The 72089-nt window shown below is 43.3% G+C and overlaps 1 long non-coding RNA gene across 1 annotated transcript; it reads left to right on the forward strand.

The window, feature by feature from the left end:
* Positions 1 to 51370: 51370 nt before the first annotated feature.
* On the forward strand, positions 51371 to 56147 carry LOC142151295 (uncharacterized). The gene is made up of 2 exons (XR_012691171.1): positions 51371 to 51843; positions 55502 to 56147. It is a non-coding gene; the product is annotated as an uncharacterized LOC142151295 (long non-coding RNA).
* Positions 56148 to 72089: the final 15942 nt, after the last annotated feature.

The raw sequence follows: 72089 nt of genomic DNA on the forward strand, positions 1-72089 counted from the left end.
AACTGGGACCCTGGGACCCTGTTCTGAGCCTTCCACTGGATGGATTTGGACAAAAAACCTCACAAACTGGTAGCATTAGATTCCAGAACACATATTAGGGTGTTGTGGTCCCAGGAACACCTCCCATTGGTGTCTGCTCGGTAGAACTTTGACCCGGGAGCCTGTTCTAGGCCTTCCACTGGATGGATTTGGTTTGTTTGTCTATTTGGTAATGCATTCAGACACCCCTGCACCGATTAGGATGAAATCGACGTGAGGTGCTCCAGTTAGACCCTGGCCAGGTTTTAGAGGGGTTAGGGTCCCGGTGTACGCCCGGCAGATCTTTGACCCAGGGAGTATGTTCTGATGGATTTGGACAAATTCACAGACTGTTTACCTTGGATCCCAGAAGACATACTAGCGGATTGAGGCCCCGGTCAGACCTACCATTGGTGTATGTTGCCAGAAATTTGACCCAGGGAGCCTGTTCTGAGCCTTCCACTGGATGGATTTGGATGAAATTCAATATAAAACCAAAAATGACACTGGACAGCAACCTCATTGGTGTGTTGAAATATTTAATATGTTGACAGTTACATTGACCTCATTGATAACTTAAGAACTTAAAGATTTAACAACTAAAGATTTAAACCTGGGCAACGCCAGTGTACTTCTGCTAGTAATAGATAGACTTTCACACATTTTCTAGAACTGATGATCACAATATTATTTCAAATTATAGAGTCTGACAGAAAACTTTCTATGTATAACAATAAAACATGATTTTAAACTAATTATATTTTTTATCATTTCAGTTTTGACTGAGAGTGCCTCCATTATTGAGCACTTTACTTCTTTTCTTTTGCAATGGTGTAATAAAGCTCTCAACGGGCACACCAACCAACACGGGTGCATTTCTAGGCACCCTCCCAGCAATGCAGTAAAGAGTTTCGTACAAAGAAGAGTACCATCTTGTCATGACAAGATCCATTGAGGCATACGTGACACATATATGTAAAAGGTTTATTCAGCACAAGACTAACTGGTCTTTTCAAACCATCTCCCCCCCCAAAAAAAATCTCTCTTAAACTATGAAACACAAAATCCAGCAACCACTAAGATTATGAAGTATTCAGTTACACCCTGACTTATCCCAAAATATAATAACAACCTAAATTAAACAGTAAACCAAACAATTCCTTGCATAAACATATCCTTAGAAAAAGCAAATCTAGCTGACCCGTTATGTCTTAAAGAAAACAGAGACAGAGTATTATTAAATGGGATTTGATATAACAAAAAGTCACAATGCTTATTGAATATCGTTGATAACAAGCTGGCATATATAAATAAAAATGTTAACCCGTTTCTTAAAATAAAACAAAAAATACAAGATAAGAAGAGAAGAACTGCACTCATGTACTGTTTCACATAGTTTGTCACTTGTGGAACTCCCCACTCTGTGACTTCAAGGTAAGTGGTGTGCTGGTATGATAATCTGTATAACAATCATTTTATTGCTTTTTGTCCGAGAATAGTTCTTGTACTGGGTTCTTAAAAATATACCACCTCCCTTTTGGAACATCACAAAGATATTGCATTACTTCCCTAGACATGGGATACTTTTCTGCACATATACATAGGAAACATTACAATCATTATATTGATTGTTAGGCATATAGGTTCCTTTGTTAGCCTGTACATATTATTGATCCATGTTATCTGGTTATTTCCAGAACACATTTACACAGAGATCTTCACAAACAAAGATTAGTATAGAGTATAAAGTATGGTTTGTTTCCATTCTGTTTCATTTAAGGAATATATAATGATCTTGGATTGTCCTAGATATTTTATCCAAGATTTAAGATCCTTGGAACTCTTAACTGGGTAATTAAAAGGGTTGATCGCACTTCTGTGATATCAGGGCATATCTGATTAAGTATCCAAGGTAATGTAACAGAAAACAGTCCTCAAAATACATTAACCTGTTTAATGTATTAAAATATATTAACCTATTGTTTGCTTACACACACGTATTTAATGGAAACTATTTTCATTAAGTCAATTCAGATGATACCGTTAACATATTTACATAATTATCCTACTTAGGCTACTGTCAGGCTATTGTCAGGACTTAGATTAATTAAGGCATGCAAAACTAATGTATTGTGCGTTTTTGTAAAAATGCATAGAAATCAGGCATACGCACATGCGTATTCAATAAGGAGCAGATGTAAAGATACGTCTAGGGTGAATTCGGGTCTAGGTCTGCTCTGCTCTAATAGACAATACAATGCAGGATACGACCAACAGATATGTGAAATATAAAGTCCCAAAAAAACGCACAGAAAGAAAAAACTATTCCATTAACATCACCTGTTATTAATATAGGGCCTGATTCATTAAAGACAGTACTCATTGTTTTTTTACTTCAATTTTCTCCTGGACACAATCATGTTACAATGCAAGGGGTGCAAATTGTTTTTTTTTATTTTGCACATAAGTTAAATACTAGCAATTTTTTCCTATATCAACTTTAAATTTCAGTGTGCAAATAAGCTATCAAGTATTTGTGGGCTACACGAAAAAACAGCCAGTATTTAACTTGTGCAAAATAAAAAACTAATTTGCACCCCTTGCATTGCAACATGGTTTTATCCAGAAAATGTAAGTAAGAAAACTTTCTCAATTTCTTGCTTAACTTCCTTAATGAATCAGGCCCATAGTCATTAATGACAAAACATTAAAATTTACAGTACATTTTTTCATTCCCCCTTTCCCCATAAAATACATATATTTTATATACATAAAATGCATTTTTACAGTTGCTCCTTATTGCAAACACATGTTTTAGCTTGCAGACGCGATGGTTATCACTAGTAGTTGGCACTTACAGCAGACCTGTAGCTGGTACAAGTGATTCGACAGATAAAGTACCTTTGAGATGCCCAAAGCTTGAATCAGATGTTGATGCATGCGCTCAAGCTTGGCACACCCTTGCTGAATATGTGCATAGTCCCATTCTGCTCCCCATTCTGCCCCTGGAATCATAGACTGTAGTAAAGGACCTTTGTGCTTGAAGATGACATTGACGTTGCTGCATTCTCTGGTGTATGGTTTGTTTCTGGGCATGTCCAGAGCAATTTTAAGCAAAATATGTCCGTATCGGCATTTAGGTACTTTAATGAATCAGACCACTGGTATCTGTGATTCTGAACTATTAATGCAGTGCATACCCCCACCAGAGGTGCTGCTGTGTGCTAAACTTTTGCCATTCCAGCAATATCACATTTAACATAATCATCCAGCCAGTAACAAGTACACATAGATTATGTTCCTTTCTCCTGTTGTGTTTTAGCTTCATTCACTGTTGCTAACCCTGTGCAGTCTTTACTTAAATAGCTCACTGTGTATGTCCCTCTTCCCCTTCACAACACCTTTACTTAACGTAACTAACTTATCATAAAAAAAGACACAGAGACATATATAAGCTAAAAAATGGAGGTCACAGTTTATTAACTTAAATTACCTTTTGGTGCGGAGAAAGAACACTGCGGGACAGCTACCAAGCTTATGACAACAAGCAAACGTGGAAAGATTGGCAAAACTTTCGTGCATCCACTTAACAGGGGATCTCATCCCTAAATATCTGGCATGCGCTAACATGGCGTCAGAGTGATGGTACCCCCTCTAAATTCACGCTTGCCCCTCCTCACTGAGCCGAACAAGGGACCCTCCTCATCGAAGGACCAAAGAGTTACTGCTGCCTCGAAGGGGACAATGACCTGCGGTCAAACAACACTAGCGCCTTAATTATCAGCCGCTGACTACAGTGCCTTCCTAGCAAATGTGCAAATCAGGGAAACAAAATGTTAAAACGGAGCTAACTAACCAAAAACTACCCCATGCGTGGGTGGGCGGGATCTTGTGAAGAAGAGTGAGGCAACTAGGAAGTTCTGCCTCCTATATGAAAAACCCTGACCCTCCCACTCTACAACCATTGGTCGGGCTGTAACTATAGTTAACTCCTTAAAAGGTAAGTGTAAGCTCAGATGCAACCACTGTCGCTTTATAAGTGCATTCAACTTAGAGCCTCACTTGTCATTCTTCCTAAAATCCATGAGGCTTTACAAAAACCTCCAGGACATCCAATTGTATCAGGGATAAAATCCCTGACACCTAAACTGTCAGAGTAGATGGAAAGGTTTTCACAACCTTATATAATGAGACAATGAAATTACTTAAGAGATACAACACAGCCACTCAAATTGTTCAATCATACCAAGTGGGAAAAAGGTTTTCCACAGGCATACTGTGATTTTACCTAATTTTATAACTGTATTGATCACGAGCTAGGATGCCACTATATAAGGCATATATTGACAACTCATTAAAATCTCCATGAAGCCCAGATCGACTTCATAATACAAGGAATTTGGTTAAGTTTGAACCATGATTTTTTTTGACCTGACGGAAGATACTACAGGCAGGTTTGTGGTACTGCTATGGGGATGAAATTCGCCCCTAGCTGTGTGACTTTGTAGCAATGAAAAATGTATTTGGCACAACAACCTATTCCTAAAGAATGTCATATCTTAGTCGAGATATATAGACGATGTGCTTATCAACTGGAAGGGAACAGACTACTCTGTATCAGAGTTTATCAACCATATAAATGATAACAAAGCATCATTACAGTTTACTGGCCAGATATGCACAAAACAGGTGCAATTTCTGGATTTAGTCATTTGTGTGGAATAGAATGCACTACAGACCACGACCTTCATAAACCTGTTGATTGAAATAGCTACATTTCTGCCAAAAGTCATTATCACCCACAGGAATTAAAAACATCCTGTGGGGACAGTTTAAACAACTTCAGAGAAACTGTTCCAAGAAAGACGAATACATACAACAGGCTTCAGAGATAAAAACGAGATTTGTATAAATAGATTATAATGAAAACACCCTTTTTGAAAGACCTCAAAAGATCACTGAAAGAGAGGAACTATTAACATACATACCTATGAAAGGAAGCCAACTGCATTTGTTCCTTTACATTACACAATATAATGAGAGTTGGAAAGAATTAGAAAATAGCATAAGGAAACATTGGCCTATCTTATTGAAAGACGCAGAATTTAAAAGCATTCTATCTGAAAGACCAAAAATGGTCTACAGAAAAGATCTGAATTTGAAAGAACAGATGACGTCAAGCTACAGTCCAGTGAGGAAAAACATCAAATGCAACACCTGGTTTGGAGAAGATAAGCTGGTTTCTATTACTGCCATAAATGCAAAAATTGCAAAGAAATCGGTCAACGAAGCACAAAACCATTGACCACATTCAGTTCAACAACAATTAACCCACATACAAAGTGAAAGAAAAAATATCAAGTGATATAACAGGGGTAATGCTTCCAGTATGTCAGTCAAGCAAGAAGAAAACTTTTGTCAAACATAGCTGAGCACAAAAGGAATATAAAGAATGGACTACAAACGTACAGTGTTACAGATCATTTTTAAAAATAACATGACTGCAACGCTCAGGATTAAAATTTATGGGAATTAAAATAGTGTCCACACCACGGAGAGATTGTGATTTTCAAACAATGATTTTACAAGAGGAAACCAATTGAATTTACACACTTGGTACCTTAGCCCCTAAAGATTTTGAATTGGGCAGTTTACTGCAAGAATAAATCAATCAAGTATTAGAAAAATTTTAATTGATCCTTATAGGTTACTTGAAATTCCCTCTAATGGGAGCCACCAGCATCAGGGGGAAATTAGACCTATTAATATTAGATCTTTCCTTATAGGCAAATTGCTACTTTTCATATTTTGATACATACTAGAAAGAAATAACACATACACACATTTTATGTAATATAAATGGCATTTAATTTATATATATTCTATTTCTATTTCTATTTTTATTTATTCATGTTTATTTGTTATGCTTATGCCTTGGATGTAAACTTGCTCAAAAATCTATTCTTTTATTCACTATAGCTATATATATCTTTTATATACTATAACTATAGTTATCTAACGCCTAGGCATTTTAAGCTGCACAGTTTATATAAGGTTAATGAGCGAAAACCTACCCTAATAAACAACAGTTGTGAAGGCTGAAGGCATAATACTAATTAGAATACTAGTAACCTATATAAAGTTTCAGACATTGAATTGATCCATATACAAATTTCCTGAGGAAGTCTGGACTAAGCCCAGATGAAACACGTTAGTATAAGACCAAAGACATATTGAACATCTCAAAAAAGGACAGTATTCTGCACCATCTTAACACATGGGCACGCTGGGCCCCACGGGCATAGAGGCCCCATAGGCTTGCCCACTTTTCAGTATAATATTCCAGGAGATTTATTCAGGACCATCAAACTCTCTTTTTTAAAACGATTAGGTAGACTACTCACCTCAGTATCAGCTGTTATCTGTACGTGCGATCTTGTGGTTGTGAATACATATCTTGACCATGACGAAAACAACATACACGTACTAATTGTACATAAGAGGGTGAGTGTTTGTGTAGCTAGGGCCCCAGTTCACTGCTTTGCCTGGGGGCCTATAATGCTGTCAAGATCACCTTGATCATTGCATCAGAAAAGTGGCATTACCACTGCGTCAGCACTGAGTAGCTGCGCCTTTGTGTCCGTACTGTTATACCTAGAGAAGTGACTGGAGGAAATATATATGAGTGACGTGTTTCTAACAGTGCCGACAACATAGACGGCATGGACGTGCAGCATACTAAAATGCTTAACATCTGCATACGTGCATAAGTCTGTTCTACTGCAGCCATTGGTATCTGAGGGAGCACAGACGGACGGTGAGATAGTCACAATGATGATGCTGCAGAATCTAACGCCAGAGTTCGATTCGCTGGTGGTAGCTTTTGAGTCCAAGCTGACGACAGAATTTGTGAGGGCCAAGCTGCGAATTCCTGTCAAGACAAATGTTGAAAGTTCTGCACTGCTCACCAAAGGTATTAAGTCCAAAAAGCCAGAGTATAAGTGCTTCGTATGTCACAAGATGAAGCACAATGCATCTGAATGCAGGCTGAGACGTTCAAGTGGTGCGCATAAGAAGTGTGACAATCCAAACAAGTCAGCAGTGAATGTGGCAAACGGTCATAAGAAGGACTGCTGATATATGGACTCGGGGACCACTAGACAGTTCAGCTGCAATCAAAAGTGGTTCACTTCACTGAAACCATGTAAACCCATGACTGTAAAAGGGATTGGAGACAAAGTCCTTACTGCCACAAAAGTCAAGACAATCAAAGTGTACCTAAGGAAAGAATGTGAGACTGTTATCACAGACATCTAAGACATCCTATTCTTATCAGTATCTGGTATCCAACCTTATCGCTATAAGCATTCTAGAAAGAAAAGGGTGCTAAGTCCAACTCGCAGAGGGCAAATGTGTGGTGGAAATCCAAAGAGGGACTGTAATTGCGACAGTGTCCGAGGAGTGTTGTGCAATGGTGGCTTCTGATACAAATCAATCCATGGAGCTGTGGTATAAGTGACTGGTTCACCTGGGATACGACAACATCCAGAAACTCAGTGATAGGATGGAGACAGAAGAAGACGGCGCAGACAAGAACATAAGAGGAAGGCGCCGGACAGAAGAAGATGGTGCGGACAAGCACAAAAGAGAGAAGATGGTTGCAGAAGAGGGAGTGAAGGCAGAGAGCCCTTGCCAGGGCTAAGAGCTACTATGTTTCCCGAAGACCCGGTGGGATCAAAATCCGTACACGGTGGCAGAGCATTGAGGCGGTGGCAGACAGGGAAATCCCTGGAGAAGATCCCCGAAGACTTGGGAGCCAGGTATGGCCATTTTGGGCACCGCCATCCTCCTGGGTCCACGCCTGCACTCTTCTCCTCACATCAAAGGGCACAAGGCCCTGCTATTAGGGCATTATTTATTTATACAACGAGGTTCAGCAGATGACGCTAGATTGCATCAAAAGAGAATGATAAATTACAGTAACCACGGTTCAGTCCAAATGTATGTTTGCAGTCTTCTATCTTCACTACTCCACAGGTGTAGACAATCACTCCATATAAAAGAAGAAGGAAATATCGTACATAGTGAAGTACATTGTATACTAGAGCAAAACACTTTGTGAGAAGATAGAACCTTCACAACAAAGATACCCAATATCTGTGACAGAGTTCTGAGATATCTCCTCGGACCCCAATGGTAATATGCTTACATCCAAATAGATGGTAATTAGCTTCAAATATATGCAAATGAATCCTTCACAACATAAACACCCAATATCCGTGAAAGAAGCCCGTGAGCCAGATAGGTCCAAGACCCCGGCGCAGTTAGTACATCTAGGCATTAGCCCTTAAGTAGATAGTTAGGACACCAGGTCCTTTAGTTATAGAGAAGGGCACAAGGCCCTATAGTTAGGAAGTTGAGCCACAAGGTCTCCAGTAGTCAGCAGGATACAAGTCCCCAGATTAGTGGGCACCAGGCCCATGGTGTAGAGAGGTATTAGGCATCGTTTAGTTGTTGAGGGGGGGCGGTGTGTCGCATAGTGGTTCCTCCGGATCGGGTGAGTACCTGGAATGTCAGGAAGGGGATTGCAGTTTGTGTGACTTAGTCTGCCTTGCAACCCATTATAGCTGTAAAAGGCAAAATGCCACTGGAGTCATGGTCCGGGAATCAGCCAAGTGTCAGTCATCTCTGTGTCTTGGGCTGTAAAGGGTATGTACATATGCCAAAGAAAAAGAGATGAAAATGTTAGACCCCAAGTCAGTGAAATGTATCATGATTGGATACTGCCAAGAGAGTAAAGGGTACAAAAAAAGACTCATAAAATCCAGAGATGTGGGGATTCATGAAATGACGCCACATAGTAGAATAATGGAACAACAACCACAGCAAGAGTTTGTAACACTGGATATTATTTGAATTTTTCTGCAATGAGAATTAGCAATGGAGCTCTTCTCTTGTGTGTTACCTTTATAACATAGTAGAATGTGACTGCAGAATTACACCAAGCCTGCCAGCACTAGTATTTGTATTTTTCTGCAATGAGAATTAGCAATGGAGCTCTCCTGAATGTCACTGTAGACTTTGTTGAACACTGCTACCGCCTCCTCTTTCAATTCTATCTATGTTGCTGCCCAACTGCTCTACACACTGTGCTACCCCTTCTGTGTCCCTCTTGCAAATGGCAATGGCGCTAGATCACCGTGGAGGGTGGTATTTATAGATTTATAGATTTCGAGATCCAATGACGTAACAATGACTTTTGTCTCCCTTTCGATTCCGAAAAAGCGCGTAAGTACCGAGCTGGCTCGGCTCGGTACTCGGATATGCTAAGTTCTGGTGTGTTCGGTTCTCGAGGAACCGAGCCTAATCATCTCTACTTACTTCCTAGCTTTATTGTCTATTTCTCACTGCCTTTCCTGTCATACTTTTATTATTTCCCTCATTTCTTAATCCTCTTCCACCTTTTCACATTTCTCTCCTTCCAACACTGTGTAGTATTCCTCACCTTGCCATCCCACTCCCCCCCCCCTCTCTCTCCCCTTAATCCACGTTTATCTTTCTGGCCATTAGTTCCCTATTTTTACTACCTTACCCGCCCCATAGTATAAAGATGTCCCGTCCCCGCAGTCAGGTAGTTCCCCCAGCTCGTTTCCAGGACGGCAGCTATAATTCAACTGCCGTTCGGGCGTAAGCCCCGCCCATTCAGTGGCCATGGCGGGCATTTTAAATTCGATGGCTGAGCCTGCGAGCGATGGAGGGGAGCCTCACGGCGCCGCAGACTCTGTCACTGTGTTAGCTCCAGAGCTCGCTAGGGGCTCCGTGATACCATGGGCATAATAGGGGGGGGCAGAAATAGGAGATCAGGTGCTCCAGAGAGGGCTATGTGCCCGTCCAATGCTGGAGCACGCAGGGAGCAGAGGGGTAGGAGAAGGGTGAGGAGGAGTAGAAATTCATCTCCTTCAGCCACTCGTCACTATAGGAATGTCCGAGCCCTGCAGACAGGGAATAATGGCAGGGATAGTGAGGCTACACATTCAAATATGCACACAGTTGTCACTTCACCCATAAATAGTTATAGTACAATGCAAGGGGTTAGGCTTTTTCCCCACAAACCCCTCTCCTATCCAGATTCCCAATGCTAATGTTTCAAACACATGTTCAACTCTCCCCCGCCCACCAGCCACTGGAACCACAACCCCCCAGTGTTTCAATCAGTGAATGCCCCGTCAAGGTAACCACCACCACTCATGCCCGAGGGGTGGTCAAAATATAGGGGCCACCCACTTTCCTCTGGTGGTCCTCCTGCAACATTAGGTGCACCCCTCGCTGCGGATGCACCCTCTCCCCTTCTTGTTCCACAAGATAATTTGTTTCTGGATCATAGCTCACACCCACCCCTGTGGATTTTCACAGACCTCATTCCTCATTTATTAACTCCTCATATAGGCATGCAGGTGTTGGTAACATACTACCTTACCGTGAACACACAGTCACGCACCCAGGGAATGTGCCATATCTTCCACTACCCAATCAGGTGCAGTACATGTCTCCACACTTTCAGAATGTGCCCCCAATTAACCCCCCAGCATCCTTGTCTCTCCCTTATCCTCCCCCTGCTTCTCAAGGGGAACAGAGTATCTTGCCGCATTGGATGGCTCCCTACTCCCCGCCAGACAGAAGCATGTCACAGGTTTATTCTGTTGCTTCATCACCGGTGCAAAGCCCATGTCACGGCTCTGAGGGTGTTTTGCAGATCCCTTGCCTCTACTATAGAGGATGGTGGAGGCGGAATACAATAATATTCTTAGGATAAGTTCACGGCTTACAAGCATCAATAAAACACAGGAGAAAGTAGTAGTGCTGCAACGTATTGTATTGAATGTTGGTACAACAGGAATGGAAGGAATTATATATATATATATATATATATATATATATTGGCAAAGATGAATACACGGCAATTCGTTGTAATGCAGACATTAATCACATATGCTACTTCATAGTCGGTAACCCTTAGCAACAGCATGAGATGAGATGATATACAGTTCAACGCAGTGATGATAAACAAGAACACTAGGATCCAATAGAGAACCACACAGCAGATGAATGTGAATCACTGGTACAGCTTACAGTCCAAACAGAGTAGTATATAGAACTTAGCTGATCCGAGAGTAGAGATGACTCAACATAGCAGGTGGTACTGGAAACACTGTGATTCTTATTAAGTAGAACAGCAAGCATTAAACATCACCCAAGGATTTGGATGAACACTGACAGGTGCAGCAGAATGTTGCCTAGAAGTAGCAGAGACGTGAGTAGTATCTGAACCATGCAAGGAACTACAGGTAGCAGTATTATTTACCTGCTCAACAGTCGCACACACATATAGCGCCCCAATGTCATGTACTGATGACGATTCGTCTGATGACGAACAAGGTTCACGCAAGCTGTTAAAGTTACTGAAAGATCACATAGTTCAGCCCACTTAGGTGGCGCGTGCGGTAACAGACCCTCGCGCAGCAATAGGTTGCCCCATGGTACACTGTGATAATATGGCTCTTTTAACGGGAGTGAAACATGCACAAAACAGTCCAAAAAGGACTGCAGTAAAGGGGGAATAGGTGAGGATGCATTTTGCACCTTTTATAACTGGTTGTCAGGATATTGCGTTTTCGCAGCATGTTATTTTAAAACCAGACCTGAGGCGCTGGTTGACGTGTGGCGTTAATTTTATCTGATAACAGAAATGGTGGTAAACTGAGGGCCTATTGTCTGGCGAACATATGATGATAGTTTTAGGACAAAAGCTAGTGGTTTAGAATGCAATCCTCTGGAATGTAGGGACGTAGCAACCTGGTTGAAGCTCATGCGGCCTCAGGGTGGTGCTCATTTAGGAAACTAAAGGTTTCCAGGAGCTGGGGGGTGTGTCGCCCCCGTAGGAAGCAAAACAGATGCTTTGCTTTCAATAACTCCATCAGCGGTAGGGGGGATTCATGCAGATACAGACATATCTCCACAATCAGTCGGGGTTTGCACCCCGTACGGGACTGCACCAGGAATACAGCGGATACTGGGATAGCTCCTGGCATGCCAGGGGCTTCTGCGCAAGGCTCCCTCCCCAATTAGGTTATCTTTGTTATATAAATGGCTTGATTTTTTTCCAGATACCTCACATGACAATTTTCTTAATGAAGGATTTACTCACGGGTTTAGGCTTCCCATCTCTGGACTGGTGCGTTCCGATGATGGGCATAATTTAAAATCTGCCTCGTTGTTTCCCAAAGTGGTGTACTCCAAGGTGAATAAAGAGGTTGCCTTGGGACGCATGATTGGTCCTTTTGAGTTCCACCCATTTTCAAACCTAATTTTATCACCTGTAGGGGTAGTACCAAAAAACGTCAAAAAAAATACTGATTAATTCAGCACCTATCGAATTTTTCAGTGAACGAAGCCATTGATGTGAGACACAGGTCAGTTAATTTCCAGTCTTTAGAGGAGGCACTAGCCATAGTTAGATCATATGGAAAGGGTGCGCTTTTAGCTAAGCTGGTCATAAAAGCCGCCTTTAGGCTTCTCCCTCTCCACCCAGAATCTTTTAGATTTATGGATTTTAAACTACAGGATGGCTATTATCTTGATCGATGTCTTCCTATCGGCTGTTCGGTATCTTGTGCACTTTAGCTCCTTACAGCTTTGGTGTATACAAGCAGAAACGGGCCACCTTGCTTTAGCGCATTATTTGGATGATTTTTTCCTCATGGGCCCGGGCTCATCTACAGTTTGCACGGAGGTCTTGTTTGTGGCAAAATCTCTTTTTGCTGTTATGGGAGTTCCTATAGCCCACAACAAAACTGAAGGTCCTGCTGTTTGCTTATCTTTCTCGGGTATAGAAATAGACACCATATAAGGATGTTGTCCACTACCCAAGCAAAAGATTGATAAGTTGGGGTCAATTATTGCAGAGGTTCTCAGCTCAGACACTAGCTCCTGGCGGCGGATACAGTCACTGCTGGGATTATTGAATTTTGCGCGCAGAGTCATTCCTATGGGAAGGAATTTCTGCAGGAAATTACAATTAGCCACAGCTGGGCTAATGAGGCCTCATGCATGGTTTCGTCTAATGGCTGAAATCCGAGGAGACCTTTGGATTTGGGCGACATTCTTGCGAGATTTTAATGGCGAACGTATTTGGCCAGATCGTACAGTGTCTAATTTGGATTTAAAGCTTCACATGGATGCTTCTGGAGCTCATGGCTTTGGAACCTATTTCAAGGTGAATGGTGCGCCGCTCCTTGGCCTATGGAGTGGTGGCAAACGGGTTAGTAAAAAATTGCTAGAATTGTTTCCCATAGTTTTGTTCCTTGAGTTATGGTCCAGGCGCCTTTCGGGTCAGAACGTAGTGTTCTTGTGCGACAATCTCAGGCCATTAATCAGCAAACCTCATCCTCGTTACCTGCTGTGAACCTGTTGCGCATATTGGTCCTGCATTCCTTAGAGTTCGATATATTGTTTCGGGGTAGGCATGTTCCAGGCATAGAGAATCATGTGGCTGACTCCCTATCCCGTTTTCAATGGCGTCACTTCTGGCCTTGGCACCTCACGCTCAGTCAATTGGAATTCCCTGTCCCCTTTCCGCTCTGCAGATGATCAAGTCGGTATAATGGGCCTGGCGGAGTCTTCCTTGGTATCATCTACGAGACGATCTTATCAAGCTTCCTGACAGCAATGGCAAATGTTACTGAATTCGTACTCGGGAGGTCCTTCTCCAGGTCAGACTGATCCCATTTTAGACTTCATGTGGAGTAGATACTTGCAAGGTGCTTCTAAATATGGCAGCTACCCTTTCCAGTAATTCTTTTATGGCGCATTTGCATAGCGTTTCAAATCCCACCAAGGGCTTTATGATTTCTTAAGCTTTGAGGGGCTGGGCGAGAGAACGCCCCATTGAAGCTGACACAAGGCGCCCCATTTCTGTCACTGTTCTGAAGCAATTAGTGAGAGCACTTACGGCGGTTGCATACGATCCATAACAAGTACTTCTTTTTAGCACTGCCTTTTATCTGGCTTTCCATGGGACATTCAGGATAAGCGAGCTTGTAGCGCTATCTAGCACTGACATAGGAAATGCTTTATTAGCAAAATACACACATATTACAGACTCTCATGTTTCTTGTAAGTTGCCCCGCTCAAAAACTGACCAATTTAATATAGGGCATTGGTTCAATTTATCAGTATAAAATGACCCGGCCATATGCCCAGTGGTATTGTGCTCAAAGTTTTTATTGGCTCGCCCTAAAGAGGGAGAGATGTGGCTGTTACACATTGATGGTTCCCATCTTTCAAAATTTTAAACTAATGTTTTGTTCAAATGTTCCTTAGTTTAAATTGGCTTGGATTTGTCTTTTTATGGCACCCAATCCTTTAGAATTGGGGCAGCTACAGCCGCGGCCAAGAGAGGTGCATCCTCTTCTGACATACAGGCTATTGGTCATTGGAAGTCAGAAGCCTACAAGTTATATATATATATATATATATATGTACACAACCCTAGTGTAGTTGGCTGTTGCCTCACCACTTCGGTAACCCAGGTATATGCTGCTTGTCGCTTTTAGCAAGGGCATGAAGGGATTTTTCACGTTTCTCCCTGGATTGAGGCCTGATTGGCTACTGGCCTCCAGGGCTTGCGGGTTATTTATCCTTCATATGGGTTACCGCTCACCCCCCTCCCCCTTTTCCCTCTGTCACATAATTTTATAACAGCTTGTATGGCTGGATATAGTCAAATCACTTATGAAAAGTAAGTATTAAAGCTTTCCACATATTTGTGATACGCTTGGTTGTATGATTATGAAATATACATAATGGTCGGTTTTTGGTAAAGGGGTCCTAAATGTAAGGATTACGCTTGGTGGGATATAATCTCTGACACGCATCAATCTTGAAGGGTAAAGCGGTCCGAAGGTGGCACCTGGACCTGCTTGGTATCTAAGCCTTCAATATTTCATTGATATAGTTATTATGACCTGCTGTGGTGTGCAGAGGTCATTTCCTATTATCGAATCCACTGATATACATTCGCTCAAATGAGCATAGTTATGTGTGTGCCCTAACGAGTCATATTCTTTGGTCTGTCGAATCTATATCAGCATGTTCACCTGTAAGTGTCAGTTTATCAGTTATGAGCTCATCAGCTGGAGAGAATTAAATACACTGCATGGTTTGAGTGTACAATAAACTCTGCTTTATTAGTTACAAGTCCCTATCTATATAGCAAAAATCACATATTACAGAAAACTATGCCCCAAAAGGTTTTAACCACTCATGTTCCCTTCACACAGATGTTAATATAGTCTCTCATTATCCACACTAGAACTCCCCAGGGAGGGGGGGGGGTGGCTGGTTTATCTCCTGTCTGGTATGTCCAAGGTTATAAGCATAGCCTTGCAAATAATGAATTACTCCTACAAAACAGGTGCATCTAATTTGTATTTAAGCTATAACAGAACAAAATGGCTATAAGGCAACAAGATGACGTCAGCTTAGCAAAACCACATTTCTCATTTCCCATCTTTATATTCATTATTTGCCCTAACACTACCTATCAGAGATCACATTCTTGCTGTCGCTTTTAATGGGTATTTATACGCATATACCCTTCTAACAGAACATATGAATGGGATTGCCTAAAACTGGATACATAGAACAACCCATCCCCCAACAATAGCAAGTCCATGATCCCTCTTCTAGCTGATAGATGGTCAATGAGTCGACAACCGTCTTGCACCTGACACATATCCTGATGTCAGATCCTTACATATATCAGTGAACATGAGAGGCTCTGGGGCCTCTTATGCTTCCTTTTTGTCTTTTAACTATGGATATTTTTTGGGGAAGGAAAAAAAGGAAAGGGAGGGAGAAAATACACAGTGTGCTCGGCAAGTGTTATATGTCACTTATTTCACAATAGAAGGGATTGTCTATTGTGCTGGATATCTTCATAAGGATAAACTTCAGTAACGAGCATGTGGATTCCAAGGAAAAGGTTCTTGGTTTCTGCACTGATCACAACTGGCAGTAGTACTGAGAGTTCCACAAGGTTCACACTCATTAGATGGAGTGTACAGTACAGCGGTTAAGACAGATGTGGTAATTTTAATTTTTCTGGAAGAGAAACACTTAGCTTTAATACACTTGCTATTAAGCCACATCAGTTTTATTAGTATATATACTATAATAAGGATAAGTAACAGTCCTTGAAGTACAACATCTATAAAACCTGATAACCATCCTCCTATACCCTTGAACCAATCGGCCAGGTACAGCCATGAAAACTATCCTTCTAGATAAGCATCTCCAGTGTGCTCCTTTAAAAATTTATATTTCATGTCTTCATTTTTTGTAAGTGTTCATCAAACATTTTCTCTGGATCATCTGCATCACTAGTTAAAAAGGTGCAACATATTTAGGGTCAGGCAGTACCCTCCAGACTAAGCTGTCAGGTAGTCCGATATTAACCTATTGTCTTGTGTAAATGTAATAATGTGTTGGGCCACAGTACTCACAAATACATTTCTGTATTGGGTGTAAACCCCTACAGTCATCGGTTGCTCTTTTCTTATTTGGTTGGGTTAAACTTTCATATTAGAATTTTTCTCATTATGTATAATGATCTCTACATTACTATTGGCATGAATCTGGTTCTTCCAGACTCAGCTTTCCTTTCTAGACTAGTACACATCTACAGACTACAGCAAAGGAACATAATGTGCAATAAATATTCCTTCTGCTAATATCAATGAACACCACTCACTGGTCTCCCTTGGACCCTTAAAAAACTTGTAAAATACATTTTACTCAGACTCCCCTTGTCTGAAGATCTTGCAGTGGGCTGCGTGTATTCAGGTGTCATTTCCCTGTACTTCCACTACCATGGGAGTCGTCAATAAGACCTGGAAAGGACTCTCATATCTGGGTTCAAGACTCATCCTGATGTGATTTTTTACGACCACCCAGTCCCCCGGTTGCAGTTTATGGGTACCTGCATCAAAATTAGGGCCTGGAATGGAAGAATGCTGTAGTTGCTATGGAAAGTAACAGCCTGTTCTGTGTGCTGTGCCAAACAGTATCTGAATTGGTGCTAAACTGGTGTCTTTCCTAGGAGTGTTTCTTACTGAGATCCATGGCAGACCTGTTTGAGCCATTATATTCTGCATTTTCAATTGCAGAGTACCATTAAGGCGCTCCACACATCCCGAAATTTGGGGTCTGTGAGGGGTGTGACGGGCAGATATGATTTCCATGTCTTTTAACAGTTCCTTGAATCCGTAAAGTGTGTCCCTCTGTCACTTTCAATGACCTCTGGTACCCCATATCTGCAAATTACCTGACTCGTAAGTTTCATGGCTACTGCTTTAGCATTTGCTTTTCTATACAGCCATGTCTCCAGCCAGTGACTAAAGAAGTCGACACAGACTAGCACATTCTCAAATCCTGAGCATTTGGGAAGTTGTATAAAGTCTATCTGTATCCTCTTATAGGGCTACTGTGTCTGGGGTGTGGATTTCCATAGGACAGACTTACCCGGGTTATTCTATGCACAGATTAAGCATCCTGCTACTAACACCTGTGCTGCTTGGACAAACCCTGCTGCTATCCATAACCTGCTAGTGAGTACAACCATAGCTTCTTTCCCCAGATGCACTTTCTCATGTGCTATATTGGCCATAATCATGCGCTCTTAAAAACGCATAACTTGAATCAATGTAAATGTTTACTCTTTGTCCTTTTGCATATATGCATGCAAGTGTCAGGGCCTTTAATTCAGCTTCTTGTGCTGACATGTGACTCTGTAGATTCTGTTGAATCACTCTTTCTGAGTGTGTGGTTACAGCACACCCTGTATAAGAAACACCATCTATGTGGCAGCGTAAGATCATACTTACCTACTTTCTTCAGCTCTCTTCCGGGAGCCAGCCAGTGGAGGGGGGCGTGAGGGGGCGGGGCGGCCAAAATCGCGTCATTTCGGCTAAACGCCGCGATTCATCGGGAATCGCGGCGTTTGGGATCTAATTCTGCCCACTTCACTAGGAAGTGGGCACTTCCTAGTGAAGTGGGCAGAATTCGGGAGATTGCCACACTCGCCCGGGAGTCCGGGAGACTCTCGCAAAATGCGGGAGTCTCCCGGACATTCCGGGAGAGTTGGCAAGTATGCGTAAGATGTCTGCATTTGGTAGCGGTGTATCTATGTTAGATAAAACCAAAGATCCTTGTCTCATTAGTTCTACACAATCATATTCAGAAAAATTTTGTGTTGCATTTTTTCTTCCTGTTCAAACTGGGATGGGATTCCCCCAAATCCCTAGGGGAACCCCGATATATACAGATACTTCTCCCATCTTTTGAAACTTGCTGCAATAAGGCAGCAGGATTCAACATTGTGCACCACTTAAGTGTACACAACCAACCATCCACTTAACCACCTCTCCTCCTCCACTCGCTCTCCCGTCTCTCTTTTGGCTCCCCTCTTGCCTGTTCTGTCCAACCTCCCTTAGGATGTAAGCTCACATGAGCAGGGCCATCTTCCCTCCTGTCTCCTCACCTGTTCTTCTACTCCGTGCTTATTGTATTACCCTGTGTGGAGCTTTTGAAGTATTGGTATTTTTGTTTATTGTTCTGTACTGTTTCACCCTGTATAGTCCACTGTTTGTACTGTGTACGGCGCTACGGATACCTTGTGGCACCTAACAAATAAAAGATAATAATAATTATAATAATAAGTGTAACGTTACAGGGAGTTAGCAGTGCTACTTAGTCTAGCTGCTGAGAAGTGTTTTGTTTGTGCTTGATTTAAAATTTCTGTTACTGCATGTGGCACCATTAGGGTTACTGGTGCCCAAGCACAATATCTGTACTTTTTTCAAACACCGTGGCCGCTGCAGCAATTGCTCATATGACTGGGTCTAATTGTGCAGAGTAGTATGCAAGTGACCTTAGCTTGCGACCATGTATCTGTGTTAGTACTCCTTGTGCATGTGCACTTACTTTATAACAAAATAATGTGAAAGGCTTGTCATAATCTGGCAAAGTCAGTGCTGGCGCTGAAGTAACTTCAACTTAAAATTGATTAAACATTTGGCTCTGCTCAGAGGAGAGCAGAGCTGGATTAAGGCTCTGGGGGGCCCGGGGCACTTTAGGCAGGGGGGCCCCTATGATGTAACATGGTTATCATTTTAGACAAATACACAGGCAATGCAGTGTGCACTACTGTTAGGTTCACGCAGCTCTGCCTTTACGAGCATTACAGTGTGGAGGGGGACATACCTCCCAACTGTCCTTGTTGTCGGACCCAATCCTGACTACGCAAGACAGTCACCCAAATTCAGGACTGCCCGACCAGATTCAGGACAGTTGGCAGACTGTCCTGCTCTCTCCTACCTGTTCTTGTCACTCTCACCACCTGTGGCTGCTAGTTTCTCTAGTTGCTGCTTGTCTGGATCCTGGAAAGTTGGGGGCCCTATTTGGAAAAAAACATGGGTACATGAAATTTAGAAAATTCCAACCAGCCCCAGCATTAAATCAATAGTATTCCCATTTAATATATAAACATATTTCCCTCCCTCGAAACAGCCCCAGCAATAAATTAAATGGCATTTACGTTTAAAAAATATAACCACTTTCCACAACCATCCTGGCATTAAATAATTCATATTTCACATTTAATAAAATCTAATTTTCCCCAAACAGCCCCACATTCATTTATGAGCTTCCAAACCACCCCAGCATTAAATTTAAAGGTCCAATTACCCCATCTTAAATTGATAGCCCCCACTATTAAATTAAATTGCCCTACCATCACCCCACAAATAAAATAGCACCCATTAAATAAATAGCATCCACCTGCAATCCAAGATTAAATTAAGAACCCCCCTTCCCTCACACATTATATTAACATACTACCCCCCTCACACACACACATTATATTAACATACTACCCCCTCACACACATTATATTAACATACTACCCCCCTCACACACATATTATATTAACATACTACCCCCCTCACACACACATTATATTAACATACTACCCCCCCTCACACACACATTATATTAACATATTACCCCCTCACAAACACATTATATTAACATACTACCCCCAATAACTTTGTTCTATCCGCTCGCTGTATGACCTTGTTTCTCTTCACAAATGGGACGGCACCTGTCACGTGGTGCTCGTCCCATGTGACACCAACAGCAGGCCACACATAGGGGAAGGGGAGGATGGATCATAAGAATCCAATGCCAATGATAGAAGGTGGCTGGTCTCAGAGGAGGGGCCAGCCACCAAGTAATAGAGACTTGGGCCAGTGCAGGGACTGGACCAAAATAGTCTTTTCTCTGCCCGGCCCAACAGGCATATGCCCCCCAGCTCCCCGTCCCAGGAAATAGCATTGATACTGCACATTAAAAAAAAAAAGAAACACTGATAAAATGACATCAGTTTTAAGTAATATATATATATATATATCAAAATTATTGCCATGTTATCACTGTTTCTTTCTTTTTAATGTGCGGCATCATTGCTATATATGTGTGTGTGTATATATATATATATATATATATATATATACACATATACACACACACACACACACACACACACAAAACAGCTATGTTATGGGATCCTCTATTTTATTAGTAATTATTAAAGTAATTATTGAAGCCTCCCTCTTCTATTAAATAGTAAAGGTTTAATTAGACTACACACATATACATATATATATATATATATATATATATATATATATATATATATATAATGATTAATAAAATAGAGGATCCTAAAACGTATAAGTTATAGGAACCTCTATTTTATTAATAATTATTAAAGTGATTACTCAAGCAAATATATATATATACACACACACACACACACACACACACACATTTATATATATATACATACATACACATATATACATACAGACACACACATATATATACATATACACACACATATATACATACATATACACACACATATATATATACATATACACACACATATATATACATATACACACACATATATACATATACACACACATATATACATACATACATTGATTTACCAGTCTTTGTCACTTCTCATGGAGTATGAGTCCATTAAGTCGTAACATGGGGCATTTGTATTGAACTACTGTCATACCGAAACTTTATAAACTTTTGTAACATAACTAAAATGACAGTTTTGAGTTTGATAAGCAACAATATTAAGTAAAATTGGCTGTAAAGAAGTAATAAATACTTCATTAAAATTGAATGTGCTAAAAATATTGATATATCTGACTTTAACCAGTGTAAGTTTTGGGCACTGGGTTTAGATGCAGAAAAGAATGATTTTTACCTTTTGCTGACCTTCTTTTTTCCTCCTGCTTGCTTGTACCATACTCCAAGTGAAAGTGTGATTCTGGAAGCCATGTTTAGCGCTGTAACCTCTTTTGGTATGGGAGGAGCTGCTGCACATGCGCAGCAGCTTAATTTCGGCCATCATGGAATGGCCTGATGTACATCAGCACCGCGGCTGCTGTACATCAGGCCAGCTGTCAAATTTTGTGGGGGCGGGGGGCGTGGGGTGTGCCTGCGTCAGGGGGGGCCCACAACCGCAGAAACACTAGAATCGGATCACTGACAGGTGATCCGATCAGCGTGTGGCCGGCGGCGGGGGGCCCTCAGAGAGAGGGGGGCCCGGGGCACGTGCCCCCTGTGCTCCCCCCTTAATCCGGCCATGGAGGAGAGTGTAAATGTCTTGCTATCATCCAGAAGTGCTATTGCAGGAGCACAGATAATAGTTCTTAAAGTCTTAAGGCTTTTTCATTTATGTACAAACATTGAATTCCCATCAATGCATTACCATACTCATGATACAAGGAGGTATTTACAGTATATGATGATTATAGCACAGTAAATAAGGGCAGTGAATGTCTTTACAACACTGATTGACTCAAAACTATTGTGAGGATAAAAGAATAAAAACCTTTGTTATCTACCATAATTTGACATTACATTGCATTACTTTCTTTCAAACCATGTGATATAAAATGTGGTTAATAAAACCCAAAAATAAACCTAAACACTATTTCATATTCAACTATGTTAGTCCATTTCTCCTTTTATCTTTAAAAACATCTTCTCACCTTCTTCGACATACAGAAAAACCACCTAGCTCATGCATTTGCTATGCGAATAGCCCATAAACTCTAATATCTCTTTCCAAAACAAGGTAATCATTACTCAGCAGAGTCTACGTTCTTTAAATCCTTCATTAGTTTATACTTATGTTTGTTGTGGCTGTTGACCAAAACATATTGCAAACTTCTATTCATTGGAAGTTGGATCAATGCAATCTGGATTGAAAGGGTGCTTTGTAGCTGGAGAGCTTCTGTGAAGAAAAAAAGCTTTTGCATAGAGATTAACATTTATTCACTAGGAATTACAGTAACTGTTATTAATTCACATTGAACAGCTGCTAATACGACACTTGTTTAAAAGTTTCTCTTTGTAGCTTAACTGTGACGCTATGCGTTCCACGCAATGAAAAACTGATTTCCTCAAAGGGGCAGTACCTAATCTCACAAACAGGGAATGTCAAAGTGACGAGACCTGGGCGAGTGTTCAAAGCCACTCCTTTCTTCACTTAGTACAACCTCCTTGAATGACTCCATTGAAATTCAGGAAGAAACAATCATTCACCACCAGCAGCCCCTGGAAAACTTTATAAGCATTCAGCCATTTTAAAAGCAACATTGTCTCATAAACCAGAGTACTCTCGTTAGACACCACACATTGTGTCCGTAAATCACTCAACATTTTCTCAACAAAATCTCCCGTGATCAAATATTCACACATATTTCCAGATTCTGTGATTTCCATGTTTAAAGTACAAATATATATTCACAATTCTCGCTCACAGACGAAATTTAATTTCACAACATTTGTTTATGGGCATAACAAACCCTCCTGATTTCTGAGAACATTTATCAGCGCCATTTTACACAGATAAAAACAGCTTGTAATATATCTCTGCATGTAAAGCTCACTCCCACAATTCTCAACTTCATTAAAAGAGAAAGCTATTTTTCTCAACTTCAGAAACAAAATTACTTTCTTCAAATACAGAAACGGCTTGTTGGACCCCAGTTAACTTTGTTCTGACACCAGTAATAATAGTGATAATGTACATTATTTACAGTCTTGTGACGGACCAAAGATTTTAAAACTTCTTTTGCATCTCTTCAAAAGCATTACATTTACAACTGTACAGCTTTTTCAACCTTGAAACATGTCTCTTGTAAAACGGTCAAGACAGACAAACACGGATCTCCCTCACACGCAGTAAGACGGAGATAAAACTCACATACAGAGAAAGAAAAATTAAATGCTATTTTCCAGCCTACTGCTGTGGAACTACAAGTCCCAGCATTAGACTAAATACACATTAGCTTCAACATGTTACTATCAATCAGCACTCCGGACATATAAGCATACTTGAAAAACCTTTTTATCAATGTTATATACATTGCCAGATAACAAAATACAGAGTGCTTCTTATCTCAACACACTGAAATCTTTTACACAGAATAAGGGAGGGGCACATCTCACTCTTCAACTCCGCAGTATCAAACATACATTTTTATAATACACAACCTACTTGATTCATTGTTTTAGTCATTATATCATTTAGCTTGTGATACATTTAGCCTATCTACATATTTTGTGACTTTCTCGATCTCTTAACTTTCCTTTGCCACCTCAAACTATCTCTTGGGGTTTGGGCTCAATACCCCTTTGTTCTTGTCACATTACCACTTGCAACACCATTGTTTCTCCATTAACACATATCAATTCCTTCTTTGGCTATCCCCGCTTTCTTGATAAATTACTTGCAGACCTTCTTCTCCCCACATATCCTAGAAATCTGTGCATCATTTCTATGGGGGGGGGGGGTTGCTGTCATCTATCTGCTTACTGTCTATATTCCCCTATATTGACAGTACTTTTGAGTCCCAATAGAGACTCTGTTCTAGTTTCTGTGGGTTGTCCCAATAGTGGACGTCCCGTTCTGTGGACTCCTAACAGTGAATGTCCGGGTCTGTGGGCTCCGTACACTAGATTCCCCTTTTGGGCTCCATACACTGGATGCCCCTTTTGGACTCCTTATATTGGATGTCCGGTTCTGTGGGCTCTGTGCCCTGGATGCCCCTTTCGGACTCCTTACCCTGGATGTCCCTTTTGGACTCTTTACACTGGGTGTCCGTGCAGAATAGCCTGACAGTATCTGGGATGAAGGTCTGAAAACTCTTTCTAAACTTCTTGACAAAGTTCTGGGGATGATCTATCACACATGCACTCAAAATTCACTCATCTTTCAGAAATCTAATTACCAATACAATTACAATACACAAATTGTTAGTAACTGTATAATTCTGAGACTTACAGATCTGCGTGCCTGATACCTTAGACGACATGAGGAAGCTCTAAACATAGTAGCCTGACGAGTAGAAAACTACTCACCCGGGTTATAGTCAGGGTCCTGTGTCCAGGACGACCTCCAGTTCTGTCTGTCCTTGGCTCAGGTCAGCAGTCTCGGTGGTAACTCTAATGCTGTTGAATCTATATCAGCATGTTCACCTGTAAGTGTCAGTTTATCAGTTATGAGCTCATCATCTGGAGAGAATTAAATACACTGCATGGTTTGAGTGTACAATAAACTCTGCTTTATTAGTTACAAGTCATTATCTATATAGCAAAAATCACGTATTACAGAAAACTATGCCCCAAAAGGTTTTAACCACTCATGTTTCCTTCACACAGATGTTAATACAGTCTCTCATTATCCACACTAGAACTCCCCAGGGGGGAGGGAAGGCTGGCTTATCTCCTGTCTGGTATGTCCAAGGTTATAAGCATAGCCTTGCAAATAATGAGTTACTCCTACAAAACAGGTGCATATAATTTGTATTTAAGCTATAACAGAACAAAATGGGTATAAGGCAACAAGATGGCGTCAGCTTAGCAAAATCACATTTCTCAGGTCTTAGGTACTCTGAATCAGAGGATTGACATGAGAAACATAACCTTGCCTATGACTGGTCCTTATTTACTGAGCCAGTAACAATCAAATGGGTTGGAAGAAGGGGACTTCTATGGCATTCGCTCATGCCCCTACTGGAGGATGAGATACTTAAATTTGGCCCCCCAATATACTTCTAGTGCATGCTGGAGGAAATGATCTAGGTCAATCCAAATCCTTAGACCTAATTACAGATATGAGAGAGGATTGGAGAGCAATGCATGCTTGGTGACCCACGATTAAAATGTATTGGTCACACATTATCCCCCGTCTTTACTGGAGAGCCCCCATTTCTGCTCCCATTATGCAGTCAATAATAAAAAAAACAATAAAGCTACAAAGAAAGTAGTTATCTCTTTGGGAGGTTTAGGGATAGCTCACCCGTGGATTACAGTAAGGCACACTCTTGGTCCTGCTTGGTGGAGGGTCCCTTGGCGTGCATTTGGGCATGTGAGTCCAGAGGGGGGCAGTCGCGATGACGTCAAGTTTAGTACCGGCCAATGGTTAAGACTTTGTTTTTGTAAAGTCGTGGAACAGTGGTATTGAGATTTAACTTAAGCTGTATTGGTTTCAAGATTGGTTGTTAGCTGACTGCTTTGCTCTCGCCGCCATCAGAGTTTAAGAAATATGTTATATTAAATAAAATGCACCTTTTTGCCAAAATTATATCTTGTGTCCGTGTGGTTATTTTTAGTTAAGAATGGTTGTGGAGTATAACACAAAAGGTATTGGTGTAATGATAAAAGGTATTAACACTGAGCATTTTGATGGACTTTATTAGGTCAAAGACTGATCATTGTTTATACAGTAACACTATAGAAGAAATATTGTCCACTACAGTGGTATATGCAGATCATCTATTACTAGCTGGTCGAGACACCTCACCAGTGTAAAACACATGTTGAAACAAATAAATTTCTAGGCATTTGGATTCTGAAAGATCTGAAAACAGGGACTGTTACAGTTGATCAACATGCATACATTGAGGCAATTATTACCAAGTATGGAATGTCTGATGTGAAACCAGTGAATACACCCATCAATAAAATCTTATGACAAAAGCATAGGCAGCAAAGAAATAGAGGAGATGAAACAAAGCACTGTTGGGAGCTTGATGTATGCAAGTATTGGGACTCGCCCTGACATTACACATGCCGTGAGCCATGTGAGTCAATTTGCATTCAATCCTGGGAAAAAAAACACTAGATCACAGTCAAAAGAACTAATAGTTTGCTTTGTTTGATTAACTCCAGGTTTCTGGTTACAGGGAAGAGACATTATTAGAAAATGTTTTGATAAAGTGATATGTTTTCCTGTACCGGAGACATAACCAGGCGAGGAAGGGTGTTGACATGAATCGCTATGTTTATCCCCGGTGGTCTAGTGGGGGCAGGAAGTGGGGCAGGTCGTCGGAATGACGTTACTGCGCATGTGTCTGATCTGCCTCCACTGTGGCTCTCTGACAGCTTTCCAGATGCCATGGCTCCTTTATAGATGCATTCAGTGACCACCTCAGTGATCCATGGTGCCGACTGCTTTGTGGTTGCTGGAATCATATGATATTTCTGCAAAAGCAAGACTCGTCTGTGAGAAGAATATAAAGGACAAAAAATACAAAAGGGACACTTGCACATAAGGCATCCTTATGACTAAATCTCCTAGGTGTGGTGCACTATTTCCCTGCTGTAAACTTGGGACTTTGCACAAATAATCTGTGGCAACTTCCTGCTCATTATAATAAGGCGTTTACTTGATACTGATCCATCAATATAATAGAAAAAAACAACTCTTGGCCACTAGAGGGACTCAGAGCATCATATTCAAACCACAAGAATTGATATACTGTATATGTGCTTAGCATTGTTTTCAGCTCAGACTAAAGAAATATCTAAACACTGCAAACCTAAGCCTGGGTAGAGACACAATAATTTGTCTCACCGAAGAACAAGTTTACATAATATTGTACTCCATTGACCGAAAATTACTTTTTTAAAAAAAAAATTCTGTTTTAAATATTTGTTTAAGCAAGGGATCAATGCTAATTGGGACCTGTCCTATTTGTGGCTGGCCCAACATCTCTTTGCTTCCTGGTGGCTGTCCCATAACCAGGCACCAGTCACCTTATGGATCAGCTCAGGGCTGATCAATCCCCCTTTCCTGCTCCTCACTTCCATCGCCCCCATTATATGTGCGTCCCACCACATCTGTCACGTAAGACCCCACAAATGAATGACCACTAGCTCTGGTGATCCATCCTCAAGGGCCCTCAGAAGCAAGTGGTGAAATATGTCTCATCCCAGCTGGTCCCCCAGCACAGCCTAAATGGGCAGTCTGGTGCAAGGAGTACATTCAACACAAGCTGAAACCTGTGCCAATGAGCGTGGGCACGACTAACAGTATCAGAGCCTCTGATAGAGGTGAGAAAACAATGGAGGAGTGTAGTCAAGTGATAGAGACCAAAGAAGGAGGTGCACAGTGTAGCTGGTAAGCAGAAGTCATGATAATAATAAGAGGAGGGAAGAGGGCCCAGCTCAAGAAAGCTTAAAATATAAAGGGAAAGGGACAGACAAACACTTGCAACGTGAGGGTGAGTCAGTGTAAGGGGATCTAGAAATCAGTTGTTCCAGTGGTGGTGGGTCGCACTGGAGAAATCAAGGAATAGTTGTAACAAGGGATTGTTGTTAGTGGTTATGGAGGAGGCATTACTGTAGTGTTGGGTTGGTGGTGTTGTGGTATTGCTGTAGAGTGGGGTTGGTGGTTATGGTGTCAGCATTGCTGTAGTGTAGGGCTGGTAAGAGCAGAATTGTTGTAGAATGGGGTTGCAGGTGTTGGTGCGGCATTGTTGTAGCATGGTATTAGTGGTGATGGCATTGCTGTAGCACGGTAATGGTGTTGATGGCATTACTGTAGTACGGTATTGATGGGGATGGTATTGCTGTAGTGTGGTATTAGGGGTGATGGCATTGCTGTAGCGCGGTATTGGTGGTGATGGCATTGCTGTAGCTCAGAGTTGGTGGTGGTGGTGGATGCATTGCTGTAGTAAGGGGTTGCTGGTGGTTGTGGCACTGGTGGCAGTACACAGTAGAGGCAGAATTGGGGGAACAGAAAGCATGGGGTCCACCTGAATTTACCAGTATCAGCATTAAACTTTGCCAGCAAGGGCTGGTGGCACTAAAGCAGAGAAAGCAACAGAGTAGGGTCCCCCTGCCATGGTGCTGGTGCTGAATTTCAGAGACAGTACTACTAGCTGTGAACCACAAGTGAAAGCATGTCCTCTCATCCAGGGCTGGGAGAACCTATAGTGCACCTGGGAAAAAATGCATTTGAAATAAACACTCCCTTAGACTTCCTTCCTTTACTCGTGTTAACTAAAACAGATGAAGAGAATGCTAAGGATACCTGCGTGGATTTAGGTTAGAGATGGTCACTGATCTCCGTGTTTTGGTTTTTGTTTTTGTTTTGGATTTGGATTACCTTTGTGTTTTGGTTTTGGTTTTGGCAAAACCGCCCTTGCATGTTTTGGTTTTGGTTTTGGTTTTGTTTGGTTTTGTTTTGCAATTTTGTTTAAAAATCATTTTTTTTCAAGCTAAAATAACCTAATTTAGTGCTCCACCTGTTTCTTGGATAAGTAAGGCAATTCTAAAGCCAATAAATTGTGAAAAAAAAAAAGTTTAATCGCTGGTAGGCCGTTCTTAATTCTACATACAAACCTGATTGTCTTCCTCTCCATCTTAGCCTATTGGCAATGCAGCCATCGTCTTTGGGTGTATATTACACCCTACACTTATAGTTAAATATAAAAAGACATGGACAAAGGCAGTTTGGTTTCTGTCTGCATCAGCCCCCCTCCACTTGTAGTTAAATAGAAAAAAACAGCCGGTATAGACTGTACACTAAAATAGAAATGGAAAAATGCAGTTTGGTATCTGTCTGTATATTACACCCTCCACTTGTAGTTAAATAGAAAAAAATCAGCCGGTATAGACTGTACAATATAAATATAAATGGACAAAGGTAGTTTGATTCCTGTATCTATGGGCCCCCCTCCACTTGTAGCAAAAGAGTTATAAATTCAGCCGATATAGAGTGTCACACATCTTACAATCCCCTTGCCTATCTTTCTCTCACTCTGCTTCTATTAGCTGGTGATATATCACCTAATCCAGGTCCCCCACACTCCTCACACACACATACATCAGAGCACTACCATTCTATAGCAAACCTCAAACACATCACCTGTCTCCCCTCTCTTCCAAAGTCCTTTAAATGTGCCCTTTGGAATGCACGCTCTGTTTGTAACAAACTTACCTCCATTCATGATCTCTTCCTCTCAAAAAACCTCAACCTTCTGGCAATAACAGAAATATAGCTCATGCAATCAGACACTGCCTCACCTGCAGCACTTTCACATGGTGGCCTCCATCTCACCCACACCTCCAGACCTGAAGGTAGACAAGGAGGTGGGGTTGGACTACTTCTCTCCCCACAGTGCACGTTTACAGTTCTACCAAATGTCCCATCACTCACGTTCACATCTTTTGAAGTACATGCTATTCGCATTTTTAATCCACTCTCTCTACGTGTTGCAGTGATCTATCGTCCCCCTGGAACACACCAATTTATTGAGGATTTCTCTGCATGGCTCCCTCACTTCTTATCTTCAGACATCCCCACCACCATCATGGGTGATTTCAACATCCCCATTGATAACCCACCTTCCAAAGCTGCTTCCAAACTACTCTCTCTAACCTCCTCACTTGACCTCTCCCAGTGGATTGAATCATAAACTCAAAAGGATGGCCACTGCCTTGATTTTGTTTTCTTTAGACTATGCTCAGTTTCTAATTTTCTTAACACACCCTTCCCCCTCTCGGATCAGCACCTTATCAGCTACTCACTCACCCCCACTGCTCTAACCTCTCTACTGTCTAAATCTACCAAGCCTCCTCATACCCGCAGAAATCTGAATTCTATTAATCTTCAACAATTTTCCACCTCTCTTCAACACCTTCTCTCCCCTATTTCTACATTCTCATCCCCTGAGATGGCAGTACCCCATTTTCACCAAACCTTAGCAACGGCCCTTGATCAAGTGGCTCCAGCGACACTACATACTACTCGTCGACTTCGATGTCAACCGTGGCACACTAAAACAACACGAAATCTTAAAAAACTGTCCCGTAAAGCAGAACGTCACTGGCGTAAATCTCGCACCTCTAATGACTTCTTCACATATACTTCTGTCTACCACTCCTATCGAAATGCTCTGGACACAAACAAACATACTTCCAATCTCTTATCTATGCTCAGGCTTCTAACCCCAAACGCCTTTTCAATACATTTAAATATCTTCTCAATCCTCCCACCCCGAACCCTCCATCTACTATCAGTGCTCAGGATCCTACTTCAAGGACAAGATTGACAAGATCAGACTAGAAATGGTATCCTCTTCCTCGACAAGCAATCAGCTCAATTCCTTCCCACTACCCTCTGACACCCTCTCTTCATTTGACCCCACAAATGAAGAGGAAATATCTACGCTCTTCTTATCTTCCTACGCTACCTCCTGTCCTCTTGATCCTATTCCCTCGCAAATTGGTAGATCCCTGTCTTCTGTGCTCATTTCACCTCTAACTCAAATCTGTAATCTCTCGCTCTCTACTGGCATCTTTCCATCACTATACAAGCATGCAGTGACTACTCCTATTCTAAAAAACAAGATTCCGACCCAAACTCTCTATCAAATTACCGTCCCATCTCTCAGCTGCCGTGCCCCTCCAAGCTTCTAGAGAGACTTGCCTACACTCGCCTCACACGCTTTCTTTCTGCTAACAACCTGTTGGATCCTCTTCAGTCTGGTTTTCGTTCTCAACACTCCACAGAGACTGCGTTGACCAAGGTTATCAATGATCTGATCACTGCTAAAACTGAACGCCATTACTCTCTCCTAATTCTCCTGGATCTCTCGGCTGTATTTGACACCGTTGACCACTCTCTTCTCCTACAAACACTGCAATCCCTAGGTCTTCAAGAAACTGTTCTATCCTGGTTCTCATCCTACCTTTCTAATTGCTCTTTCACTGTTAATTTATCTGGAGCCACCTCTGCTCCGTTTCCCCTATCAGTTGGAGTACCACAAGGCTCGGTGCTAGGTCCTCTGCTGTTCTCTATCTATACCGCTTCTCTTGGAAATCTAATAAGTTCCTTTGGCTTTCAGTATCATCTCTATGCGGATGATACCCAAATCTATCTATCCTCTCCTGATCTCTCGACATCTGTGTTGTCCCATGTAACTGATTGTCTTTCTGCCATTTCATCTTGGATGTCCTCTCTCCAACTCAAACTTAATCTTTCTAAAACAGAGTTAATAATATTCCCACCCACCAACAAGAGCATACCTGACATTTCTATCTCTGTTGATAACATGACCATAAATCCCACCCCACAAGCTCGCTGCCTAGGTGTAATCCTTGACTCACACCTATCCTTTGTTCCTCACATTGACTCTATATCTAAATCCTGCTACATACATCTAAAGAACATTTCCAGAATTCGCACATATCTCACGCAAGACACTGCAAAAAACCTTAATTCATGCACTCATCATCTCCCGCATTGACTAATGCAATTCCCTCCTTAATGGTCTTCCCAAAAACAGACTCAAACCTCTACAATCTATTTTGCACGCTGCGGCAAGACTGATTTCCCTTGCAAATCGTTATTCCTCTGTTGAATCACTCTGTATGTCTCTACACTGGCTGCCTGTTTTCTACCGAATCCAATATAAAATACTTTTACTAACCTACAAGGCCATCAACAAAGCTGCAGCAACATACATCTCCTCTCTTGTCTGAAAATATCTCACAACTCGGCAACTACGTTCTACACAAGATCTGCGTCTCTCATCCACCCTCATTACATCCTCACATTCCCAGTTACAGGACTTTTTTCGGGCTGCACCCACTCTATGGAATTCTCTCCCTCGCACAGTAAGACTCTCCTCTGGTCTACAAACTTTCAAGCCTTCTCTGAAAACTTACCTCTTCAGACAAGCTTATAATATTCCTCAGCCACCCTCTTAACCTTGCTACCTTTAGCCTGTTACACAATTTCACACAAGACAACTACCACCTGACCAACATTGTTGTGTGACGGGTTCATTTAGCTTATGAATCACTTTTACCTTTGCAGTCTGGCTGGGCCAAAATGCAAAATGTAGACTTAACCTCATGTGTCAATCTCCCATTGTCCCATAGATTGTAAGCTTGCGAGCAGGGCCTTCTCACCTCTTTGTCTGTTTTACCCAGTTTGTTTATTAGTTTATTATGTTTGTCCCCAATTGTAAAGCTCTACGGAATATGTTGGCGCTATATAAATAAATGATGATGATGATATTGATATTGTGTACAATATAAATAGAAATAGACAAAGGCAGTTTGGTTTCTGTCTGTATCAGATCCCCTCTCCACTTGTATTAAAATAGTGAAAAATTCAGCCGATATAGACTGTACAATATAAATAGAATTGGACAAAGGCAGTTTGGTGTCTGTCTGTGTATGACACCCTACCCTTATCGTGAAATTGACAAAACAGCAGCCTTTCAAGACTGTACGTGATATAGAAATGCCCCAAGTCCCTTTCCTATTTGGGGGTAGATTACACCCTACACTTGTGTAGAAAGTTTTAAAAAGATGTTATCGTCATCATCCTCACCCTCATCAGTGTGTACATCATCATCACAGACTATCAATTAATCTCCGCTTGAATCCGCCATTAGAGAACTGTCAGTGCTTGGATGTCTTTGATGGTAAAGGCCTTCCTCGTAGAAGATGTAGTTCATTTTTATAAACATCATCTATTCCACATTTTTCGAAAGTAACCTCCTACGTCGATCACTGACAAGGTTCCCGGCTGTGCTGAACACTCTTTTAGAGTACACACTGGAGGGTGGGCAGCTTAGGTATTGCAAAGCAAGTTTGTACATGGGTTTCCAAATGGCTTGCTTTGCTTCCCAGTAAGGAAAGGGACTGTCTGACATTTCCATATCAATTACCTCTTGAAAATAATCCTCCACCATCCTTTGCATGTTAATACTTGGATTGGATGGAGTTATGGGCAAAGTCACACATTTTTTTGAAAAATATTTCAAACCAGCTCAGATGTTAAACTGTTGTGGTCTGCCCCCGGCATCAACCCTGTTTTGCTTTTGAAAGTTTAATTTTTTCCGAGCAGCAGCTGCTTGAGAAACTTAAGGAGGAGACGCCGTCAAGCCAAGGCCCAGTTCCGCGGACAACTTGCTGACCAATAGCTCCTTGCAAAGGTTCCCATCTCGCTCATTTTGAAGCAAAGAATCAATGTAGGTCTTAAACCTTGGATCAAGCACAGTTACCAAAACGTAGTGATCCGAGTTCAAGATTTTAATTACTCGAGGATCATTGCGAAGCGAATTTAGTAATTGATCTACAAGGCCAACATACTTTGCAGAATTGCTTTCTTTCATCTCCTCCTTCAGTTTGTCAAGCTGCTTTTCCAGTAGTCGAATTAAGGGAATGACTTGGCTCAAGCTAGCAGAGTCTGCACTCACTTCACACGTCACAACTTCAAATGGTTTCAGCACCTTGCACAGCACAGAAAGGATTACCCACTGTGCAAGAGTGAAATACATCCCCCCTCCTTTCCCAATGTCATGGCTTGTGCAATACGCTTGGATGGCTTTGCGCTGTTCCTCCATCCTCTGAAGCATATACAGGGTGGAATTCCACCTAGTTAACACCTTTTGCTTAAGTTGGTGGCAGGGCAAGTTAAACTGTTCTTTGAGCTGCTGCAATCTCCTAGATGCTGTGGCAGAATACCTGAAACTTTTTGGTATAGTTGTGGAATAGCTTTACGGGAAAAATGGTGTTTTGCCATGGAATTTTGTAGCGCGGATGCAAAACATCAATTAACTGTGAAAAACCAGCTGCATTTACTGTGGATATTGGACGCAGATCTAACACTAACAAAGTAGCCATGGCGTCTGTGATTCGCTTGGCGACTGGGTGACTGCTGTCATATTTGCTTCCCCTAGCAAATGATTGCTTCACAGTTAATTGTTGTAATGTAGGACTGCTCTTTTTCTTGGCTTTCGTATGGGAGGAAGATTAACCCCCAGCAGCAGCAGCAGTGGGACTAACGTTTAAACATTCTTCAGAGGAATCATTTATAGTGCAGGAGTCATCCAGCCTTACTAAATGGGATGCCGGGCTAACTCCGAGTGCTACTGAGGATATTGATGAGGATGGTGTTGTGGGTGTAGATTTCAGTCGTCGGGATGTAGGTGACAGAAGGGTCCTAGCTGATGATGGAGTGTTTGTAAATTTTTTTGGAAGAACTTTCAGCTTTTCCCAACACCTTGCCATGAACTCTCGTCAAATGGCGTAACATGGATGAGGTTCCAAGAAGGTTAAGGTCCCTCCCTCAACTGACTGTGGCTTGACATACACTACAAATGGCTATACAACTGTTGTCAGGATTTGGGAAGAAATAATTCCACACACAAGAAGTGGATTTTTTTGTTTTATGCCCAGGCATGACAATGGCCTTTTTCTTGTCACGTGCCCGAACTGCTGCCACTGGTGCAGGACTTACACAAACAACCTCATCCTCATCAACATCCTCATTAGCACCCACGTCGCCTACACAAATCTCCCCCTCATCCTCTTCTAATTCCAAAGCGACGTCCTCAATTGGTGAATCACCAGCTACACTCAGGCTGTTCAGGCACACATCAGCAGAAATGCTGAAAAGGCCCCTCTTTATGGGTACACTAACAGAATGCTCACGATTACACATACCACTGGTGGATGAACTCTCCACAGGGATTGGTGTCATTTCTGATTCTGAGCAAATATTTTCCTCTAATGCCTTACTGTTTTCTTGCAGCTTGCCTTTCACGCGTAACAGTAGTTGTGCACCACTTTTGGACTCCAAATTACTTGGTCTCAGTAACATTTTTTGATCTGGCACTAATAGAGAAAGGCGAAGGCCTCATTCTTTCTTTGCCACTGCGTGTGTAGAATGGCAGGTTGGCCATTTTTTTTTTATCGCCAGTTAACTTTTCCTCAGTTACAGTTCTTTTTCGCTTCAACACGGTAAAAAAAAAATTTGTGTGTGTTTTTTTCCCTAAATTTAAAAAGACTATGTACTTTTACATAGGCTTTACCAGATGATGTACAAGGAAGACTACCATCAGGTCTGGTGCCAGCACCTGCTTGCTGAACCTGCTCATATGTGGACTGCTTTGAATCCATTTTAATGAGCCCAAAGCACTTGTAGTGCAAAATACTAAATAGATAGTGCTGCTAGATAATACTTTCAGCACCAGAAAAATTGTTTGTTCTCACTGGGAAATATGGGAAACCCCAAAGCACTTGTAGTTCAAAATCCAAACTTTATACTGCTGGTATATTTCTTTTTCTGCAGCCAGAAAATAGTTTCTCTAGGAGGGAATATGACACCCCAAACAGTTGGTAATGTTTGCAAAAATGCCTCCTCTATCTCTTCCTGCTATAACAATTGCTAGAAGAATTGCTAGAACAATTGCAACAATACTTGCATCAATAATTGCTAGAATAATCGGTAGAATAATTGCTCTTGACCCTGTTCTAATGCTGCCTGCGACCTAACCCTTCTCTCTCCCTCTGTCAAATGGCGATGGATTGCTGTGGAGGCGGGTATTTAAGGATTTCAAATATCGCGAGAACCGAGCTCCGAGATCCAACGACGTCACAATGACGTTTTGTCTCGATTATGATTACGAATTGGCGCCAGAGTACCGAGCCTGCTCGGCTCGGTACTCGGATAGCTGAAGTTCGGGCGGGTTCGGTTCTCGGGAAACCGAGCCCGCCCATCTCTAATTTAGGTGTACTGAGTAGGGTCCCCCCATTTCCCCCCAGAATAGCCTGAATTCTTTTTTGACATGGATTTAACAAGCTGCTGGATACGTTTCTTAAAAACTCTGGTTCATGTTGACATGATAGCATCAGGCAGTTGCTGCAGATTTGTAGGCTGCTGACTCATACTGCGAATCACCTATTCCACCACATCCCAAGGTGCTCTAATGGTTGATATATGGTCAGCAACAATTCTCTGATAGGACTTGACATTAAAATCATGCTCAGTTGGTATTAAGTGGCCTAATGTCTGCCAAGAAAAAATTCCCAACTATAATACACCACCACCAGCCTGTACCGATGATACAAGGCAGGATGGATCTGTCACAGAATTGCAGAGATGGCCGCTAACCGGTATTGACGCAACTGAATAGGGAGGCGTGGAGTCTAACGTACCCCCGGTATTCACCAGGGACCCCGGCAAGGGGGTTTGGGCTTAGCTGCAGAGGGCACGCAGGTCGCGGTCCTCCAAGACAGTCACCGGTGTAGCAACTTTAGTAGACAGGCGTAGTCAGGCAATCCATGTCAGAGCCAACCGAGCGGTGCAGTACACAGGGTGGATCCAGAGATAAGTCAGGTCAAGCCAAATAGTCAAACCAGCCGGGCAGCGAGGTACCAAAACGAAACACAGGAGAGTAGTCACAGGAAGCCGAGTCAGAACCGAATAACACACTGGATCAGAAGTTCAGGAGACGCTGGAGCAGGAGTGAACCAATACTCTGGGACTAGACATGTGTAAGAGGCTGCTCTATATACCCTAAGGTGCATCCTGATAGGGTTAGGGAGATTTTGGTGGTCAGGCATGCTGGCTGCCGATAGGAGAGCAGAGATAGAGTTCTGCTGCTAGGCAACAGGACGTGGTTGCTGAGAAGGTGCAGGCGTCCGTCTCCTGCACCAAGTGTCAGTGCAGAGACGGCCCCTGACAGGATCCATGAATACTTTCTGGTTATGTCAATTTCTGACCCTGCCATCTGCATGTCGCAGCAGAAATCGAGATTCGTCAGACTCAGTGCCGGTTTTATCATTTTCAAAAGTCCAGTTTTGGTGAGCCGGTGCCCACTGTAGACTCAGTTCTCTGTTCTTAGCTGACAATAGTGGGACCCGGCGTGGTCTTCTGCTGCTGTAAGCCTCCACTTCAAGGTCTGGTATGCTGTGCATTCAGAGACGCTCTTCAGCTCTGTTGTGTGTGAAAATTACAGGAGAACATTTACATAAATGGGAAGCTCATGGGGAATGGTTCTCCTCCAATCCCTAATACTGTTAACGCGCATTACTAGCGCTGTCTACTTGGGGGACTCTTGCCGTACATCATGGGTCATTAACAATATTCAATTTCTTGCTCTGTGACATCACTACTTCATTCTCTGTACTAAGAAATGTAACGGGAAATGTAAAAATTGCTTAAAACACACTTGTCACACAGAGTGGTCATCAATGCATGAAACGGGAGAAGGGGCACTAGTCCCCATAAAATAAGTTTCTTGTTACATTTGGGTTAAATAAGTGACTATGTATGTATTTATTTATTTATCTATTGATTTAGTTCCCCTGTCATATAGCAATGTGGTCCAGCACCAGCCCTATCAATACAGGGGCATCAGTGTCTTCTCGGGTAATAGGCAAAATCAGAAGCCTATAGTGGTAACTGTCACATTCCCATGATCTTCGTTTAATGCAGAGCTTTGTGCCACCTTACAAATAGTAATGATGACAATGAGATCAATGTCACTCTTATCCTTTCCACACTAAACAGTATAATAAATATATAATGTAAATACTGACATAAGAGGTTATACAGTGTAAAGTAGTCGCATGCAGTACTTTAAGAAAAACGCCTTAGAGCTGCATTACCACCAGTGGCGGAACTACCGTTGGTGCAGCAGGTGCGGTGCACCGGGGCCCATGGAGATAATGGGGCTCGTTGCACGGGGAACTAGTGAGCTGTGTGCCCCAGTTCCCTCCTCCCCACTTCCCTGCACCGGGGACCACAGCTCACCAGTTCTCCCTCTGATTACCTCCTAGGATGCGGAACATTATCGTGACTCCTGCTTTTTATTATTATTATTATCCTTTATTTATTAGGCGCCACAAGAGTTCCGCAGCGCCGTACACAGCACAAACAGTAGGCTAAACAAGGTAACACATCACAAACGGTTAACAAAAAATACCAAAACTTCAGAGACTCCAGGCAGGCTAATGCAGTAAAGACGGAGCAGAAGAGCAGGTATGGAGAACAGAGGGAAGAGGGCCCTGCTCAAATGAGCTTACATCCTAAGGGAGGGTAGACAGAACACAGGCACACAGGGAGCAAGATGAAGAAGTGGGGAGAGAACAGGGGGCGGGAGGAGAGAGGGGAAGAACAGGTGGAGGAGAGGTTAGGTGGAAGGTTGGTAAGCCTTTAGGAACAGGTAAGTTTTGAGTGCCCTTTTGAAGGAGGACAGATTGGGAGAAAGATGGATGGAGCGAGGGAGGTCGTTCCAGTGAAGGGGGGCAGCACGGGAGAAGTCTTGGATTCTGGAGTGGGAAGAGGTGATCAGAGTGGAGGAGAGGCGACGGTCATTGGCCGAGCGCAGGGAACGGGCAGGGGTGTGAATGGAGAGGAGGTTAGAGATATAGGGAGCAGTGGACTGGGAGAGAGCCTTGTAAGTGACGGTCAGGAGTTTGAAGAGGATTCTGTAAGGAATGGGGAGCCAGTGTAGGGCGAGGCAGAGAGGGGAGGCAGATGAGGAGCGGCGAGAAAGGAAGATGAGTCTTGCAGCCGCATTGAGTATAGAGCGGAGGGGGGCGAGATGGGAATGGGGGAGGCCGGTAAGCAGGAGGTTGCAATAATCAAGGCGGGAGATGATGAGTGCGTGGATGATAGTTTTGGTGGCATCCTGGGAGAGGAAGGGCCGGATGCGGGCAATGTTGCGTAGCTGGTAGCGACAGGCTTGGGCGAGGGATTGGATGTGGGGGGCGAAGGAGAGAGAGGAGTCGAGGGTAACGCCCAGGCAGCGGAGTTGGGTGACAGAGGAGATGATGGTATTGTTAACAGTAATAGAGAGGATGTGGTGGGCGGGGAGTCTAGGGGGAGGAAAGACAATCAGTTCAGTTTTGGAGATGTTAATTTTGAGAAAGCGCGATGACATCCAGGAGGAAATGGCAGAGAGGCAGTCAGATACACGAGAGAGGAGGGAGGAGGAGAGATCAGGCGAGGAGATGTAGAGTTGGATGTCGTCAGCGTAAAGGTGATACTGAAGACCGAATGAGGAGATGAGAGCCCCCAGGGAGGAGGTGTAGAGCGAAAAGAGTAGAGGGCCAAGAACAGAGCCCTGAGGGACACCAACAGGGAGAGGGAAGGGGGTGGAGGAGGAGCCAGACGTGGATACTGAGAAGGAGCGGTTAGCGAGGTATGAGGTGAACCAGGCAAGGACAGATCCAGAGAGGCCAAGAGAGAGAAGTGTTTGTAGCAGGAGGGGGTGGTCAACGGTGTCGAAGGCCGCAGAGAGGTCAAGGAGGATGAGCAGGGAGAAGTGACCCTTAGATTTGGCTAAAAGTAGATCGTTAGTAACTTTGGCCAGGGCAGTTTCGGTGGAGTGGAGGGGGCGGTAACCAGATTGAAGAGGGTCGAGGAGGGAATTGTCCGAGAGGTGTCTAGTGAGGCGGCAACAGACAATCCTCTCAAGTAATTTGGAGGCAAAGGGGAGAAGTGAGATAGGGCGATAGTTTGCAAGAGAGGTGGGGTCAAGATTAGGTTTTTTGAGGATGGGAGAGATAAGAGCGTGTTTAAATGAAGAGGGGACTACACCAGAGGAGAGTGATAGGTTGAAAAGGTGAGCAAGGTAAGAGCAGGCAGTGGGAGAGAGAGAGCGAAGGAGGTTAGAGGGGATAGGGTCAAGAGGACAGGTGGAGGGTGGAGAGGAAAGAATGAGGGAGCGAACTTCATCACCCGAAGTGGGGCAGAAGGAGCACCAGAGTAGGTTGTTGGAGAGAGAAAGGATAAGGGGGGCGGGAGAGGGATGGGATGAGGAAATGTTCAGTCGGATGATATCAATTTTAGAAGAGAAAAAAGTGGCGAAGTCAGAAGCGGAGAGGGAGGGCGGGACAGGAGGGGGAGGGGGAGAGAGGAGGGAGTTGAAGGTGGCAAAGAGGCGGCGGGGATTGGAGGACTGAGAGGAAATCAGGGACTTGAAGAAGGATTGTTTAGCCAGGGAGAGGGCGGAGCAGAATGAGGTGAGTGTAAATTTAAAGTGAAGGAAGTCGGCCAGGGAGCGAGATTTCCTCCAGAGGCGTTCAGCAGTGCGAGAGCACCTTTGGAGGAAGCGGGTGAGTTTGGAGTGCCAGGGTTGGGGAATGAGGCGGCGCTGGCGGATAGAAGAGGCTGGGGCGACAGCGTCAAGGGCAGCGTGTCACTTTTTTAACTTATCACGTCATTCATGTGTCACCACGTTGCATTGTGTAACGATAATGTACTGTCCTCTAATCTCTAATACTGTTTGCTTGTATTACCAGCACTGTCCACTTGGGGGACTCTTACCACACATCACGAAAGTCATTGATAAGATTACATTTCTTGCTGTACTGTGTGATATTAAATACTTTTGTGTCAAAAAAGACAAAAGTATTATAGGAGTGATACCTTTATTGGCTAACCCAAAAAAAATATATATTTTATTTGCTAGCTTTCAGAGCACAGAGTCCCCTTCATCAGGCAAGTTTACAAATGAATGACTGAGAAAAAGGCCCAGCATTTTAGAGCTGTTACACCAATAAATTTGTACTTGGGGGGGGGATACATCATACAGATAAGCTAAAGTAATAAAAAGGAGGTTTTCTGTTATGGATGGAAGATTAAAAGTCCTACGAGTTCAGAGGTCTGTACTCTGCTGTGGGGTGTGGAGTGTGTCCATGTAGTGGGTCATAAATCCAGGTGTTAGATTGAGTCCTTTAGTCAATGAATGGAATGTTCTTACCAGCTTGAATTCCCATATTTTTCTCTCCCTGTCATTTTGAAAAAGACCTTTCAGTATTAGGACTTTTAAATCTGTCATACTGTGTATGACAGACTTAAAAGTCCTAATACAGAAAGGCCACCTTTTGGTCAATTATACAGCAATGTGGTCCAGCAACAGCCCATTCAACGCAGAGGACATAGAGTCTTTCTGGTTCCACAAGTCTTCAGGGGGGAGCACGTCAGGAGAGTGTCACGGGATGCAAAGATAAAAGGAAAAAACGTGCATGCAAGCAGGGAGAGGTTTGGCACTGACACCAGAAAGAGGTGTGGAGTGTCCGGGCAGAGATGGGTTAATGAGGGGCATGGGGGCCACCCTCTCCCCGAGGGCCCCCAGCCAATGGCCGCCAGTCGATCACCTGTCAATTAGTGATCCGATTCTGTATTATGATTGAAGCGCTGTGGGGACTTTCTCAGTGTGCCTGCACTGGCCGCAAAGGGAATTGAAGGGGGCAGTGCACTAGGTGACATCTTCTAAGAGAGGTGCGAGGGAGTCTGAGGGCACAGCCATAGCAGAGAGTGGGACCTAATTTTAACAACAGGGAGTGAAAGAAACATTTTTTTTATTTGCAAAAAGTAAGTAATGAAAAATAAACATTTTAAAGGATTATTGGACAAAACACCTTTTAATAAAATATAATTATCTCTATTGTAATAATGTCCAATCTCCAGTCTTGAAGCAGTGAGCTATCATGGGGGGAGCACGCCTTCCATGGGAGTGTGTGTTACACACAGTAATAAATATATTTGCATTCATACGAAAATTAATTGGTTAAGTGCGTGACAGGGCGCTCACCTCTGCACGTTATATAAAGTATCACTATCATTAGACCACACATTAGACTACAATACATTAAAGTATTGATATGTGATATGGATAGTACAAAAATATGCAAGTACAAATGAGATGTTCAACCATGTCTATATGCCTATTTCCAGAACATTATGGGCCTGATTCATTAAGGAAAGGAAAGCAAAAAAAAAAGAGTAATGTTGCAAAACCATGTTGCATTGGAGGGGGAGGTAAATTTAAAATGTGGAGACAGAGTTGGGATAGGGCATGCCCTATATCAAGTTTAAATTTCAGTGTAAAAATAAAAAACAGGAATAGAGAAATTGAAGAAGCGCTTCACTATCAATTGCAGCTGTAACAGTCTTGTATCAACTATAACACTTCGATCAGGTTAATACAGATAAAATCAAATATTCAAGACAGATAAAGCACTATTGATCTCTCACAGGACTATAAACAAATAAACAATACTTATATTTAGTTGTGGTGAGTGTATGTCCTTTTTATACTTTCAACTAGGCAATACAGGAGATACAAATGAAAGCGAAAAAAAAGAAAAATTAATAGTGCAACACTATAAAACTCCTGACATAGTCAATAAGGAATCTTCATATGGAGATGGGACAACCGCTCATAAAAATCTTTCATTCATCCGTCCCAGTATCGAATTGGAGAAAAGGCAATCGTCTGGTAAATAAAGATGCTATAATGGGAATATCACAACAAAGATGGTGTCATCCAGATGTTACATTTGGTAGGTTTCACCATAACTGCAGATAGCACCCACCAACGCGTTTCGACCTAAGGATAAGGGTTCTTTATCAAGGTAGGTCTATCTACTAATAAAATAGACAAAGTTTTGTAATACGAGCAAATTAATTTACATGCTGCATATGGGGGAATAGTAATAATAGTCAATATATTTGAACAATTATAAAAATAACATTATAATATGATGCGCAAATAGAACAGACCATATAAAAAATAGTGACAATTATAGATCAAAAAGACAGAGTGTGTGGCCAGTACACTCTGTGTAAAATTGAAAATTCTGGGCATGTAGTAAAGATTCAGAGTCTGAAATATTCAGTTAATTGAAGAGCTGTGTAAAAACTGTTATATTCATAATCTCACCCAAAAGCAGCTGGCACCTAGTTACGGTGCTATTCACACATATATAAAATACGGGTCCCAAAATAAGCCCTTAGATGTCGTGTGTGTCACGTCTTTCACTGGAGAATGCTACTGACTGGTGTTGACGCGACTAAACTGAGAGGCGCGGAGTCTAACGCACTTCCGGTGTTCATCAGGGACCCCCGCAAGGAAGTATGGACTTTGCTGCGTGAAGTGCGCAGGTCGCGGTTTTCCCAGATAGTCACCAGTGCAATAGATAAAGCGTAGTCAGACAGGCCGAGTCGGAAACCAGATAGCGCAGTACCACGGAGATCAGGCAGAGAATAGTCAGGAACGGCCCAGGGGTCAAATACCAAATGACCAGCGAAGTACAGAAGGGAGATCCGGAAGAGTAGTCAAAAACAAGCCAAGTATATGGAGATAGCCAGACACAAGAATTGCAGAGTAGCTGGTGTATAGAACCAATACTCTGGCACCTACATGGTGCCAGAGGAGGACGTAAATACCAGGAGGGAGGAAATGAGAAGATAAGACTTCCGGCGATCAGCCCAGCTGATCGTCGAGGAAGCTAGGAAACCGAGCGGCCAGAGCGCATGCGCGCGCCGCGATCATGTGATCTGGACGTCCTGTTGCTAGGCAAGAAGAAGCAGCAGAGGGCGTCCATCTCCGGCGCCCGTGGGAGGTGCGGAGACGGCGCCTGACAGTGTGGACACTATGTGACCTTTATCTTCATGATCTAAATGAGATATATTGAGTGTTCTGGCTGGTGTGGGAGGAGTCTCCTCCCCTTTGAAGCTTTCACAGCATACAGACAGATCCCGAGTGTTGTTTATCCAAACATACGCTGTTATCAGTAGAGGTATGTCTAGTAAAGATGACGCGTTTCGTCTGCTCAAAGGGCAAACTTTTATGGTATGTCAGTTTTGTTGATCTGTAGTTATATCCTACTTTTGTAGGTTAGACATACTATTACATTGTTATACATAATATTCTATTTGAAGTTGGGTTGATATAATATATTGTAATAAACATTCTTGATTAGAACGACATCCGCCATCTGCCACTTTTTTTATATGGTCTGTTCTATTGGCGCACCATATTATAATGTTATTTTTATTTTTGTTGAGGTTTGGCACCCTTAAGTTGGTTTGCAACATTTTTAAAAGACAATTTACAATATATATTTTTATTATAGAACCATAATCAATTGGGAGCGCTCAAGTTGTTGTTGTTGATATTTGAACAATTAGTTGTGTGTCTTTAAAAAAAAATAATAATTAGAAGTAAAAAAAAATGTGTCTTGCACACCCTGGATCTAGAGGAGCAGCCATTGACATGTGCAGACAACCTAGACGAGCCCCCTGGGAGAGCTGTGTCATACTGCAGGATGTGTCAACACATACAGCCTTATAACCATGGCTTTATATCACATGCGTTTTATAGAGGGATGTCTGCACAATTTACAGGTACCTGTACGAATATTAATATATATTACATCCAGCCATCATACCTTGGATGTAACTCGCTGTCCAGAAGGAAATCACTGGATTGGAGCAGAAATAAGCTAATGTAAGTAGTTGTAATATATGCCCCCCTCCACTGGAATGACCTCCCTTACTCCATCCAACGGTCCCCTAATCTGTACACCTTCAAACGGGCACACAAAACGTATCTGTTCCTCAAAGCCTACCAGCCATCCAAGTAACCTTCTCCATGCTTATTCTCCTTATGTCCCTCTTCCCTGTATGTGCTCCTGTTGCGCTTGACCGTCTCCACTGACTCCTCTTGTGCCTGCTGTCTCTCTGTTCTCCCTTTAGTATGTAAGCTCTTACAAGCAGGGTCCTCTTCCCTTCTGTCTCTATACCATTTCTTCTCCTCCAACATCACAGTACTTGTTATGCTTGGAGTTATTGAAGTCTATGTTTTACTAGTTTTTGTTCTGTGGTGTTGTACCCTGTATGGTGTACTGTTTGTATTCTGTACAGTGTTGCAGAAATCATATGGCACCAAGTAGCTGCCTGTATTTCTCAATGCTGAGAAATATAGGCAGGTACTTATCCATTGTGCAATGCCATCAGGGAGGCATCTGATTGGCTCCAAATTTATTCTGCAGCTGGACAATGACTCTAAACATACATTCAATGTCATTAAGAACTATATTTATCGTAAAGAAGAACAAGAGTCCTGGATTTGATGACATGGCCCCCACAGAGCCATGATCTCAACATCATCGAGTCTGTCTGGGATTACATGAAGAGACAGAAGGATTTGAACAAGCCTACATCCACAGAAGATCTGTGGTTAGTTCTCCAAGATGTTTTGGAACAACCTACCTGCCGAATTCCTTCAAAAACTGTGTGCAAGTGTACCTAGAAGAATTGATGCTGTTTTGAAGGCAAAGGGTGGTCACATCAAATATTGATTTGATTTAGATTTCTCTTCTGTTCATTCACTTTGCATTTTGCTAGCAGTACTGTATATGTCACTGGCTATCTGTCTTGTATGCTTTAAAACCTCAGGGAGATTGTTTTTGTTTTGGAAAAGGTTCCCAAAGAGTGTCTTCTGCTGTAGGCTCGTAAGGGTCCATGGGCTATGAATAGATAGAGAAGGGTGGGCTCCATACATAAGGCCCATTCTGGGTGTTCCAGTTTACCAGAGTATGTTGTAGCTCACTTTGCTAGTTATCAGGAGTTTCACCTCTATGGGGCTGGTAAAAGGCTAGAGGTTGAGACCTGTCAAAATAAATGTGAATCTGATGAATATCAGAAGTCATTGTGCTACTACACTCCTTCTCATGCTAAACCAAAAGAACATCATTACTTCTTTAAAAACTGGATGCTGGCCTAATGTTGTTGTCCATCACCAAAAATGGATGTCATACAGTGCTTCAAAGGGATCACTTTACTGCCTTTATTGTACACTAATGGGAAGTTTTCACATGGCAATGGAAAAAATCACAAGAGAAGATTAAAAAACACAAGGAAAGCGATGCACACCGAAACTGCATTTAGTTAGCAGTGTTGGACTGGGACATGAAGAGCCCACCAGGACATGTCATAGTAGGGGCCCACCAGAGGGGGTGTGGCCAGCTACCTGTATGTGTGACTTGAGGGGGCATGGTCAGCCTGCCAAGGACATGGCTAGTGCCATATTGTAGCATATAAGAATGCAGTATATACAAAAAGTGCATAGTCTGGGCTTCAGCCCTTAGATCAGTACAAAGCTGACCAGTCACCAAAAATAAGGACTGTCCCATCAGAACAGTTGGCAGCTATCCTGCTCTCTTATTTCAAATTTCCTGTTTGGGAAAAAAGGATAGGTACAAGAATAATGAAAAGACGAGCCATGAATGAACACTCTAGCCCCCCCTTCTCAACCATCCCAGATGTTAAATCAATAGCAACACACGGGCACACACTAATACAGTTCTCATGCACACAGAAACACACTAAAACATTTCTCATGCATACTGACAAACACCCCTTCTCTCATACACACAGTTTGTCATACACACCGACACACTCTGATACATACAAACTGACACACGTTCTGTCTCATACACACAGAAACATAAACTCCGATACACTTACCTTTTCCTGCAGTACTGCCTCCAGCTTCCTCAATGGCAGTATGGGTAGAGGTTTCTGTGCTCTGTCTGACACAGTCAATCAGCCAATCAGAGCACAGCAGAGGCAGTGAGCAGGAACTCCTCTGCATTACCGAGCAGCACAGGCTGCACCTACACCTACTCCTCTGTGGGGGGCCCTGGTGATCAGGGCTGCCATCAGAAATTATGGGGCCCAATAAAAATGAAACAGGAAGTGCCCCCCTACCCCCCCCCCCCTTGCCCAGATGCCATCAGACCTCCCCACATGCCCCTAAGACCTCACTAAATATTACAAATTCATACCTTGTGCTACACTCACACATCAAATGTTAAGAATTTTCTGCGTGTGATAACAATCAATTCTGCCAAGTTCTAATGTCATACGTTTTTTTCAGAGCTGTGTCTATGTGGAGTCTATAACCTCTTTGTATGTAGTACCTCTAATAGAAAGAACAGGAAAGGTAGACTGTGTTTATAATGTCAAAAGATATATAACAAAGGAAGAGCCACTTATAACATATAGGGTTTTAAAGTAATTTAATAGCTTATCAATTTTTCAATTCCATGCAACAAGTTCCTTATTGAATTGTTCACATTTGCTCAGGGCAGGATTTCCCGCTAGGCACCCTAGGGCCCAGCGGTACCTAGAGGGCCCTGTCAGAGCCGACGGTGAGCAGGGTAGGCAAGGCAGAGGGGCGCTCCCCTCCGCCTGCCATCCCCCTCTGTCCGCCAGCATAACGGCGAAAATAAAGATGTAAAAAAAAAAAAAAAAAAGAAGTCAGCTGACCGACGGGACCCTGACGTTGGGCGTGATGACGTCACTCCCGACGTGATTTTCAGCATGAAGTCGGCGAGGAGCACTTGCTGAGCAGAGAGGAGGAGCAGCGGCAGTGCGACATCGGACAATAGAAGGTAAGTTAACTAACGGAGGGGCCATGTCAGAGAAGTTTGAAACAGGTATTAAGGGAGGGGGCATGATGGCAATATTAAGTATATGAGGGGGCATGATGGCAATATTAAATATATGAGGGGGCATGATGGCAATATTAAATATATGAGGGGGCATGATGGCAATATTAAATATATGAGGGGGCATGATGGCAATATTAAATATATGAGGGGGCATGATGGCAATATTAAATATATGAGGGGGCATGATGGCAATATTAAATATATGAGGGGGCATGATGGCAATATTAAGTATATGAGGGGGCATGATGGCAATATTAAATATATGAGGGGGCATGATGGCAATATTAAGTATATGAGGGGGCATGATGGCAATATTAAGTATATGAGGGGGCATGATAGCAATATTAAATATATGAGGGGGCATGATGGCAATATTAAGTATATGAGGGGGCATGATGGCAATATTAAATAAATGAGGGGGCATGATGGCAATATTAACTATATGAGGGGGCATGATGGCAATATTAACTATATGAGGGGGCATGATGGCAATATTAAGTATATGAGGGGGCATGATGGCAATAATAAGTATATGAGGGGGCATGATGGCAATAATAAGTATATGAGGGGGCATGATGGCAATAATAAGTAGCAGAGGGGCATGATGACAGAAATGTGGAACAGGCCGTCTGAGGGTAAATAAACAAGGGGAGCAAAATCATGGAGGGCACAGTGTGATGGTGATGGGTGCACAGTGTGATGATTAAAGGGCAAAAGCATGATGGAGTACAGTGTACTAAAGGGGAAGTGTGAAGGAAGAGCAAAAGTGATGAAGTAGGGGACATTTTTTTCTCTTCTGTACTTCAACTTATTTGCCCAAATACATTTTTTGTAGGAGGGAGCTGTGAGAGCTTACACAGGCCCAGTGTGCTTGGTCTGGGCGTGCAGGGACTGAAGTGACATCATACGGAGGATCAAGGTACAGTGCGCAGAGTTGGACCAATAATATCAACGTGCAGGGACTGAAATAAGCTTTCTTTTCATCAGCAAATGTGAGTAATGAAAAGTTATCATTCTAAACGATTATTGTAAAAATCCTATTATTAAAATGTAATTATCTCTATTGTAAAAATGTGCACTCTTCAGTCTGTGACAGAAGCTCTGGGCAAGTGGTAAATAGCAGGTACATAAGTCCCAGGTTCCTGTCGGTTGTACTTTAAAACAGACTGATCAAGAGATGGGAGGTGGCTGTGAAAAGGCAGCTGGGATATGCATCCAGTGTCTTAGACCTGGGGAGGAGATGAGCTGCCTCCTCAGACACTCTGCTGCAGTGAGCAATAATAAGTTGTAGTTCTGAAAAAGGGTCTTGCTAAATGTATTGTCTAGTAGCCAGACGGCTAGGATTTTGATTATATTCTGTTTTGTTTACAAGCTGGTGAATAAACTGTCTGTGGTTGCTATGGTGAAACGTCTGGACTTGTGTGGTTTACTACTGCTGCTCACCCAGGAGATAGTACCTATTCCGCTGATTACACTACAAGTCTTTATATAGTGCGAAATCATGGGGGAGCATGTCTTCTCTGGGAGTGTGTGTTACACACAGTAGTAAATTATATTTACAATCACATGCAAATGATTTGGTTAAGTGTGTATAAGGTTGCTGACCTCTGCATGTTATATGATCACTGACTTTACACCTACTGGGTTAAATCTTGTATAAATATCACATGCAAATAAATGGATAAAATTCTACCATACATTAAAGTATTGACACGTGACATGATGGATACTACAAGAATATGCAAACACAAATGGGAGGTTCAAACATGTCCATATGCTTATTGCTTTTTCTGCATGGGAAAGACAGTAGGTTATAAATAGACCTATGTGGCGGAGCTTCCTTCAGTTTGGATATGATTCATAGTCCTTTTTTACGATTATATGTATTTCTGTATCTGTAGAGAAATCTGTATGTGAAAGAACAAATAATGTATTTATGTTTCAAGGTGGTGATTGGTCTTTTTTAGGGGCTTGTAGTTAGTCAACAGCTGCAGTCAGTTGGCAGAGAAAGTGCAGAACTGATTTTGGAAATGATAATATGTTTAACATAGTTGATTAGTGTTGTCCAAAAAACCTTCAGTATGTAATTTCTTGTATATTTAGGAATGAATGTTGCCATGCCAATTTTATTTGGGGGCAATTGTGTAGGATTATTGACTTTTCTGTTTTTGTTTGGATGTAGCTTAATACACAATGATGACATTTTCAGCAGGAAAATAGAATGTAAGGTATCGTATAGGTAATACAATTGCTATTAACTGTTCTTATTCTGTAGAAAAACTACAAAATTTGAATAGAAGATTGTTTGCATTGTGTTTTATGTCAAGTGTATAGTTACAAAAAAAGCTTGGGGTAAGAATTCTTAGCATTTAAAGCTATATACAACATGACAAGTGAGGCTTTTTAGGACGAACGCACTTAAAGGGCGACAGGGTTTGTAATAAGCTAAACACTTACCTTAAGGGGTTAACATGGGGTGTGGACCGACCAAGGGTTGCTTCCGTGGGAGGGACTTTGATTGAATATAGCAGGCTGTACTTCCTGCTCTGCCTCACTTGCAGCACGAGATCCAGAGGGAGAGAGCCTTTAGAGGAGCACAGGAAAAGATAAGTATCTTGTGTGTCTGTCTTTTCTCCCTATTTTTTTTTTTTGCTTTGTCTGTACCTTGCCTCCTGTGTTTTTCCTGTAGTCTGTCTTTTTTGTTTTTTATAGTTTGTTTGTCTGCCGTTATCCGGGCGTCCTCTCCTCCGTTTAGGGCCAACTATCCCCCCCCCCCCGTCGCCCCCCTCCTCTCTCCCCTTATCCTCCCATGCGGCCATGTCCCCTATTCTGTTTACATTCCCCGTTCTTCCTGACTCCTGTTTGTTTTTTTTTATCCTCGTCCCCCTTTCTGTATTTCCTTTTCCCCTTTCTTCATCATGCCCCGTCCAAAGCGTGCCTCTATCCGGCCAGCGCGGTGTAGATCCCCCCCCCCCCCATACTGTCAGCCACCTTACTCTCCCTGCCCAGGTTCAGTACTCTCCGGGTATGGCCAGACCAGCACCCTCTCCCCTTTCACGTAGGTGCTCCAAGTGGATGTGCCCCAGCATCCTCACCTCCTTCCAATCCCTGGACACGGCGGGCAGCTGTCTGTCAGCGCGCTGCGGCGGGGCAGCTCAGTCTGAGTTGCAGGGCCGCTCGCGCATGCGCAGGTCGCGGGTCCCAGCGTGGGGAGCTGCTCTCCCCTGCGCCGGGGGCCCCGCTGTCTCTGTAGGCAGGCGGCGGGCAGGCAGGAGTGTAAGCCCCTCTCCTGCCCGAGTTCCGTTTGGGTCTACCATCCTGGCAGCTTGTAGAACCCTCCTCCTAGTCATGGCCGGGCTCGTCCACCAGGGGGAGCACGGCCACAGTAGTTGTAACACACTAAAATGCCCAGTTATAACACACTGACATGTCCCATTATCACCCCCCCTCCCCCATCCCGTTCTGAAAGAATAAACCTGTCTAACCCCCCCCCCCCCCAACGCCCCTCCTCTGTCCCTCACCAGTTTTTCTTTCCCCCTGGCCCGTTTTTGACCCAAAGTAGCAGAGGCTCATCATGGGGGGTGCGGTTTTAGTGGGGACCCCCTGTCAGCGAGTAGAGTCAGTCGTGGCCATTTTACCACAGAATACATGGGGACGTCTATTCGGGGAGGTGGAAGGAGTTCATACAGACAGAGCGTGCAAATTCTAATGTAGGGTATGGAACGTCTGCGAGGCTTCCCCTTTACCACCTATCTTTATCTCCAACAGATGATAGTACTCAAGCCGCACGTGGATGGCAGGCTAACGTAATTATAGACTACAGCCATGGTAGCGTCGATTGCGCGTTTCACGGGCCCTTCCCATTTTTAGATGTGGTTGCCCCGGTCGGTCTTGGCTGGGAGCCATCCAGGACACGTTACGTTAGGGCGCCCCCCCTCCCCACAGCATTGCGAGGAGTCAGCATTTTTATTCTCGTGCGGGATGCTATATAGCATAATCCAGCGGGGACGACGGCGGCCACGTACCTGGGAGGCGCAGCAGCGATTCGATTATCCTGTTAGAAATTAACCCACTCTCCTATATTCTTTTTCAGAACCAGTGGTCGAGGAGCAGGAGGCAAGGGTGATCAGCCAAGGTCACACTCACAGGGACGGATGCCTGCAAGGGACATCAAGGAGTCGACTCCGGTTATGCCGGTCGGACAGGTCGCTTCAGCCAGTGCCGGGACGGCAGCAGGGACAAGCGAGGGGACGATGGCTCCCGTGGGTGAGTCTAATACTTTTATTACACACAAATCACAGCTGTTGGGGTCACCAGCCCTCTTCACGAGCAGTGAGTCTTCTGGATCTGATGACAGACCTAGGAAACTGATCAGGTTGTTAGAGACGCAGTTACTAGGTAAGCGCAGTAAACAGACACCTCAGGCAGGAAGCGCAGAACAGTCAGTGGTTCGGAGTGATGTAGGGCAGGTCAAAACCCTTCAAATTATGCATGGTATTAGGCATAGCATGCTGGATAGAAAAACGAGGGAAGTATGTAGACATGTATCCATTGGCTGGCGAGGACAAGTAGGCTTTGGCGGCAGCATGCGAAACGACTGGTACCGATCGTTCCCTCGATGGGTGAATGCCTTCTGTATTTTCGCTACGATATATCTGGAGACTAGGCCCGGTGAACAGGCTGATGTATGGAGATACAGACACCTTATTGGCGGGATGTTCGTAAAGGACGGCCCGGTAATTTGAACGGCATATGACGAGCTGTTCAGGAAGCGTAGGGGTGGGCGAGTGAAGCTGCCTCTGGGGGTCTAAAGATATTGACACCTGGTTGGAGCTTATGAGACTGAGCAGCCTGGCGGCAGAGGGCGACATAAGCAGAGGTCTCAGGGCCCGGGGAGGGCACAAAATACCCTCCCCACAAGAAAAGAAGATGCTATGACTTTAACGCAGGGTCTCGCCAGAGAGGATCCTCCTGTAGATTCAGGCACACCTGCACGTCATGCGGCGGAAAGCATCCAGCCGTGGAATTTGCAAAGTCCTGCGGAATTGGGGGAAGGGGAAGAGGCACTGGTCCAGCGTTGCCGAGTCGGGGGTCCATCGCCAGTTGGCTTGGCGGAACTGGACAAGTGGCTCGCATGGTTTGATGTCAGGGACGCTGCGGCTCTTCTTCACGACGGGTTCCATCTCAGTTTTAAACTCCCCATTCAGGGTAACTTTTCCACAGCTTCGCCGGTTAATCTGAAATCGGCGCTTGCTCTGCAGAAAGTGTTATATGAGAAAATAGGAAAGTAGGTTGGTTTGGGCGCACGATTGGCCCGCTCTGGCTTCCGCCTATCCCCAACCTGATTTTGGTCACGGTAGGTGTGGTCCCCAAGAAGGCAGAGGGAAAGTTTAGGCTGATCCAGCATTTGTCTTATCCTGCTGGCCAATCTGTGAATGACGCAATCGACGTCACCCTTAGCCCGGTCAGCTATCAGTCTTTTGAGTCTGCCCTAGCTTTCGCGCAAGAATGCGGTAGGTGTTCCCTTTTAGCTGGATTCCGATATCGAGTCGGCTTTCAGGTTGTTACCCCTTCACCCGGAATCGTATCAATACATGGGTTTTTCGGCATCTTGGCGGATACTATATTGATCACTGTCTGCCCATGGGTTGTTTGATCTCCGGTGCGCTATTCTAGAAGTTTAGTAGTTTCTTGCATTGGTGTATTCAGGTGGGAACGGGGTGTCGGTGGATGCGCATTATCTTGACGACTTCAAAAGGCTTTGTTTAGGGTGCTAGGCGTTCCCATTGCAGCGGACAAAACAGAGGGCAACTACGTGTATCTCATTCCTCGGAATTGAGAGCGACACTTAGGCAAGGATCTGCAGGCTCCCAGCTGGCAAGGTGACTACGATGTACGAGGACATGGCGGGTGTGTTAGGTTCCAGCTCCGGTACACTGAGGCAGGTCCAGTCCTTGTTAGGGAGGTTCAATTTTGTCTGCCGGGTAATTCCCATGGGGAGGGTTTTTCTGTAGAAAATTACAGTGAGCCACCGCGGGTAGGAGTGGGCCGCACGCGGCTATACGGCTATCCAGGGAGATCAGGGATGATATGCAGATCCGGCTCATTTTCCTCAATGGGGTTCAACGTCAGGCGTACTTGGCCGTCTCCACACATAGCTAACTTTGAGACCAACCTGTCCACGGACGCCTCCGGAGCGTGCGGTTTTGTTTTTGGGGCTTATCTGGACGGGCATTGGTGCGCTGTTAGCTGGCCCGACGTCTGGCGTAAGGAAGGTATTACCAGGAACTTGCTGGTCCTGGAGCTATTCCCGATTGTGGTGGCAATCGAACTGTTGGCACCCACATTGCGGGGTAAGCACATAGTCTTTTGGTGCGACGGTCTGGGGGGTGGTCCAGTCGATCGACCAACAGAGTGCCTCGGCTCAGCATGCAATATATCTGCTGCGTCATCTAGTTTTTGCGCTGTTTGGAGAATGATATCTCGTGTAAGGCTAAAACATGTCCTGTAGGTGCAGAATAGTTTAGCCGATGCGTTGTCTCGTTTTCAATGGGGTAGGTTTCGCAGTTTGGCTCCCCAGGCAGACTGTGTTGGTACTCTGTGTCCCCCTTGTGTTTGGCAGATCATCAAGCCGGCATAGGGGGCTCGCAGAGCAAGCGGTAGCCCCCTTCACCCTACGAACATACCAGTCGGCATGTAGGTGGTTATCGCTGTTCAACAGACAGAATGAACGATCTTAGGCAGGTCAGCGTGACGCGATGCTTGCCTTTATGTGGGATAGATTCTCTGATGAGGAGTCTAGAACTTCTACGGCATCTACCTTGGCTGGGATATCATTTATGGCTAGGATGCATGGCTACACGGTTGTTACAAAGGGTTCTTAATTAGCAAGGCCCTGTAGGGGGGGTGAGAGTTCATCCCTCTCATGCCGATGCTCGTTTGCCAATCTCCTCTAACATGTTGGGCGAGTGGATAAGGAACCTGGTTTTAGTCACATCAAATTAATACGAAAGGCTCTTATGTAGTTTAGCGTTTTCTAGGGCATTTTTCGGAGCATTTTGAATTTCAGAACTAGTTACTGGGCCTGGGGGACATCAGGAGTCCGGTTTGAGAGCGGTGCATGTCAGTTTGGGAGAAGGGATCTTAGACTGTAGAATAATTAGATCTAAGACTGATCAGAGCAGCAAGGGCTCATGGGTACAGTTACCCACTCAGCAAAATAGCCATATTTGCCCGGTTAAGCTAGTGTTACAATTGTAAATAAAAGACCTCAGGTCAGCTTGTTTCTATGTCATTGTAATGGTATGCCTCTGACGAAATAGCAATTTTTCAGCCATTCTGAAGCGGACCCTACAGTCTCTCAATTTAATCAGCGGGACACATTCATTTAGGATTGAGGCGGCCACATCTGCTGCCATGGCGGGGTCCTCTACTGAGACCATAAAAGCACTGGGCCGATGGAAATCCACGGCTTATGAGTCTTACGTTAGAATTGACAGTGTTGCTGATTGATAGTTGTGATGCCTAATCAATTTTGTTTTGCCTTCACAGTTTTTCTTTTTCAATTTTCATTCTCTTCTGGTCCTCCAACCCACCCTACTTCCCTTCCCCATCCCATCTTCTCCCTCCATTTGGTGGGCTACCCTGGGCTTTTCCCGCTCGTCGCTTTAACGCGGGGGCGCGAAGGGATTTTCACCCGGGTTTCCCTGGGCGTAAGTCCTGATTAGTGGTGTGCAGCCGGGGTTTTTCCGGGTGTTGTTTACCTTCGCCTGGGTGGCCTGCTCCCCGTATGTGTATCCTTCCCTTATCCCTTTCTGTTGACCGGTTTCCAACACGCTTTCCTTCTCGGTGATTTATTCTAATTCTGACCTGTCTTCAAACCTGAAGTGGTATGGTTTGTTAACACTGGTTTTTCTGCTTTCAGGTGATGGTGTTTCAACCATGATGGCGTGTGTCATCGGTCACTCAGTCGTTTTTTGGGCCGCTGGCCATCCCAGGTCTAACGTTATCCAGAATCACAGAGGCACTGGAGTGTGATGGTTGGGCAGACGGGGCCGCTGGCCAACAAGGGGCAAAGTTAATCATGGATCACAGTGGCACTGAGCCAAAATGGTGTGGTAGATGGGTCTTAGGTTGGCCTGATCTTATGAGTGTCGGTGGTTCTCGGTTAGTTGGTGGCGGGCTGCGGCGTCTGTGGGGCGCAGCGGGGTAGGAAGGCACTGCGTTCAGCGGCTGATTAGTGGGCGCACAGGTAGTTGTCGTAGGTCACTGCCCCCCTTTGAGGCACCAGTAACTCCTTTTGTCCCTTCGGTGAGGAGGGTCCCTGTCCGGCTCGGTGAGGGAGGGCAGCGTGAGTTTGAAAGGGGCAGTCACTCTGACGCCAACTCAGCGCAATTTGTGTAGGGATTTGTTCCCCGTGGTTTGCGGACTTATGGCGGTTTGCGCTTGTCCCCAAAGTGATCTTGTGTGATCAGCTTGAGAGCTGTTCCGCAGTGCCCTTTCTCCGCCACCATAGGTTTTAGTTTAATATAATCCTTATAATAAAATTTCTGCCAATTTTTAATAACTTATTTCACGTCTCCGTGTGTTTATTGGCATGCAAAGGTTTATATTTTAAGGTTCATGTGAAGTTTATGGTAACATACACGGTGAGCCCTTTATTATTTGCACTCTGTTTTATGTAAAGATTTAATTAAAAGTTATTATTTATTGGTATACCATTGTCTGCACTATCTTTTCTAGTACCTATTAAAAGTTAATATTGTTTCACGGAGGGGGGCACTAAACCAGTATCTTGCCTAGGGCCCTATGAGGTCTAAATCCGGCTCTGCATTTGCTAGGAATGGCTGAATATTGTGATAGTAAATCATGCAAATATGACAGCCCTGTACTCCTGCAGAATTATCCTCTTGAAGCTTTATGTGTGACTGCTCATAGGGGTTAGTGAGAATATCACCAAATAGATATTATACATATGCCTGCTTTCAATGAAACATATAACCAACTATTTACCATTGTCTGAAATGCCACAGACATACAATTCATGCACATCTTCTATATTTCATTATTTTGGATTTAACCGGTGTAACAAGCAGTGCAATTTTTTATGACGTGGCTTCATCTGTAATTTGTAACTATGACACATGTAATGTGATCATACCAGTGTGCTGTCAATTGCCCAAACACTAGTATTTGGTAAGTTAACAAATATGTGAAAAGAGGGCTGGAGCACAACTTCTAAGATAGTGGTCTGATTTAACCCCCTTCCAAAGAAAACTCTAGATATAATTATTTCTCCACTTATTAAAATACCAGCTTAAAACTGATATTATGCTGAGAGCAGTGTTATTAAGTTGTGAACATATAATGAAACAAATACATTTGAATATACTTTAGTACAGAGACTTTACCTAGTGGTTAATGCATACTTGCCAACTCTCCCGGAATGTCCGGGAGACTCCCGCATTTTGCGAGAGTCTCCCGGACTCCCGGACGAGTGTGGCTATCTCCGGAATTTTGCCCACTTCACAAGGAAGTGCCCCACTTCCTAGTGAAGTGGGCAGAATTAGATCCCAAACGCCGCGATTCCCAGTGAATCGCGGCGTTTGGCCCCGCCCCCGCTGTCAAATGACGCGTTTGCGTCATGACGTCACAGGGGGCGGGGCCAAAATGATGTCATTTTGGCCGTCCCGCTACCCTCACGCCCCCCTCCACTGGCTGGCTCCCGGAAGGGAGCTGAAGAAAGTGGGCAAGTATGGGTTAATGGGGTTGGTGTAGGGCAGTAATATAAAGAGAGCGCACTGTATTAACTCATTCATATTAACCCTGCTTATGTATGCCAATTGTTATTTACATTCCAGTTGATTCATTTCCTTTCTTTTAAAAATGTGATCATGATTATTTATCATTTTTTCTGTTAATATTCTTCAACATATAAACAGTTTTTCAATGCTGGTAGAGAATCCATTAAAACTAGAATATGCTTGGTTCTCCCTGGGTTATCATTATTATATGGTGTTTCTACATTTGTGGCCACAATTAGGAGACACACCATAGGAGAGGGATTTTATCTCAGTTTGCGATAAAGAGATATGGAAAATAAGATTTACAGCAAATGAACAGAGAGAAAAGGAATTAAGCCATAAAGTCTTGTAATAATAATAAAAATGCAAGTTCCCCTGACCCTTCAGTCATTCAGTACAGATAAAAGAGGGCAATTGCCGCAATACGGAATAAAGTGAGAGAAGTTTAACACCCTGACTTGCAGTATAGCGAAATCCATCACAAGTTTCTGGTGAGCTCTGTACCTTCCACCCATATTATATAGTTCTTCTCTTCGTTGACTGCTGTCATCAAGCTGTAAATTAGAGATGTTCACTTACCCCCGTGTTCTGGTTTTAGTTTTAGATCTGGATTAACTTCGTGTTTTGCTTTTGGTTTTGGATCCCTATTTTTTTCTAAAATCCCTTTTTTTTTCTTTTGACCTAAAATCACATAATTTTGCTTTTTTTTAATCCCCCTACATTATTATTAACCTCAATAACACTAATTGCAAATCATTTGCAGTCAATTTGACCACCTCACAGGTCACAATATTATTTTCAAACACTTTCAAACAAAGACTACAGCAGTTCTTGCCAGTGATAAGAAGGCCATTGTCATGCCTGGGCATAAGACCAAAAAATCCACCTCTTAACGGTGGAATTATTTTTACCCAAATCCTGAAAACAGTTGTCTAACCATTTGTAACATTGTAAAGCTACAGTCAGTAGAGGTAGGGACCTTAGCCATCTAGGATCCTCATCCAGGTTACGCCATTTGAAGCAAGTTCATGGAAAGCTTTTGTGAAAATCAGAAACTTACGCTAAAAAATAATACAACAAGCAATCCAGCATCAGCTAGCTCCCTTCTCTCAGCTAGATCCCAGCACCTGCAATCTACACCTTCATCATGAATATCCTTACAAGTGATCGGAGTTAGTCCAGCATCCAAGTGTCTAAGGCGTGATGACTACTCCCCTATCCAAGACTCCTCAGAAGAATCCTTGAGCATTAGGCCCACTGCTGCTGCTCCTGCTGCTGGGGGTGGATCTTCAACCCAGAAGCAGACCAAGAAGAAGACTACTAGTAGTTTACAACAATTGACTGTTAAACAATCCTTTGCAAGAGCAAGCAAGCATGAAAGCTGTCACCCAGTTGTAAAGCGGATTACAGACGCCATGGCGACTATGCTAGTATTAGATCTGTGTCTAACATCCACTATTAATTCAGCTGGTTTTAGACATTTACTTGAGGTCTTCTGTCCCTGTTACCAAATTCAATCACAACACCAATTTACTAGAAAAGCTATTCCTCACCTCTACCAGAAGGTTTGTAAAAATGTAATTATTGGGCTACAAAATGCCATTCTACCCATTGTACACTTAACCACAGATATGTGGACAAGCGGAACTGAGCAAACTTAAGATTATATGATTATGACAGCCCACTGGGTTGGTGATTCGCCTTCACCGGCAGGGACAGCAGCAGCATGTACCCAAGAACATCGCATTTTTCAAAGGCAGGCTACTCTGTGTATCAACTGCTTCACTTAGATTGTTATTATTATTATTATCGTAGATTTGTAAGGCTCCACAGTGCCATACAGTAGGGAAGACAAGGACATACATAAAACAAGACATACGTAAAACAGGACATACAAGGCAGACAAAATGAATGGAGAAATGAAAACAAAGGGTATGGAGGACCCGGCTCATTAGAGAGCTTAAATTCTAAAGGGAAGAGGGCACAGCTGAAACAAGAGGAGCGAGTGTGGCTCAGAGTGGAGATTGGGATAGTTGTGAGGGTGCATTTGTGTGAAAAGTGTTATCGAAGATAAGGTCACCTCTATAAAAGAGATGGGTTTTCAAAAAGCATCTAAAGATTTGAAGGCTGTGGGAAAAGTCTGATTGAGTGTGGTAGGGAATTCAATAAGTGGGGAGCAGCACGGGAGAAGTCTTGAAGGCGGGAGTGAGAGGTGGTTATCAAAGATGAGACAAAGCGCAGGTCAGAGGGAATACCGCTGACAACCTGTTTGAAAAACTAAGGGATGACATTGCAACATGGCTTATCCTGCTTGGACTCTCCTGAGGATATGTGATTTCTGATAATGCCACCAATATTGTTAGAGCATTACAGCGGGGGGAATTCCATCACATTCCCTGTTTTGTTCACACAATCAACTTGGTGGTACAGAACTTTTTAAAAAATGGCAATGACATGCAGGAGATGCTGTCTGTGTCCCGAAATATTTAGGGTCATTTTCGGGATTCTGCAACAGCATGTAGGAGAATGCAGCAGCTGCAAGAAGAATAGAATTTAGGGGGAATGTACTTTAGTCCAGCGCAGTGGAGAATACTTTCCGTGTTGTGCAAGGTGCTGAAACCACTCAAAGTAGTCACCTGTGAAGAGAGTGCAGACACTGTTAGCTTGAGTCAAGTGATTCCCCTAATTAGACTTTTTGAAAAGCAGCAAGAGAAATTGAAGGAGGAAATGAAACAAAGCAATTCTGCTAATTATGTTGGACTTGTAGATTAAGTACTTTATTCACTACGCCAGGATCCGAGAGTTATCAACATCTTGAAATTGGATCATTACATTCTGGCAACTGTGCTTGATCATAGGTTTAAGAGCTATGTCTTTTCCTCTTTCCAACTGACCCAGATCTCAAGAGATGCAATTAGCTCCTGGTCAGCAAGCTGACAGCTCAAGTGGTACATGACACAATGACGTCTCCTCCTTCAGTTTCTCTGGAAATTGCTGCTAGGAAAAAACGTAGCTTTCCCAAGACACCCAGTGGTGATACAGATGAGTCAGCACAACATTTTGACATTTGGTCTGGTCTAAAAGAATTGCCCAAAAATCGTGACAGCTCTTCCGTAAAATGAACTACAAATTACATGAGGAAGGCTATTATCAGCAATTACATCAAAGTACACAGATTTCTGTGATGGTGGATTCCAGTGGGGATGAATTAGAATTGTTTGAGGATGATGTACACACTGATGAGGGTGAATATGATGACAGTGTAGATTGCAGGTGCTGAGATCTAGCTGAGGGAAGGGAGCTAGCTGATGCTGGTATACTTGGTAATATTTTGGGTAGAATGGCATGTTGGCAATTTTATGTTTCTACAGTAAACTTTCACCTTTATTAGAGAGGTGTTGTTTTCTTTAAAAAGGTACAATCTTTTTATTTACATTTTTGTTTCGCTGACTTAAAACCACTATGCACTTGAACATAGACTTTAGCACATGAGGAAGAGGGATTAGTATCATCATGACTGAGACTGGATAGTGACAAGAACAATGTCACCCCTCCTGTTTCTGTATGAGCTATAACACAGTAAAATGTCACTGGAGATTTTTAAAAACACTGACAGCCCTATTATTACAATTTCTTTTTAGAAGACCAAGCCTGTCAGCCCTAGTATTTCTATTTCAGCAATGACAATTAGCAATGGAGCAATGGTGCTCTCCTCTTTGTGTGTAACCTATCCAACACCGTACAATTTGACTGCAAATACAGAAGACCAAGCAAGCCAGCCATAGTATTTCTATTTCAGCAATGACATTTAGCAATGGAGCAATGGAGCTCTCCTCTTTGTGTGTTACTTATATAGCACAGCACAATGTGACTGCAAATTTAGAAGCTCTCCTGAATGTCACTGGAGACTTTGAAGAACACTGCTACCCCTCCTCTTTCTTTTCTACCTATGATGCTGCCCAACTGCGCTACCCCTTCTGTGTCCCTCTGTGAAATGGCGCTGGATCGCCATGGGGGGTGGTACTTAGAGAATCCAAAATTTGCGAGATTCGACGACGTAACAATGATGTTTTGCCTCATTTTCAATTCAGAGGGCACGTGAAATTACAAAGCTGGCTCGGCTCGGTTCTTGGATCTGCTAAGTTCGAGCCTGAGCATCTCAACTGTAAATGTTTTCAGTCTGTGGGCTGCCTGGGAGAATGGACTGCTGGATGAAAAACAGACGATCCGTTCTTGCTTGAATGTGCACAAATCTTTATATGAGCGGGGTTACGCTTGTGTCATTTCATAGTTCACCCATGCGTTCCACTGTGGAACGCACTGTGTTGCCTGATAAGGATGCCTGTTAGGGTCAAAATAGATTACTACCGTGTGCCTGTTCCAATGTACTTTGTCGGGAATAGTAGCAATTTGGTTCGCTGCCAGGATAATAGATGGACAAAAAAGCCCTCAAACAAGTCAGGGCCCCTTACACCTGTCCTCCCCTGTACCGATTGCATTCTGACCCTGCCCCCTAGCAAAAGGGGGTGAGGCCATCGAACAGCGGGGGCCTACCGGTGATTTCCCCTGAACCCCACTGGACCAGTCCGACGCTGTAGTTAGCACGGGAACGTAATGAAAAACTAGGTCACATGGACAGCTATTTTGGTCATCAGTTCATGGAAGTCAACAATACTGATGTGTATTATTTCATAGAGTTGTAGCAGTGGTGAAACCTTTATCAGAGAGAGGGTTATGATGAAACTATCGGTTCAAAGTATAATGGTAATTTTCTTGGGTGCATAGAGTTGATAGCACAATTTGACCCTTTCTGACAAAGAATAGCCAGGACTTTGGAAACACCAGATGAGGCAAAACCGAATATCTGTCACCAACCATTATTAAAGAGTTTATTGAACTCATAGTATAGCAGATGACCAATCACATTGTCACTTTTGCAAGTGTTTCTCATTGTCAGTTGATTCAACACCAGATGTAACCCATGCTGATCAGTAAAGTGTTACTGTACAATATGTGTTGAATGAGATACCTTTGTAAGGCTTCAGAGTCATAAAGATGTAGACCTCACAAATGACTTGTTAGAATGTTTAAAGTTAGAAATCCTTAATATCATGGATTACTGTGGGCAGACCTGCAAGCAATATGGCTGAAAATTACTCTGGCATGCAAGCAAGGGTAAAGGAATTTAATCCACTGGCTGTGTTAAATGCCATGCACAAAAATTTCTTAAACCTTGTTGGATCAAATGTTGTTGATTGCCGTGTAGAAGCTGTAGGCTTCTTTGATTTCCTTACAAGTTTTTACTAGTTCTTTTCTGCTTCCACCAATCATTGGTCTGTGTAATGAAACATCTGGGAAAGCAAGGACTCACAGTGAAGAATCTCTCCGAAACAAGATGGTCTGCTCGTGCAGATGCAAATGCTGCCTTAACCAAAGGATGCAAAAACATTCAAGAAGCATTTGATGAAATTGCCAACGACGTGCAACAAACTGCAGCTGTAGGACACAAAGCTGATACCTTGTATCAGACAATGGATTTGCTGGAAATAGCTTCCTTCTGTCATTCTTGGAACACCATTCATTCAAGATTCATTCTACACAACAAGCAAATCACAGCAATTCACAGCCATTGATCTTAAGGTTGATGTAGAATAACTAGAATCTCTAGGTCACGTTTTCAGATTCACTGGATGAAAGTTTTGATAACTTTGAGAGGAAACCACAAGCAGCATGTGGTAGATCAGACTATAAATAAAGTAACTTGTGCAAGCAGGTAAAGGAGGAACGAGGATAGTGTGGAGTCAGAAGGAACCGTGTTATGTGCAAGAGAGAAATTTTGTCTGAAGATGTACTTGCGTATAATTGCCTCAAAATGGCATTGAATGGTACAATTGCTGCATAGAAGATTCTACCAAATTGGCCGAGTATTATCTACAAGATCTAGACAAAGAAGTGTATCCTCAAGCAATGGTTCATTTTGTACAGTTTACCAAAGGAAGGAGCTGTCACACACCTTCATCTCAAGCTAAGTTATTGTATGAAGAAAAGATTGAGGATGTTTTACCAGATGTATCTGTCTCTCTGAGAATGTACCTTTGTTAAATGGTCACGAACCGTTCTTTTAGCAAATTAACTCTCATAGAAAAGAAATTGAGATCAACAAAGCGAGGTGAGCGACTAAAGGCATTCAATCTGCTTTGAAACAATTATTGAAAACTTTGCTCAAGCCAAAGTAAGAACACATGATGTTTGATAAAGTACATTCCGGGAGCTACGAGCAGAAAGCCGGATTGAATTTACCATAATAAGTAATAGGTTTAGCGCGGCAATACTCTGGGGGAATTGAATTCCGCCCCCCTGAGTTATAAAATACAACAACACAGTGCAATAACGGAGGAAATTAGAATGTGGGGGAATACTTTTTCATGGCACTGTGTATGTATAGATATTATATAAAGCATTTTATTTTTGCACTATTATGTTAGGATACATGTTAAATGAATATTCCTTTTATGATAGAATTGGTCTTAATGGTCTCTTTAATAGTCACCGCCTACATGACACTCTCACTTGTGCATGATGACCCTATGCTGTTAATTTTAGATCTTACGAGCGGTCTTAAGTGCCTCGGGCCCCCCAAAGCCTTAATCCAGCTCTGTGACCGGGAGGCAGAGTCTGGGAGTGCTGGTGAGGTGCGCATGGAGAAAGCGTTGTAGGAGCAGTCAAAGGGAGAATTCTAATTTGGAGACACCAATGGGTAGATCATATTGATGCTGTGGTGCTACACAGAGGAGCCATAGTGTTTTTAGGGGGGGCAGAAGAGAGATTGCCTCTACTCAGAAGTTTAGTGAGGGGAATGCTGTAAATGGGACCAGAGCTTGTGAAGCTCCCAGGGAGCCTTGGAGCCAGCTGATAAATTGGGCATTCAAATTAAAGTCCCTGGTTAGAGAGATGGACTCCTGACCTCAGTGAAATGCAAGTGAGCTGGAAGGATGGCACACAAGTAGGGTCTGGTCTGGGTCTATTGCTGTTGAGCCCTCAGGTTGCGCAACCTGCACTGACAGATAAGTACTAGCTGTGATACAAGTTGTAAAACTTGATTCAGCAGAGATTATGGGGTATATTTACTAAACTGCGGGTTTGAAAAAGTGGAGATGTTGCCTGTAGCAACCAATCAGATTCTAGCTCTCATTTATTTAGTACATTCTGCAAAATGATAGCTAGAATCTGATTGGTTGCTATAGGCAACATCTCCACCTTTTCAAACCCGCAGTTTAGTAAATATACCCCTATATATTCATAAGCTGCCTTTATCTTCTGATGGACTGAACTGGCACAAACAGAGACTGGCATTTTCCTCCTCATTCTATCTAGAGCCATTAAATGTGTAAGACCTAGGGGTAAATGTATCAAAGTGCGAGTTTGCCAGCGTGTTTAAATCGCGGGTGTTTTGAAAAAAATACTGGAAATGTATCAAGCTGCGATTTTGACACTCATGTTCAAAATCGCTGGTCATCTCTGGCGATTTTGGGCAATGTAAACACTCCCGAGTTTAGCTAACTCTCCTGTGTTTGGCAAACTCTCCTGTGTTGTAACAGTGAGTTGTCAACACATCACTGTTACACTGCCCTGTCATACAGCTGCCGGAGCAGCTGTAATACAGTAAATACAGTTTATGCAAGTAACGTAGCGCATGCGCAATGAGCTACGTTACTTGCGTAAGCTCTAGGTACAGTATTAGGTGATTCTCCCACTAGCGTGGGAAAATCACATTATACTGTAGTTATAGCTTACGCAATGAACGTACATTGCGGTTCGGACCTCCTACCTAGTAGGAGGTGTTTGCGGCGCCTCAAGATTTTTTCTACTTTACTACAATCAAGAACACAGAGTCGGGATGCTACAAATATGGGGCCCTTCTGGCCGAAGTGATGCTGAATTTCTTCAAGCCATTTTGGAAGTATACATTTGCTGGGACTGGGGCAAGCATGGACTATTGGAGGTATAAATATTAAGGGACTGGGGCAAGCAAGGACACTTTGGAAGAAGAAAGAAGACATTTTTGGTGAGTATTTTTTATTTTTTTATTTTTATTAAATAGATGTGGTTAAAATGAGGGTGGTTAGTGTATTTATTGTGGGGTTTTTATTTTTAATAAATAGATGTGATTTTTAAGAGGGTGTTGTTGTTTTTTTAACTTTTTTCTTTGTGGAACTACAGGTCCCAGCAAGCCAGGGATGTCAGGGCATGTTGGCACTTGTGGTTCTCCAAGTGCCAACATGCCCTGGCTGCCGTGGGTATGCTGGTGCTTGTAGATATACAAGCAACAGCATGGCCACATTTTTTTGGGCTACCTGGCTGGCTGGGACTTGTAGTTCCACAAAAAAAATGGCGTCTGTCTGTTTTTTTATACTATATCGCCGTATTACCCTACTACCCACAGCCCAGGGTTAGTAGGAAGAGCCCTAGTGCTATCAGCACTGGGCTGGTTCTCTCTAGGGGAGGGGGGGGGGCACTCATTTTTTTCAGCGGACCCCACTCCCTAGGGAATCCAGCCCAGCGCTGAACAGTCTAGGATTGGTTAGTCATTATGGCAGGGGGACCCCTGCCGCGCGTCCCCCTGCTAAAGTGCCGCCAACCATGGCTGGTTTGCCTAGTGCTGGTAAAGTGAAAATCGGGAGAACCCCTTCCAAAATTTTTCCCCGATTTTCACGGGACCAGCACTAGTCAGGCAGCACTAGGGTTAAACATAAATAGTGGGGGGACCTCACGCTTTTTTTAAAAAAAACTTTTATCTATTCTTTTACATTTTAACACTGCCAGGGCAGTGTAACAGTGATGTGTTGATACATCACGCTGCTATCAAGCAGCGTGTTGTATCTGGCGTGTTTAGAAGCAAACTCTCCTGAGTTTGCTAACTCGCAGCTTCATACATTGGAGACTTGTATAGCTGCAGTGGCAAACAGTCGGGAGTTTGATCTCTGGCGATTTTGCAAGTAGCGATTTTGACAGAAGCAGAACTCTGGCGATTTTGTATGAAAACTCAGCTTCATACATCGGCAAGTTTCAACTCTCCCGAGAAAATCGCTGGAGTTGCAAAATCGCACTTTGCTACATTTACCCCCTACTGTATTATTTACCTACAATCATCACAGTAAAGTAACCTGGTTTACCAGCAAAGTGCATCAATGGTAAGAAACAATATATAATTCGTTTAGCACTTTTATATCATCTCTAGTAAGCTTGAGTGAGTGCCAGGTTTGCATCACAGAGAAGCATGACTGTAGACTCATAGACCAAAGGATATCATATGTAGATGCAAATTACATCTCAGATTGTCACTGACCAGGTAGAGTACTTCCTTGTTTCCCTTCTGTCATTATGAGCAGGGGATGTGTGCCACAGTTGACCTGTAAGTCAGTGTGGTAGGACTTTTCTCATATTCTCACAAGCTGGAGAAGATTTGGGTGGAGACACATCTACTGCACATATATCCACAACACTCCCCTTAAGAACAGAGAGGGGGGAGGGCAAGGCTGAATTGAGCAAGGGGGATTTACAGGAAGAGCCCCCACATCTTTAAGGACCCCCCAGTAAAAAGGGAGGTCAGTTGACAATTACCGCCTGGTCAGTGAGAGGAGACCCCCTGCACAGAGTAAGAGAGTGAGAAGTGCCCCATGACCAGAGAAAGTGAGGACCGCTGTTCAAAGCAGGGAGGCTACATTGAGGAATTTGAGACCCCAGAGATTCAGGGAGTGCTGCAGCAGCATAGCAGCACAGAAGTGAGCAAGAGAGGAACCAGAGAGATAGTGAGGGAGTTGCTGTCGAGAAACAGCCGTGAATGTGACCCAGAAGGTTTTGAGCACTGTACAGTGCAGGAAGTGCCAGAGACCAATCGAAGGGAAATCGAAGATAAGCTGACCCTGGATGAGGGAAATGTTTAACCAGTCAACGTAAGAGTGAGATCCAGCAGATAACTGGAGTACAAGGGGGTAGGGTACATAATTCCGAAACTGTAAATGCTGGCACTTAATCTGCCGACATGAAAATGTTGCAAGCTAAATACCAACACTTACATTGTCTAGGCAGCTGGACAATGCCGTCAGTGTGATAGGCGACATTCACAATGTCGCCAATCACAATGCCGACAATAAAAGACAAATGCCGGCGGGTCCGCGGTATAGCCACCGGACCTGGTGGCATTGGTCTTTTAATGTCGGAGTTGCGATTGGTGACATTGTGCCAGTGACGCACGCAGGGGGGGTTTCTGGTTCTCCAGAAACCCCTCCCCTCCGCGAACCAACGGAACTGTACAGCAGCCGCGGCGCTGTCAAAGAAGCGTCCGCGGCAGTGCTTGACAGCGCCGCGGCTGCTGTAGAATTCAGACTCGCCGAAATGGAGCTGCTGCGCATGAGCAATATTTTTTTTTTTTTCCGGGTGGGCGGAAACCCCTCCTTCTAAATCCTGCGTTCACCCCTGTGTGCATGTGTTGAAACCAGAAGCAGACAGCCTAACAATGTGCCGGCAGCTGGAGAGCTGGGACAAGTGAGTACGTGTGACACTACTATGCCTAAGATGACTTGAAATGTACTGTAACTTGCTATTGATGTAAAGCAACTTTTATAGCTATTGCTGAACAATGGTTCATTGTGCTTTACAACTTGAAAATGGTTACGCTTTGCACAGCAGGAGTAAGGAGATATGAAGCAACCATATCCATTGACTGTTTAAGTATTTTATGTGAATACTGACACAAGGGCTTATATAGTGTGCAGTAGTCACATGCAGCACTGCAGTGCATGACTGGTAAAACTCTTTTGCATTACCTCTTAAGGTGGTGAATGGTGAACATTACTGTGAAACCTGCTGTAGAGATATTCTTCTGCTACAAGTTGCTGTGTTTAGGAAGATGACATAAGAGTGCAATAGCATTCACACAGCTAGGAGTACTTGAGTTTCTGGAAATTAATGCTATTTTCAAATCAATATTAAACTATTTAATAGATATAAATGAGTAAATGTTTGCAAATCCCAGTTTCCTAGTTTGTAGATGTAGAGCTTTGAGTCAGATATAATACACCAATAAACTGGCTGCAGAAGGAGGACGTTAGATGGATAACCTATCACATACTTGCCAACTCTCTGGGAATGTCCGGGAGACTCCCGCATTTTTTGCGAGAGTCTCCCGTGCTCCCGGGCGAGTGTGGCAATCTCCCGCATCTGGATTATTCTGCCCACTTCCTAGTGAAGTGGGCAGAATTAAGTCCCAAACGCCGCGATTCCCGGTGAATTGCGGTGTTTGGCCCCGCCCCCCACTGTCAAATGACGCGTTTTGCGTCATCACATCATGGGGGCAGGTCCAAAATGACGTGCATTTTGGAGCCCCGCCCCCGTTACGCCCGCCTCCTCCGCAGGCTCCCGGATTTCAAGATGAGAAAGTTGGTATGACCTATCAGAATCCGAAATTGTAGCCTCTCATTGGTCCTTCGATCACAGCCCTCTCTATAAAGCGTCACACACTCACTGTTTGCAGACGGTTCTGTGAAAATTAATACCGAGCCCCGGGATAGCAGTTGACAAGAGCAGCAACCGGGACTCAAAGAAAGGGGCAGAGCTAATATGTTACTAGTTTTAAGAAAACAGTAACTTTAAAAATGTCTTTACTGTGTTAAGTCTGATTAAACAACTATATACAAATGTCATTTTATTTTTTTAGCTGTTGTCATAAACCTTTCTTGTTGATGTTTAATGCGTATACTGCTTGTAAATAAGGTTATACTTTCTTAAGTCAGCGTCCAGGAGTTGTCTGGGGGAGGTGGCCATTTTGGGGGCGGGGCTATGCAAATCACACCATTTGGGCCAAATGGCGCGATGGCCTGAGAATCGCGGCATTTTGGATCCGAAGTGGGCAGATGCAGGAGGCTGCCATACTCTCCTGGGAGTTCGGGAGACCTACCCGGAATCCGGGAGTCTCCCGGACATTCCGGGAGAGTTGGCAATAATGAATAAGGTACTTGATTAATTAAACAGGTTGTACTGTGGAAACGTGCCCGATCAGCAAATTCCACATAAAGCTATAAACTCTTGGTGACCTTTTTTCAAGCTGCCTGACTATGTGATACATCACAGCTTACTACAATTCCTGACCTTTCTTCACGCTGCCTGGATCAGTGAATAAATTATGAACAGCAAGACAGCATGAGCTTGGTATGTGATTGATAAAGCTAATCACCTAGCTGAAATTACAGTGCTTTGAGCTGGTAGTAGTAGTGTATGCAGCAGTTTGACCTCAAGCGGTATATTTACTAAACTGCAGGTTTAAAAAAGTGGAGATGTTGCCTATAGCAACCAATCAAATTCTAGTTAGCATTATTTAGTACACTCTACCAAATGACAACTAGAATCTGATTGGTTGACGAGGCAAAATCTCCACTTTTTCAAACCAGCAGTTTAGTAAATATACCCCCACGTGGCTGAGCTTAGCTTACAGTATTTGCCCCCCCTGTTTTCCCCACCACTACTGTGGCAAAGCTTGGCTGAAAGCCGGTGCCTTAATAGCAGTCACATTCCCATGAATAAGAAACCTCAGTTAACAAAGAATTAATTTTAATTTACTAATATCTAATAAATACATACTGTGCAAATGCAATTTTATTTTGTTTGCTTCGCTGGTAAGCTTTCTTATTGTGTCACCATACAGTATATAAATGCTTAGGGGGAAATTCAATTAGCTGCGAGATGCTGCAATTTGTCTCTATAACAGTCTGCAGAGACACATCGCCTCAACGCTTTTTCTGCTTATTTTCCTGTCCAATAGAAATGCGAGGAGAAAAGAAGTGAAGATCCTGTAACATGCTGGTCGCCATGGTGCGCAGCTGGACATCGAGGCGATGTACTTCAGCCTCTCGCTGATAACTGAATTCCCCCCTTAAGTCTATATGAATGTTACAAAACAAATTTTTTGATCTATACAATAGTATTTCTTTCTAGATGTGCTGTAAGTCCACAGTAGGTTGTTCTCCAGCTGCTCATGCTGCAGATGCATTTTTTCTTTGTCCCTCACCCGCTTGACGCTTACTAGAGCTCAGGACAAAGAGGGCAGTGGATGACAGTCAGAGAGATAAACTAAACTCAGTCTACATCTCCCAGTATCATTACAATGGGAGAGAGGAGGTCTGAAGGAGGCTGTCCCAGGGGCAGGGCCGGTGCTAGGGTCCATGGCGCCCAAGGCAAAATCGGCGCCCTCTCCCCCCCCCCCGCAAAAATCGGCTCCCTCCTCCCTCCTCCCCCCTCACCCCGTCTTTTCTTACCTTGTCTCAACACCGCCGCCTCTCTGCTCTGTCTCCTCCCCTCCACTCACTGACACTCGCCGCACAGTTTTAAAATAAATTTCCAGTTCTGTGGCACCCTCCAGGCGCCCTCCAGAGCCCGGCGCCCTAGGCAAGTGCCTAACCTTGCCTAATGGGAGCGCCGGGCCTGCCCAGGGGACTGGAAGCATGGGAAAAGTAGAATTTCAAAACGGAAAGAGAAGGAGTGTGGGAAAGCCCAGGATTCCAGATACCAGAGTAGGAAAACTTACAGATGGACATCAACAGGCTACAGCAAAACCCCCTACTGTTGAGGAACAGGACCCAGAAGGCAAAACGAGGAAGACACCCGGTGAGACATTTGAGATCCCTGCCAGGCTGATTTGGGGACAGGTAGCATCTTCTCTAAGGACCCTCAAGTGCTGCTATCTGCAGATACAGAGAAGAAGCACAGAGTTTGCCTTTGTTGTGAGTAACTGTTTGACTGTCTCCTAGTAACAGCGTTTACCACACCAGAGCCTGCATTCTACTAGCTCCTGTATGTGGTGGAATTGATAGTATGCTCAAAAGGCAAGATTCCATTACCATTGTTGTATTGGTACAACCTACTGACGGATGCTTGCAATAGGTGTCAGCAGAATGTGAGAAGGAGGTGAATCCACACATTTGTAAACTTAACCAGGAACATTGTTTTATTTAACGAGGTACAGTAATTTATATAGTATGCAGGATGCAGGTATATAGTATACATACATATAAGTTGAAGTAACTGTTGCAGGTATACAGATGTGTGAGCCTGGCACTATTGTGGAATACAGGCACTTATATTTAGCAGTCTCAGGGCTAGATTTACTAAGCTGCGGGTTTGAAATGTGGGGATGTTGCCTATAGCAACCAATCAGAGTCTAGCTGTCATTTTGTAGAAGGTACTAAATAAATGAAAGCTAGAATCTGATTGGTTGCTATAGGCAACATCCCCACTTTTTAAAACCCGCAGGTTAGTAAATCTAGCCCTCAGAGTGCATTATGTACTACACATCCATGAAGTACATCTATTATCCGGGAGACAGCAAATAGCTCTGATCTCCGGTTACAAGGAAAAAAAACACTTGCATTCATTTTATTATAGAGCTTCTTTGGCTGCTTCAGTCAAAGCCATATAGTATAGACTCCACTTCAGGGCTGGAAAGAGCGACTATACCACTGCTCCTGCTAATTCAAACAGGTAATCAGTATAGGGCAACACGGTGGCTAAGTGGTTAGCACTTCTGCCTCACAGCACTGGGGTCATGAGTTCAATTCCTGACCATGGTCTTATCTGTTGGGAGTTTGTATGTTCTCCATGTGTTTGTGTGGGATTCCTCCCACACTCCAAAAACATACTGGTAGGTTAATTGGCTAT

Source organism: Mixophyes fleayi, chromosome 4, assembly GCF_038048845.1.
Source record: "Mixophyes fleayi isolate aMixFle1 chromosome 4, aMixFle1.hap1, whole genome shotgun sequence".
Taxonomy (NCBI): Eukaryota; Metazoa; Chordata; class Amphibia; order Anura; family Limnodynastidae; genus Mixophyes; species Mixophyes fleayi.